Below are 72089 nucleotides of genomic sequence, written 5' to 3'. Positions count from 1 at the left end.
TAAAAGTTGTTGAGAACCAAGCCAAGATTATTAGGATGATATAGAATGGGTAGAGATAAAGGAGAAGAGCAGACATGTTTAATAATATCCTCTGTTCTAAAAATCAACTGTTATTAGTTATGCATTAATATGTAAAGAAGTATAAGGTGTGCATACTACTACACAATTTGGACCTCGGAATTTCAAATAAATGATCATGTACCTGAGGTGAAGCAGGGAAGATATGATGCAAGAAGGAGAGATATTTTACTAGTGGGCAGGCAAGGACATGGGCATATTTAAATTTGGTAAGCAGAAAGAAATCTTTATTAGCGCTTATACAGTTAGAACTAGGTATGTCCAAGTACACATGCACACATGTTTACATATATATTCAAACACATTTTTGTCTGATCTAGTTTATTACCTGTTTGTTTTGTTTTGTTTTGTTTTTAATGTTATTTCTTTTGAGAGAGGAGAGAAGAGTAGAGAGAGAGAGAGAGAGAGAGAGAGAGAGAATCCCAACCATGCTTCACACTCAGCATGGAGCCTGACATGGGCTTGATCCCATGAAGCCATGAAATCATGACCTGAGCCAAAATCAAGAATCAGACACTTAATCACCTGAGTCACCCAGGCTCTCTGTTTATTATGCCCTAAAGATGCACTCAACAAGCCCAGACATATTTGTCTTTCTAAGAACAGTAGTATAGTTATGGTATTAACATAATCTATTCCCCTAAATTACACATAGAGAGTGATTCCAGAACCCAAATGTGGGTCATTCATGTTTAACTTGGAAAAACTTTATGTCATACTCAAATAGCATATAAGATGCTATTAGGTCATGTTCGCATTAATAAATTATTATTTTCTATCTCTATGTTAAACACATAGAGAAAGATAATTAAAGGAAGGAGCCTAGATTTTAAGAAATAAAATTATTTAGGGTTTCCCCAAAGCTTTGTAGCCTATGTAGAATCATGACAATATAATTTGACATTGGTCCTAGCTATGATGGTATGACCAGTACTAGCCTAGCTCTTCAAAAATAAAACAGAAAGTTTAATGAGGCAATTGTTTGCCAAAAGTGGACAAAAGGGACAAAAGATTGCAGGTTTTGAGAGTCTGGGAATACATGGAGTAAGACCCACAACATCCATGGCTTAGTGTGTACAGGCACTTTCTAGAACACAGGAAAGCCAGGGACAAACAGAGCACGATAGTCTTTCTAAACTGAGGAAATACAGACTGGCGATATAAATCATTAAACTGACTGGAGGTTGTGGATTAGGATAGAAAACAAAAGGGAGCTGAATAGAAGACAACTCCCAGAATCTACATGGAGTTCCTCTTACTTTGCTGGTCAAATACTATGCTGTGTGTATTGTGAGTGAGACTCTGGAAGGTCTGGAAGAGAACAGATGCTAGCCATAAGCTAGCTGGACATTGTAGCACCTGTGCTGTCTAGAAGACACAGAGGTCCAGCAAGAACGGAAAGTCTCTGCTGAACACTTGGTACTTTGCCTGACTCCCAGGAAGTCACTTACTGATCCTAGAATAATAGGTAATACAGACTCACTCTAACAAAGCTTTTTATAAGCATGGTTACCAGTAAGGGGAGGCTTGCAAGAATGAAACTAAGCACTTCCCAGAGAAAGGCAACAGAAACTGACCACAAGAAAGCCTAGATGTTGGAATCGGTAGATGAGGTGCGTATGTATTTACATATGTCCAGAGACTTAAATGAATGTGTGTTCATAATAAATAAACAGATGAACCTGAAAAGTAAAATATTTGAATTTTTTTAATGTTTATTTATTTTTGAGAGAGAGAGAGACAGACAGAGTGTGAACAGGGGAGGGGCAGAGAGAGGGAGACACAGAATTGGAAGCAGGCTCCAGGCTCTGAGCTGTCAGCACAGAGCCCGACACGGGGCTCGAATTCATGGACCGTGAGATATGACCTGAACCGAAGTCAGATGCTTAACCAACTGAGCCACCCAGGCACCCTGAAAAGTAAAATATTTTAAAAGCAAAAGGGGGTGAGTGAATGGGTTAACAACAGCTTGGAAACAACAGAAGAAAAAGAAAAAAATAGAGACTCAAAGATGCATGAGTCAAAATTAAGTGGTAAAACATAAACATAAATGGTCAAATAGAAATATAAGTATAAAACATTAAATATATATATATATGTATATATATATATATACATATATATATATAAATGGTCCCAGATAGAAGGACAAGGGAAAAGAAAAAATGCTTGAAGAAATGAGGGCTCAAACTCACCATAATTTGGTAAAAAAATAAATAAATAAATACCAAGATCCAGGAAGGCCAGCAAATCTCAGAAAGAATGTATAGAAATAAAACACATTTGGATACGTTACCTTCTAACAGCTGAAAATGATAAATCAAGGTAAAATCTTGAGAGCAGCAAGAAAAACAACACATGCGAGAGCAATGAAACAAATGACAATTGACTTTTTTTAATGTTTACTTATTTATTTTTGAGAGGAACAGAGAGAGAGAAAAGAGAGGAGGGGCAGAGGGAGAGGGAGAGGGAGAGAGAAAATCCAAAGCAGTCTCTGCACCCTCAGCACAGAGCCCAATTTGGGACTCGAACTCACGAACCATGAGACAAAATCAAGAGTCAGATGCTTAACCAACTGAGCCAACCAGGTGCCCCCAAGTGATGACTGATTTCTAATCAGGCAGTGCAGACCAAAAAGAACATAATCTTAATAGTTAAAAAAAAAAAACTTGTCAACTCAGAAATTTATATCAAGTGAAAATATGCCTCAAATATGAATGTGATAAGAAAAAAATTTTTAGATAAAAAAAATTACATGAAGCAAATTCATGTTATTCAAACTGAAGGAAAGTGACCAATATGGCAACTTCAATATACAGGAAGAGACAAAGAACAACAGAGATATAAATATCTGGGAGTGCCTGGGTGGCTCAGTGGATTAAGCGTCACACTCTTAACTATTCTTACATGACAGTCCAGATGGCAGCATTTCCAAACCTTAAGCTGTTAACATCCTTCTACTCTCTGAACCTTGATATGGTGACATCTGTCTCAGGGCTTCCCATCCTTATGCATCATAATAATCAACTCCCCTTTATGCAGCATTCTCCTTCTCAAGGAAGAAAATACAGTCCCAAAGTTCCCAGCCCAAGCGTGACTACATCTCTTTGGCCAAAACGTTGCTACACACCCACCCTAGACTGAACGTTGGCAAAGGAGAACAGGCCACCGATATTAGACCTGACCTGTCATGATTTAGACATTGGGCATTTTACTGTTGCTCAACCACGGGTCTATTAGTTAAAAAAAAAACAAAAAACAAAAAACAGGGGATGGGGAGTGCTGGCTATTGAATAGACAACCAGTAGAATGTACCACATTTGGTAAGACAAAATTAATCTGGAATTAGTGTACAGAATGGATGAGGGAGGGAGTTATAAAGGGAGGTATTAAATAAAGGGAGCGATGGACAGAGCATATGGAGGCAGATCATTAACCAGAGCACTGCCAGTAAGAGACTGCCTCAACAGTGCATGAGTATAACCTTGGAAGACATAAACTACCATCTAATGTGAAGTTATAAAAAAGAGAACGCGAGAGATCCTATTTGGTTTGTACTCTGTGTTACCAGATTGTTTAATTGCTTTAATTTCTTCATATCCCCAGGAGACCACTTAGAATTGTCTCATGTGTCTCCCAATTTAATTTCTATCGAATACTTTTAAACCTCCTTCCTATACTCTTCACCTACCCTCTGGCTTTTCTGGCAAAGGAGTACTGGCAGTCTTGCTGCTATCTTTTACTTATTAAAATGTCTTCGTTTGCACCAGCCTAATGCAGCATTCAGCACTTGGCATGCTGCCATGTTGGTTATTCCTTTTAGCTTGGGTTTTCAATTCCTGTTTTAAAAGAACATAACACCCAGTGGGCAATATGGAGATTAGAAGCAGCAAATGACATGACAAGGGCAAAAAACATATGTTATAAACATTATACATTTCCCTACAAGGGTGGGTATGAGTGGTAGCAAAGTAAACACAGACAATAAACACTCTGCTTCATTATGCTTTCTTTGTCGCATACATTTTATTTATTTATTTATTTATTTATTTATTTATTTATTTATTTAAATTCAACTTAGTTAACATTCCATGTAGTATTGGTTTCAGGAGTAGATTCATCACTTACCCAAAACACCCAATGTTCATCCCAACAAGTGCCTTCCTTAATGCCCATCACCCACCTAGCTCATACATTTTTTTTTTAATTTTTAATTAGGCTCCATGTCCAGCCCAGAGCCCAACATGGGGTTTAAACTCACAACCCTGACAACAAGAACTGAGCTGAGATCAAGAGTCAGATGCTTCATCAACGGAGCCAAGTAGTCAACTCCATACATTTTTTTTTTAATCCATAATCATGGCTTGTGCCTAGGTCCTTCCTGTCTATTGTCAACCCACAGAGCTATAATACAGAGAACAATACTCAAACAGGACACCTGAAGTTTTCTAATCAAATGGGAATAATACTTCTGGAACCAGTGCTTACCAATTTATCCAGAAATCTCACTATGTCTACACTGCAGCAGAATCAGTCCATTTATTTTGCACACAGTGCTACATGTGGTCAAGTACAGCTTCCTAAAACAAAAGCCATCTCTGAACAAAACTTGATTCATAGGAGTAATCAGATTTCACCATTAAATTTATTGGGCATGTAATTTATAGGCACAAACCACAGCCAATATTGTAGGTATGGCAAATAATTTTTAAAAATCAAAAATTAACGACCAGAGATTAAAACATACAATGGTAGCAGACACATTCTGATAAATCATAACATACATTTCTCAGTTGATATTAAGTGCTCACTTATACTTTAAAGCAATACCTGCTCTGCTTTTTTTCTTTTTTTTTTTAACTGAAAAGTTTCTTCTTAACTTCATGACAAGGGAGACCTACCAAAGCCTTCCTATCTACTCTGGAACGTTAACTTCAAAGAAAGGGAACAAATTCTAGGTCGGTAATGATCAGCTCTTCAATGTCCTTATGCTTAAAAAAATACAGTAATGCTTAAAAAAATAAATAAATAAAAATAAAAACAAAAACAAAAAATAACTTAGGTTCATTGTTGAAGTATCTTCCAATTGTATTAAGAAATAGGTATCTGGGGCGCCTGGGTGGCTCAGTTGGATGAGCCTCCGACTTCGGCTCAGGTCATGATCCCTCATCCCGTGAGTTCGAGCCCCATGTCAGGCTCTGTGCTAACAGCTCAGAGCCTGAAGCCTGCTTCAGATTCTGTGTCTCCCTCTCTCTTCCCCTTCCCCGCTCATGCTCTGTCTCTCTCTGTCTCTCAAAGATGAATAAACGTTAAAAAAAATTTTTTTAAAGAAATAGGTATCTCATTTATTTTCCTCAGACCATAGTAATGAGCTCTGAAAAAATTTATAACAAATATTAACTTAAAATATAAATTCTTGCATAAAGATAGACTAACATACTTAATATAATCATTTTCTTTGCTACATGACTTTATATATATTCAATCTACATTTTATATGATTTTAACGTATTTTTTAATGTTTTACTTCTAGAAATTGGAAGATACTATGTCCCAAGTTGCCGTACTGATTAATTTTTCTTCCAACAAATGGAAAACAGAAGATGGAGAGTAAAATATGTCTTACAGCCATGTAGCCACTTTAGCCATATTCTAGGTGAAATAATGTGCCTTTTTAAAAGCAGTACTAATGATCAATATGGGGGTTTTGTACATTATCAATAGGGTGGTAACCCAAAGCTTTCATCAATTTACCTTTTCCTGATTCCAATTACAATACAAAAATATACATAATGTACTAATTCAAAAGCTCTCCATGCCAACAAAAAATATCGATGTCTAAATACACAGCACCAAGACTAAATATCTAACACCGACTAAAGGTTAAAGAGGTATCTTTTGTTTTTCCCCTGTTGACAAAAGACCCCATCTGCTGGTTTCTATCATCAAAACAGCTTCCAGACAATTCATTAGGAAAACTAAATACTTACCAACCCATACTACTTTTGTACACAGATATATTGACTCCTCCTCCAGCACCGTGTCCCTGGACACCTAAACATTATTGAAGTCCTTTATATTACGCATGTTTAAACAAAGGTATGTACGAGTCTAAGAATTTCCCAAAAGAATTCACAAACCATTTCAGTGCAGCAATTAAAGTAAAATGGAAGAGCAATAAAAAGATTTTAGCCATGTGATCTTGTGAGCCTCACAGGAAAGGAGGAAGTTTCAACAGGAAGTGACTTAGACACTGCGAGTTTATTCTTCCTCCCTATGTACCATGTTTCATATTCTGGAAAAGAAGCATCAACTTCAAATATAAATACTATATATATATATATATATATATATATATATATATATGTATATATAGATATATATATATATATACACACACTATATATATATACATATATATAACTTCAAATATAAATATTATATATACATATATATGTATGTACTATAAGTACTAAAATAAATTTCATGTTAAATAAAAATGTTAGATCACTTCAAAACAACTCAGAACTCAGGGGAGATGATGCACAAAAGAGCATACTTCTACTCACATTGTTTATTCCTTTAAGACATATTTATTGTGCCACAAACACTGAAAACTCTAGAGGCCTAGGGAGAATATACGACGAAGAGGCATGATAATTGCTCTCCAAGGACTCTTCACTTTGCCTTCAATTTTATACAGACCTCTTTCACACATTCTTAAGGTTTGCAACTTGAAGTTCTTGAAGCACTAGCCAAAATGTTGTCTTTATTAGCAGAAAAATATTATTGTAGCCAAAAAGTTAAAATTATGATTTTTTTTAAATTATCTATTTCCCCTTCTTGAGTGACCAGAGAATAAGGAATCAATTTGTCACTTCCTTTTGCAGTTTCCAGAAGCCCCCCAAATTATCTTCTCAATTCTAATTCTACTTTTGTGATGGTTCTTTTTAAACTCCTACTTCAGCTTCACTACACCAAACACACTCCTCCAGTGTTGCTGTCTCACGGCTCAAGACGGATTTTCTACACTTTTCCTTTGAACAAGTTCCGGAAATTCAGAGGGCTCATGATCTTAAATTAAGTAACTATCCCCATGGCTGTGGTGTTGGAAAGCAAGACAATCACTTTCTAGAAACTTGCTTTTTGTCACTTTCACAATTACCTAGTCTTTGTTTATCTGAAGAAAGTTGAGGGGCTCCTGGGTGGTGCAGTCGGTTGAGCTTCTGACCCTTGCTAACGGTTCAGGTCGTGATCTCACAGTCATGAGATTAAGCCCCGTGTCAGGCTCTGCAATGAACATGCAGCCTGCTTGGGATTCTCTCTCTCTCTCCCCCCTCCTCTGCTCATGCTCTCTTTCTCAAAATAAATAAACACTTAAAAAATAAAATAAATTAGTAAGTTGTGTAAGAGACTTCAGATGCCTAAATGTCAGACGTGGTCCTTTTTTACAGAGAAAATAAAGAGTATTTCAGTAGAATGATAATCCACTTTATGCAGAAACTAAGCAAACACATGAAGTTCTTGTAAGCAAGTGAGGGAGTGAGGTTTCACTGGTAAATAAAATTATTTCAAATTGCTCAGATTTATTTTAAGTCGGCTTTGGAATCATTTAAAAATCATAACATATGCAAGTCCTGCGCTAGTCCAGCTGCTTAATTTTCCAGGATTATTTATAAATCACTTTTGTTCAATAAGTACAATTACCTTCCCTGCTAAATTTGAATTACCAGACACTTCCAAAATATTTCTCAAACCAGCAACTGTTTTCTCATTCGCTACTTGGCATGTCTTCAACAACTTATTTAACACTTGTAGCAGTGTCTCAAAGATCTGATCCATCGTGTTGGAGTGATTTGTTTTCCCACTGCAGCATCATTTGATTTCCAACAGACAGTATTTCTGCAAATAAGCTTCAGAAGTGTGAAGCGCCTCCATCACAGTCATGCACAAATGTGCCCAAACCTAACAGGCATGAAATAGTTAAATGGCAAAGCCCTAAGCAGCTGCAGCCAACAGCGACACATGATACGGTCCAAGAAATAACCTGAGAGACACTCCTTTGATTAATGCACTGAAAGATACTGAAATAGTTGTTCTCTTTCTGCCAAAAGCCAGAATGGTTTAAGACTGTTGGTCAAACTGAAATGATCATAAGAATCACCTAGGCAGCATTTTAAATCTAGAGATTCTTGGGTTCCATGCCCGGCAATTTTGTTCAGTAGCATTGGGGGCAGGGGGAAATCACTATTTTTTTTTTAAGTGCCCCAGTTAGGAAACTTTCTCCAGTCCTCTGCTCAGGCAGGATTAGAATAAATGATAGAACCATACATCAATACCAAGTGTTCTATATAAATACCAATTGTATTTTGGTATATTTACTTTCAGAAATCATTCATGTATATACATACATTCAGTTTAGTGATCTTGGCTACAGTTCATTTAATTATGTGTCTAGAAATATTTTTTTTAATTGGACACTTTTAGATATTCTTGCACAGAAATTTCTGAACTCAGTGGACCCAAATGATCAATATTCTCACGCATGAGTAAGTAGATCCTGTAATCAGCAACCCTTACAGAAAAAGACAGAAACAAAGTCTATTTGGATTTTAATTTCCTTCATGTGAAATGTGATGAAAGAACCATCTGAGCTGTGACCATATGGAAACCACTGATCTACACCTCTCCTTCCTCCTGCCCCTCACCATCCCTTCTAAGGAGAGGAACAGCATTCCCAGGAAACTGTACTAGGCCATTTTGCAAAGAGGAAAGTGCTATCACTCCCCTACCTTCTAAATTCATATGGATAAATGCCATAGCATCTAGGAGCAGGAAGAGCCCAAGTTGTATATATGTGGGAGGCAAATCTACATTCTCTAGAGGCTATGTAAGGGTGGTTAGAGCCTACTCTATCTAGACCTGTGTCCAATCCTCATGATGACACTTATACACTTTCTACTTTGTCTATGTATTTAACCTCTCTTTGCTTTACTCTCCTGATCTGGAAAAATGGGGTACACTTTAATATTTACCCCGTTATCACCATATCTGTGATTGCTACCTTAGTATTCAGAGGGCCAACAGACCAGCAGCATAGGCCCTACCTACAGCCTGTGAGAAATGCAGGACTTGGGCCCTGTCCCAGAATATGCATTTTTAATAAAATTTTCACACGTGGCATCCGACAGTTTGAGAAGCACTGACTTAAGACATGTGAGGATCTTAGAATTTTAAGGAATTTACAAATTTGCTGTTATTATTTAGTTTAAATCTGAACATTAAACAAAGCCAAGAATTAAAAATTCTGCCAACAGGTATATAGACCTGATAGAAGCAGTGTCCAGTACGGTCTGTTGGGGACAAATCAGAACCAATAGAAACCAGTTTGGACCAGCAAAGAACGTGTACAGATGATGGCAAAACTAGAGACTGAGAAAGATGACATAGGAAGAACTGCAAGAGAAATCTATCTCTGACAAATTTCCTTCAAGATTGTCTCTCTGGGAAGGGAGATAGAAAAGTCAATAAATAACAGTGAAGGTTTAATAATGCATGCACACAGAACAGAGATAGGTTAAAAAATAGAGAGAGAGAGAGAGAGAGAGAGAGAGAGGTGCACTCTGCCTGGAGAGGTCAGAGAATGCTTTTTCAGGGGACCCACATCTGAACTGGGTTTTAAAGAAGACATGTAGACAAAGAAAAAGGCATTCTGAGCTTTGGAAATCTCAAATACACATGCTTGAGGTCTTCACTGCATGGTCGCTGAAATTCAAGGTCACTACACCTTGCATGTGGGTGGCATGGCTCTGTGTTTATGAAGGAGAAAACCAGAAAAGGGTGTTGAAATGCTGCTAGATAAATGCTAGGGCCTGTCCCTCTGCCACACAGTTCTGTTGTTCAGGATGGGCCCAGAAATCTGCATTTATAGGCTGTCCATCATTCTGCTATATTTGATAAGACATGATACTGGTGTGTGACTTAATTATGAAATGTTTTTATTTCTTTTTAATAAGCATAACTGTGTCCCGGGCCAAATGAGCTGCCAATGAAGGGTTAAACTAGTGAAGTGACCAACATTATTGTTTAAGTGGATAAGTTGGAGAAATGTGGTTATGCATTTATTTATAAATGGACAGTTAAAGGTATTGACTCTGGAGCCAACGTTCCAGATGTACTATGCAACCTTGCACAATCACTTTAATGCCCTGGGCCTCCTGACTTATCTCTGAAATGGGACACATTATGAGGCAGTTGAGGATCATGAAGCATCACTAACATTGTTTAACATACAGTAAACATATAGTAATAATAAATGCTTAATCATCACCATCATAACCATGCTACGCCAGACTTCATACGATAGAGTTTTATGAACAATGCATCTGCCCCAAGTAAAGATTACAGAAGGATATATTTAAAAATCCTGTTAACGGGGCACCTGGGTGGCTCAGTCGGTTGAGCATCTGACTTTTGGTTTCGGCTCAGGTCATGATCTCATGGTGTCATAAGTTTGCGCCCCATGTCAGGTTCTGCACTGGCAGCACAGAGCCTGCTAGGAATTCTCTCTCTCTCTCTCGTGCTCTCTCTCTCTCTCTCTCTCTGCCCCTCCTCCACTTATAGTCTCTCCTTCCTAAAATAAATAAAAAAAATTTTTTAAAAGAGTGGTTTAAAAAAATCCTCACACTCAGTGCCTTATGAATAGATAGAAGTTCATACTTATTTCAAAACTTCTCAGTACCCTTTTAAAAAGTAGAAATATTTCCTTGTACAAGTCTTCTTTTGTATTTTGAAGCATACATGGAATAGTGGCTCACTGATGTCAAATCTAATCAGAAAGATGAATGCTTGGCTACTATAAAGCAGCAAGACTTAAAAAGTCTCTTGAGGCCAAATGTGTTCTTTCTCAAACCAAACTCACTGAAACAATGCACAGACTCCAGACTTAAACCAAGACATGGGCAGAGAAAAGTTTGAAATACTTTAATACAGTTACCACATCGCACAGAATTCCATCTCTCTCTTCTTAAAAATAATCTAATACAAGAATAAGTTAGCCAAGCCATGGCTCATTATAACAACAGATGCATCATCTAGGAATTCACAATCTGTTTGTACATTCATTCTTTTTTGGAATCTTGCAGTTAACACAATACTGTTGAAAGATGTTGAGGCTTGGTAGATTTGAAATATTTTGGTGATAGGCATGCTCATTCCTTATTAGCAGCACTATGAATCAGTAACGACTGACATGTATTAAAAATTTCAAATAATTTCTTTTCCAGTGATTATACATTCCAAACTTAAATGCATTAAAAGATCACTATAACTTTCTCTTGATAACTCTGCTTTTCAAATGGTGTATAACAAGATACAAATACCTAAAACTATGGAAACATATGTATAAATTGAAACTAACGTGGACTTATTTAACTCAGGCCTTTTTGAGGACATAATTTATCCTGGATGTGCTGCTTTTTCTGAGTAGTAAACATAAGCTGACATATATATATATATATATATATATATATATATATATATATATATATATATTTTCTGTATAGCTGGTATTCCAGGAACTTCAAATCTTGAAATAAAGAAATATAAAATGATATCATTGGGATAAAAGACAGGTTGAAAACTCAATAGTTTCTACTTTTTCTTCAATGTTGAGGATATCCACAGAAGTTGCTGTATACTCCTCTCAAACCAGACGGTTTTAAAATGCTAAATAAATTCAATACAACCATAGCCTATTCTATCCTGCAGTCCTCCCAAGTGCCCTCCCCCAACTTGTCTTTCCACAGCTGGTATCTCTGCTTTCCTCTCCTGGCTGCAGGATGATTCCACCTTGTCCTCAGCATGCAACTTGAAGACCACTTCCACAGATGAGCCTCCCCTGACTTCCAGAACTAGGTTAAATAGTCTACTGCAGACTCACCTCACATTAAGTACTTCTCCATTCTAGCATCTGTCGATATGCCATTGTATGGTGTGTGTGTGTGTGTGTGTGTGCGTGTGTGTGTGTGTGTGTGTGTGTGTGTGTTTAATGTGTGCCTCTCCACTATCTCTGTGGAGGTAGAAACTTGACTTACTAGAGTCAGCCTCAGTGCCGATCACATAAAAGACACTTAAATACTGATTGAATGAATGAATACATTTTTTAAAATAAATATTTTATTTTTTTACTTATTTTATTTTATTTTATTTTATTTTTCAATATATGAAGTTTATTGTCAAATTGGTTTCCATACAACACCCAGTGCTCATCCCAAAAGGTGCCCTCCTCAATACCCATCACCCACCCTCCCCTCCCTCCGACCCCCCATCAACCCTCAGTTTGTTCTCAGTTTTTAAGAGTCTTTTATGCTTTGGCTCTCTTCCACTCTAACCTCTTTTTTCTTTTTCCTTCCCCTCCCCCATGGGTTTCTGTTAAGTTTCTCAGGATCCACATAAGAGTGAAACCATATGATATCTGTCTTTCTCTGTATGGCTTATTTCACTTAGCATCACACTCTCCAGTTCCATCCATGTTGCTACAAAGGGCCATATTTCATTCTTTCTCATTGCCACGTAGTACTCCATTGTGTATATAAACCACAATTTCTTTATCCACTCATCAGTTGATGGACATTTAGGCTCTTTCCATAATTTGGCTATTGTTGAAAGTGCTGCTATCAACATTGGGGTACAAGTGCCCCTATGCATCAGTACTCCTGTATCCCTTGGGTAAATTCCTAGCAGTGCTATTGCTGGGTCATAGGGTAGGTCTATTTTTAATTTTTTGAGGAACCTCCACACTGTTTTCCAGAGTGGCTGCACCAATTTGCATTCCCACCAACAGTGCAAGAGGGTTCCCGTTTCCCCACATCCTCTCCAGCATCTGTAGTCTCCTGATTTGTTCATTTTGGCCACTCTGACTGGCGTGAGGTGATATCTGAGTGTGGTTTTGATTTGTATTTCCCTGATGAGGAGCAACGTTGAGCATCTTTTCATGTGCCTGTTGGCCATCCGGATGTCTTCTTTAGAGAAGTGTCTATTCATGTTTTCTGCCCATTTCTTCACTGGGTTATTTGTTTTTCGGGTGTGGAGTTTGGTGAGCTCTTTATAGATTTTGGATACTAGCCCTTTGCCCGATATGTCATTTGCAAATATCTTTTCCCATTCCGTCGGTTGCCTTTCAGTTTTGTTGATTGTTTCCTTTGCTGTGCAGAAGCTTTTTATCTTCATGAGGTCCCAATAGTTGATTTTTGCTTTTAATTCCCTTGCCTTTGGGGATGTGTCAAGTAAGAAATTGCTGCGGCTGAGGTCAGAGAGGTTTTTTCCTGCTTCCTCCTCTAGGGTTTTGATGGTTTCCTGTCTCACATTCAGGTCCTTTATCCATGTTGAGTTTGTTTTTGTGAATGGTGTAAGAAAGGGGTCTAGTTTCATCCTTCTGCACGTTGCTGTCCAGTTCTCCCAGCACCATTTGTTAAAGAGACTGTCTTTTTTCCACTGGATATTCTTTCCTGCTTTGTCAAAGATTAGTTGGCCATACATTTTTGGGTCTAGTTCTGGGGTTTCTATTCTATTCCATTGGTCTATGTGTCTGTTTTTGTGCCAATACCATGCTGTCTTGATGATTACAGCTTTGTAGTAGAGGCTAAAGTCTGGGATTGTGATGCCTCCTGCTTTGGTCTTCTTCTTCAAAATTACTTTCGCTATTCAGGGCCTTTTGTGGTTCCATATGAATTTTAGGATTGCTTGTTCTAGTTTCGAGAAGAATGCTGGTGTGATTTTGATTGGGATTGCACTGAATGTGTACCTAGCTTTGGGTAGTATTGACATTTTTACAATATTTATAAAATAAATATTTTAAAAGAGAGAGAGAGAGCATGTGCATGCATGCAAGTAGGGGAGGAGAAGAGACAGGAAGAGAGAGAGAATCCAAAGAAGGCTCCATGCTCAGTGCAGAGCCCAGTGTGGGGCTTGATCCCATGACCATGAGATCATGAGATGAGCCAACACCAAGAGTTGGACACCCAACCGAAAGAGCCACTGAGGCACTCCTACATGTTTTTTAATTAGTAATTGTCAAGGCTCTTTTTTTTAATAGATTTTTTAACATTGTTTTTTGAGAGAGAGAGAGAGAGAGAGAGAGTGAGCAGGGGAAGAGCAGAGGGTTCTTAAATACTTCTACATGTGGTAAACCCAAGAAATAAACATACACTCTTCCCTGGACAGTTTACAGAAAGACCAAGTCTTTATATTACATGATAACAGATGGTGACTACCCTCATCATGGCGAGCACTGAGTAATGTAGAATTATCAAATCACTAAGTTGTATAACGGAAACTGATAGAACATCATATGTCAACTACATTTCAATAATAAATATGTACACACATATATACATCAAATAAAAAAGCAAACACAAAACTGTGGATCCTGCCAGATGATGGAAAATTAAGTTGTCCATTTGCATAAAATGTTTCATGGCTTATTTGAATTGAACCAAACTTTTGAGAATCAAATCAAGAACAATTTTTAGCTGTAGCTGAGAAGCTGGGAAAGAAAGAATTATTCTCTACCTAGGGTTTCCTTACTCCATTATATATGCTGATTTTTATCTTGAGGGAAAGGAAATGCCCAAGCATAGCAGGCTCGTTCCTCACCACCGTGTCAAGATTCCATTTCACTCCTTCCGCTGTCATCCCACATAAGCAGAGTTTTCCAGTCACCTGTGGGTGATGGAGTCTGCTACTGAAAAACCCAACAGAGCAGTGAGAGTTAGCAAGCACAAAATGTTTTCATGCATTGGACCTAAACACAGTTTAGGTCAGTTCAGATCGCCACCCTCAATGAAATGAACAGTCACAGGAACTTCTACAATATTTCTTCATTGCTCTTGGTATAGATACATAATTTCAGAGATAAATGGTTCCCTCTCTTCTACACCCAACCCCACTGAGTTTCACCACCACAGCTGAGACTTCAACATACTTCCAAGATTTAGTCATGCTGCTTTAGTTATGAACCTTTTATGAAAAAGTTAGCTTGTTGTGAATCAGACCTTCCCACACAAGGCCACAAAAATGTGTGAGTTCATTTCTGAACAAAATATTTAGCTGAGTTAGGGTTGGTTTGCTTGTATCTCACATAAGACATGAGAACAGAAATCTTATTTTTGCAACAAGCGATCCATGATTTTTATTTATAATATCATAATCATCTTTGCAGATGACTAGATCTAACTCACTTTTCACGCTTTTCTTCTTTATGTGTTCCTACAGGTTATCGAACGAAGTTTTAAAAAAACTTACTTGATTCTAATTTTCACATGGGAGAACAGAGCTCAGGTTGTTCTATTCTAAAAAATTATATAGGAGGATGCTGTCCTATGTCAAAGGGGCTGAAGCCCATACAAAATGTGCCATTGCCAGTGAGCCTGTAGTGGCCAGACGATTGGCTCACATTTATGAGTCAGGACTGAAATCCCTCTTTGGTGCCAGTCATGGTGCCTGGTCAGCATGGGCCTCTGCCCAGGGTCAAATGAGGTTTTACTCCCTAAGGACAATGACATGAATCTCATTCATTAAATCTGAGACGTTTCTGCCCCATAATGTGATTCACACACTCAAAAATGAATATTTTAATGCATACACACTTCAAATAGCCTTACGTCTTTAAATGGGAATTTGAATGGTTAGAACTATACACACACACACACACACACACACACACGCACACACACACACATAAACACACACACCACTTTTAGTTTCCAGGACTCAGCAGAGCAGATCAAGATCAAGATATCAAAGTCCTGATGACTATGTATTTCCAGCAGGCTGGTCTCCTACTTCCCATTTGGGAAGAAAGGCTCTAAGAAGTACAAGTCTTCAGAGACAAACAACAGTGGCCAGAACTCAGGACTCACTGAGACTATATGATCAGCTTTCCTAAGCGAGGTTGTCTTATTCAAGAAGTTTGTGAAACAAATCTAATTATTTAGAGACAAATGCTATACCCCAGGCTCCAAAGTATGGCGATTGCTTTAGAGTATTTTACATGTACTATCTCACAACAAAGCTCATTCGAGTAAACATTTGAATCACCATTTCATCCGGATGCGTACTTTAAAACTAAAATTCAACACTGGCAGCTGTTTCTCCATCTGAAATGAAAAACCTTCTCCAAGTTATCAACTAAAATCATTTCCTTCCTACACAATTTTAACCACCTCCTCAAAAAGATGTGGAAGTTAATTATACCTGATAATGACTCTCACCTCTCAGGAAGCACCAGAGAGTCTCCCAGGACACTCTAAGAAGGTATTTTCTAGTCTTGTTCAACCAGAAGCAACTAGGATGTGAAAGCAAAGTCCTCCACACATGGAGAAATCAAAGAACCAGTTCAGGGACAGAAAACTCCCCAAAAGTCCTTAGATATGAGGTACAAACAGTGTGTCTGAGATACTGAATGCCAGTAGTAAGAACCCTTGTGAATCCATTTTCAGATGTCCTACCAGTCTCATAAGTAATTTGAACTTCATTTTCCTCAGATGTAAAAGGTACAGAATAAAGCTGAGCCCACAAAGTTGTGAAAATTAAAACAAATTCCACATTTAAAAAATTTTTAAAAACATTAAATCCTCATGTTAGGGTGAGATACTGTTTATTAACTGGGGTTGGAAAAAAGAAACTTATGTGATCATGAAATTTAAGTATTCTATAACTTGTCCCAAAATAGCCAGAGATACTTTCACGAAAACGTAAATCCACCCTCTATATCAATTAAGCAAATAGTCCACAGAATATTCTCCCCCAGAGAGAAAGTAGTCAGTTTTATGATGTAGATAGATATAAATTCTATTATCAAAAGTATGAAATTCCACACAGATAATATTATGAAATACTCACAGCAATCAAAGTTAGAATCAATCTGGTTCTATCTAGACTGATTTCTTGCCTTAAGCCCTCATAGCTACTACCAGTCAAATGTTTGTTTACACATCAAAAGATCTGACGTTCACAGATCTCAGTACATTTTTATTTCTATCTTGGAACAGAAACTCAGGATTCTGTAACCTAAAAGCCATAAATATATGAACTGAAAACCCACATACAGACTGAATAATAAATAAATGTTTGATCTCCTAGGTTTTTTGCTTATCTAAATACATTAAGAATTTTTTGAACCCATCGCTCTGTTATGAACTCAAAGCAGTGTAATTTCACCCTTCAGTTAAATGGAAATAGCTTTCAGTCATCCAAGTTAAGACTCCAAAGTTAAATCCAGAAGAAAAAAAAAAAAGGAATTATTTAACTTTGAAATTGTGTCATCTGTGCAGAGTAACTTTTTAAATCACGCTGCTTATAACAAGTGTAGTTTACTGGTTTAAAAATTTGTTTGACTCTATTTTCTGTGGTCTGTGATAAGCAATACATAGTTAAAGCTCTGATATCTGTATATAAAAGGCATTATCAAGATCACCCCTCAGCCACGTGCAAATGAGTGTCACGTCATCTCCTGGCTTACTCTGCCCCATCACCCCTGCTGCAGTTCTTGCGTGATTGGCAGTGGATGGTCTTTGAGAGCAATGTTGGCAATTCCTCCGTGTGTCCTAATTAAACGATTCTGCGGGGGACAGAGCGGATCTCTTCCCTGTGCCTGCAAATGTTCCCTTGGAATCCCATGAGAGCGGGCCTTCCTGAGATATCCCAACAGTTAATGCTGGTACCTCCATCTTTTGCCTGTTTTAGAATCACTGGAAACCCAGGTAGCCTCCCTTCCTAGCACTTGCCCTGTAAGAAATGTGGGAGAGAAGGAAGACGTTGTTATGTCAGTCAGCAGTCCCCTGACATTTCTTTCTCCAGTGGCACAGGAATGGCTGTACTTCCTGTACACTTCCAAAATTACCCTGTGAATAAATATTCCAGTCTCTGCATCTTGCAGAAAGCTACAAACATGAGGTGAGAAATGGTGACATAGCGAAGAAACGTATTTTTAAGTGTTTGTCTTGTTTTGTTTTGGTTTTGTTTTTTTTTTTTTTTTATTTTGAGGGAAGGAAGGGGCAGAGAGAGAGAGAGGGAGAGGGAGAATCCCAAGCAGGCTCTGTGCTGTTGGTGCAGAGTCCGACATGGGGTTCAATTTCATGAACTGTGAGATCGCGACTTGAGCCAAAATCAAGAGTTGACTGCTCAATGGACTGAGCCACCCAGGAGACCCAAGAAATGTCTTTTAATATGTACTTTTTTTGGTAGCTTTTCTCTGTAAGATTCAATTATTTATCTCATTGCTTCTTTTTGTCCCTCTTATTGAAGGGGGAAAAAAAGCCACAAATAGGGTAGGCCACCTTCAAAACTTGATGCTGTTAGGAAGGTCTCAAACTATGAATCACACTCATTTGGATTGGACTTCTTTTCCTTCAGGAGCTATCTCTCTCTATATATATTCCCTACCAGATGTACACAAGTTACCCATACTATTCATCCCATAGAATTGTTCACGTAACAATTGAACATATGATGATAAATACTAATCTATTAGCCTACTTGATGCAAAATGATGTCAAGAGAAAAAAAAATGCCTGGAGATTCTGAGCATTGTGGCAAGTCTCATCTTGGAGAAGCAAGCCTCTACCACTCTAAAATTAGTTTTGTTCTTGAATTATTCCAATTGTTATCCGAATGACTCACTATACAGGGCTCAGATAGATGCAATCCAAGGGCCAATCTTTGAGGCTCTATTTGAGCACTGATATCCTACTTTAGTTAATCAGAAAAGGAAGTGAAAATAAAGGGGACAAAGCCTCAACTTTAGGGAGTACTACAGGTCAACCCAGAATACTGGTGAGGCCCTGAGGCAACAGGACAAGACATAAGGGTTAACATGCCTCAGCCAATTTCACACAGGCTGGCTTCCGCAAAATTCTACAGAAACCAGCCCCTGCCAAATTCCTGAGGCAATCAGTCCTAGGCATAGCTGAGAGGGCAGCTCAGCCCACAGGTTCAATGAGGCTGCAACCGCAGGTCTCAGACCCCATCCCCCTGATCATGTGAGGAGACGGACATCAATAAATGCTGAAATAGCAGAAAAGGGACAGAGGACAAGCTCTGGCAGTTCATACAGACTGCTACTGTGACACAGGGCTTGGACCCAAGGCTTCGAATGTGGCTGATTAAGGCCTGGCACTCCTTCAATTATGTTGCTTAAAAACTCCACAGCACAAAAGCCAGGATTCCTGTCTTGTTGTCTAGCCAACTGGCCTTTTGTGCTCAACACATATGCAATTTGTTCCGTGTTGGTAGAAGAAGAAATTGGTACAAACAGAACCACCTTTGTGTAAGATATTTTAGCACCGTCTAGCAGAACTTTTATATTTTGACCCAGGATTTCAACTTCTAGAAATCTGTCATAAATACATATTTGCAAAATGATGTTTGTACCAAGTATTCATAGCGGCACTGCTTTTTTTATAGCGGATTATAAAAAGTAATGTTCACCAACAAGGTGTTAGTTAAATACATAATGCTACATCCACATAATGGAATACTCTACAGCTGTTAAAAAAAAGGATTAGAAAGCTTGCTTTGCATTAATATATAAATACTCCAAAATACACTGTTCAAAGTGTAGGCAAGGTGTAAGTGTATTCATTTGTTCCCTTCCTAATATTTGAATGATAGGGACATAGTGCAAACTATTAAATGCATCAAGACTGAAGTGATGAAGGATAAATCTTCAAAAGCATAATATTTAGCAAGTAACCACAAAACAGCACTAAAATGCAGTATCACTTGTAATTCTGAGAGTTTTCAAGATGAAGTTCAACTGGTACCTCAAGCTACTTATGTAGGCAAGACTTAACTGAGCACATTTGTGGAAGTATTCAGTTTATGAAAAAAATGAGAAATGATACAAGTAAGGTCAGTCTACTGAGTGATTCACAAAGACTTTTCAGATTATATTCCAGGATTATCCATAGTCTGATTAGTTTTTAAAACTTTTCAATTCTTTATCTATAATTACAAAATTGTGGAAACTGATGCTCAGAAACATGGTCTTGTGGTATGCAGCAAAATAAACAGGCTAGAACAACATAGTACCAAGTTTAAATCAAAGCTCTGATTTTTGACCAATCATTTGGTTTCTAAGGACCTCAGTTTCCCAATAAGCCAGAAAATAAAAGCTAGGCATAATTATGACCAAGATTCCTTCCAGCTTTACTATTTTAGAATTCCATTCAATATGACTATCATATGGTACAAACTCTAAGGTTTCGAAAATACATTAAAGAATCATGATACAAATAATAGAGTGAAGTCAGCAATTAGCAAAGAAGAATATGCAGACAAAATACAGCAAATGAAGGTTACAATTGTGTCATCTTGATGACAATTTGACTATTGAGAGGTCTGGGTGATGAAGAACCTACTATAAAATGAAGCCTAGTATTTTCCCAAAGCTGCACAGTGTTTCAGAGTGAATATTAAAACCTTTGTAGAGAGAGCATGAGATGAGTATCTTAAGATCCAAAATGGTCACCATTTTGAATGAGCTTTGGAGGTACCACAGAGTTCCATCTCCCAACATGAAACATCACTCTAGAAGTTCTAGCTGCCTGGGGCACCTGGGTGGCTCAGTAGGTTAAGCACCCAACTCTCTTGATTTCGGCTCAAGTCATGATCTCCCAGTTTGTGGGTTCAAGCCCCGCACTGGGCTCTGTGCTGACAGAGTGATGCCTGCTTGGGATTCTCCCTCCTTCCCTCTCTCTGCCCCTCCCCTGCTTGTGTTCTCTCTAAAGAAATAAATAAATAAACTTTTTAAAAAACTTCAAATATCAAGCTATAATTCTCATCACTTTTTTTTTTATATATGAAGTTTATTGACAAATTGGTTTCCATACAACACCCAGTGCTCATCCCAAAAGGTGCCCTCCTCAATACCCATCACCCACCCGCCCCTCCCTCCCACCCCCCATCAACCCTCAGTTTGTTCTCAGTTTTTAACAGTCTCTTATGCTTTGGCTCTCTCCCACTCTAACCTCTTTTTTTTTTTTTCCTTCCCCTCCCCCATGGGTTCCTGTTAAGTTTCTCAGGATCCACATAAGAGTGAAACCATATGGTATCTGTCTTTCTCTGTATGGCTTATTTCACTTAGCATCACACTCTCCAGTTCCATCCACGTTGCTACAAAAGGCCATATTTCATTTTTTCTCATTGCCACGTAGTATTCCATTGTGTATATCATCACTTACAAATTCTTCTACAGACTAGGAAAATCCATCTATTAAACAAAAGCCACATGTTCCTATGGCCCAAATTTTCTCTAGTAAATATACCTAAGGGAAGAGCTGTAAGACCATGGTATATGTACATACTTGGTTGAGTGAGTTAATGCTAAATTGTTTTCCAAAATGCTTACACCTGTTTATACTCCATTTGGTGGTATGGAAGAGTCCAGGTGTGTTATCTTCTTGGCAATATCTAATATCATCAGCACTCTTAATTTTTCAATCTACTGCCTTTAAATTATTCATTCTCAACTTCCTTTCCTTTCCTTTGGTTTTTCCAAGTTTAGAGTCACATGAAAAGCTTGTGCTAATAATCCACCACCACATTCACCCCTATCAGCTCTCCTATGAGCCTTTACTCTTTCCTTCATTTCTAACAACTCGCTACCCTTCAATTTTAAGTTGTTTATTTTTCCAAATAATACATCTGAAAGTTATTACTGTCAAGACCTGGATATTCGGTGTTATTGATAACTAACATGTTTGTTGGCTGCCACATAGACCTCGTAGCTCTCCAATATCATGCACTGGAGCCAAGTATCAGAAACCATGTGATAAAGTTGGATGGTTAGTTGTGCCATATGCTTATTTCAAAAATGCAAATTTGTTCCAAACGATTGAAATATTGGAGAACTCTTTCAGCCTCACACAAATTTTGCACTTGCTTATGCACAAATTCATTCGTGACAAATATTAGGTGAAGAAAGAAAACTGTACTCAGATGTAGCAAGTCATGTAGGAATACACAAAAACCAAGCTCAATTTCAAAGCTTCAAGCCAGGATGTCCACCCTCTCTTTACACCTATATTTTCACATCAGTTAACAAGTAACTATTGTGCTCTTTTTACCAGGCACAGTGGTAGACACTAGTGATCAAGGTTCTCTGTGGTCGTCAAAGTCATAAATATGCACAAGCTCATAAAAGCTATTTTTGCCACAATAATTACCAAAGTGTATTAGTATTAAGTGCTACAAAGAATAAGTGCTACAAAGAATAAGTGCATGCTACAAAGAATAAGTGCTACAAAGAATAAGCTACAAAGAATAAGCTATTTTTGCCACAATAATTACCAAAGTGTAATAGTATTAAGTGCTACAAAGAATAAGTGCTACAAAGAATAGTATTAAGTGCTACAAAGAATAAGTGCACGAAGTTCTAACCAAACTTGGAAGCTACAATTCAAGGAGAGCAGACAAAGCTGCCTTGAGAAAGCGACCTTTCAAATCAAACAGCAAAAGTGAATTCAAGTTAGCCCGATAACAGATACGAATGAAAAGAAGGGAAGGCTACATGGGAAGGCTCTGAAGTCAAAAGAAATTTGTCCCCTGGAGCACTTGGGTGGCTCAGTCGGTTAAGCATCAGACTCTCGATCTTGCCTTAGGTCAGGATCTCACAGTTCATGAGACTGAGCCCTATGTTGGGCTTGGTGCTGACAGTGTGGAACCTACTTGGGATTCTCTCTCTCCATATCTCCCTGTCTCTTTCTCCCTCTCAAAATAAGTAAACTTTAAAAAGAAGAGAAAAAAAAGAAATTTGTCCCTGAGGAGGAATAGAGAGAAGGCCAGTTTCACAGAAGCACAGCAAATGAGAAGAATAATGATTTGGTAAGAGGATATGGTGGGTTGGGTGGCAGCCCCCCAAGAAATATGTCCACATGGAACCTGTGAATGTGATCTTGTTTGTAAAAAGGGGCTTTGCATATTTAATTTTGCAAAACATCTTCAAGATGAGATTTTCATAGATTCACTGCGTGGACCTTAAATTCAGTGACACATATCCTTATAAGGAACAAGAAAGGAGAAAACAGAGAGACACACAGAACAAAAAGTGATGTGAAAATAGACTCAGAGATGGAATGATGGATCTACAAGCCAAGAATGCCAAGGATTTCCAGAAGCCACAAGAAGCTAGGAGAGAGGCATGAAGAGATCTTCCCTCAGAGCCCACAGATGAAACCATCACTGGTGATACCACGATTCTTGACTTCTTCAGAACTCCAAGTGAATAAATTTCCATTGTTGGAAGTCATCCCAGCTTGTGACAATCCATTGTGGCAGACCCAGAAAACTGATACAGAGGCCAAATCATTCAACGGCCTTATAACTTAGGTAACTATGGCAGCCGGATTCCAAGAAGGCTCTCATTCATCTGTATCTCCAGATATTCACAACCTTGGGTCATCTGCTGCCCTTGAATGTACCTTGAGATCAGGCACATAGTTCAGGTTTTTCTGGATCCTTGTTTTATATTTTCATTTTATTATTTCCAGGGCTTAGCATTGGGCCTAGAATATAAGAAAAGCCCAATAAATATTTAAGAAATGACTACCTGACCACTTTAATTTAGATAACAAGAGAATTGGAGGATTGTGTAATTTGGGAGAGGGTCTAAAGAAAGGATATTTAAAATTACCAACGTTTAAAGGAGAGGGATTCTTTGTGAAAAGAGAGAGTACACACACACACACACAAAAAAAATAGTCACCACAGTATTGTGGCCTGCTATTGGATCAAATGATAAATTGCAATTCTACTCTTAAAGGATGGCAGGGTATTTCTTCACTTTGTTAACTGTGCTCTGTGAACTTGAACATATAACTTAACCTCTCTGTCGATTGTCTTTCTCATCTGAAAAATGGATATAATAACTGTCCAAGCCTCAGAGGGTCTAGTGAAGATTAAAAGGCAATGTAGATATAAAAGGCTTAGAACTGTACTCAAAGTATTATATAAACTCAATAAATCTGACTTTTTATTAACATTAATATACAGAACATTCCATTCAACAGCAGCAGAATGCATATTCTTCTCCAGTGCAAAAGGAACATTCTCTATGAGAACATTGCAATCACATCAGGGATCTTTTCATATCACAGTGATATGAAACTAGAAATCATAGGGGTGCCTGGGTGGCTCAGCCGGTTGAGCTTCCGACCTCGGCTCAGGTCATGATCTCACGGTCTGTGAGTTTGAGCCCCACGTCGGGCTCTGTGCTGACAGCTCAGAGCCTGGAGCCTGCTTCAGATTCTGTGTCTCCCTCTCTCTCTGACCCTCCCCCGTTTATATTCTGTCTCTTTCTGTCTCAAAAATAAATGAACATTAAAAAAAATAAATTTTAGAAACTAGAAATCATTAACAAGAGAAGTATCAGAAAATCCATGAGCATATGAAAATTAAACAACACCTTCTGGAACAACCAATGGGTCAAAGAAGGCAATCAAAAAAGGAAATTAAAAAAAAAAATCTTGAGACAAAGATGAAAGCTCAATATATCAAATGTACACAATGCAGCAAAAAGAGTTCTAAGAGGAAAGATTATAGTAATAAAAACTTACATTAAGAAAAAAGAAAGATCTCAGGCACCTGGGTGGCTCAATCAATTAAGCATCTGACTTCAGCTGAGGCCATGATCTCACGGTTCATGAGTTGAAGTTCCGAGTTGAGCTCTATGCTGACAGCTCAGGGCCTGGAGCCTGCTTCAGAATCTGTGTCTCCCTCTCTCTCTCTTAGCCCCTCCCCCACTCGCACTCTTGTCTCTCTATATCTCTCTCTCTCTCTCTTTCTCTCTCTCTTTCTCAAAAATAAACATTACAAACAAAATTTTAAAAAAAAAGAAAAAAGAAAGATCTCAAATAAATAACCTAAGTTTATAATTCAAGGAAGTAGAGAAAACAATAAATGAGGCAGAAAGTTAGCAGAGGTAAAGAAATAGTATTAGAGCAGAAATAAATGGCATAGACAATAGAAAGAGAAATAGATAAGTTGAACAAAACTAAGCCCTGGTTTTTTTGAAACGCTAAACAAGGTTTACAGACCTTCATCCAGATGAACTATGAAAGAAAGAGAGAAGACTCAAATAAGTAAAATTACAGATGAAAGAGGACACATTACCACTGAACTACAAAGGATCATAAGAAATTGCTATCAACAATCATGTGCTGACAAATTGGGTAATCTGGAAGAAATGGATAAATTCCTGGAAACATACAACATATCAAGAAGGAAACATGAAGACATAGACAATTCTGACATAAATAACAAGTAAGGAGTTTTTTTAAGAAGAAAAAAAATTAAGATTGAATCAGTAATCAAAAATCTCCCCTACCACTCCCCCCACTCCCCCTCCCACACACAGGACCAGATGGTTCCAATGGTGAGTTCTACCAAATACTTAAAAAGTAATTAATCCAATTTTTCGCAAGTGCTTCCAAGAAATTGAAGAGGAAGGACCACCTAAAAACTCATTCTATGAGGCCATTTTATTATTTTATGAGGCCATTATTATCATTTTAGTACCCTGATAACAAAGCCAGATATGGACACTACAAGAAAATAAAATTATAGGTGAATAATCCTAATGAATATATATACAAAGTATATATGCAAAAGCTCTTAACAAAATGGTAGTAAATAGAATTCACACACTGTAAAGGATGATACACCATTACCAAATGAGATCAAGTCATAGGATGCAAGAATGGTTCAACATATATCAATCTATAAATATAATATGCCATATTAACCAGAATGAGGGATAAAAATCTCATGATCATCTCAATAGATGCAGGAAAATTCATCTGACAATATTTAACATGCTTACATGTTAGAAACTCTCAACAAATTGAATACAAAAGGAATTTAGGTCAATATGTTCAAAGTCCAGTTATGACAAATCTAACACTCTACTCCATGGTAAAAAGCTGAAGGCTTCTCTTCAAAGATTAAGAACAACATGGGGCGCCTGGGTGGCTCAGTCGGTTAAGCGTCCGACTTCAGCTCAGGTCACGATCTCGCGGTCTGCGAGTTCGAGCCCCGCGTCGGGCTCTGGGCTGATGGCTCAGAGCCTGGAGCCTGCTTCCGATTCTGTGCCTCCCTCTCTCTCTGCCCCTCCCCCGTTCATGCTCTGTCTCTTTCTGTCTCAAAAATAAATAAACGTTAAAAAAAGATTTAAAAAAAAAAAGATTAAGAACAACACAAGAGCACTTACTCTCACCACTCCTATTCAACATATTACTTGAAGTTCTACCTAGAGATAAAAGGCATCCAAATCAGAAAAGAAGAATTAAAATTGTCCCTGTTTGCAGGTAACGAGTAACATGACATCATATATAGAAAGCCATTTTAAATACACACACACACACTTGCATACACAAATATAGTAGATTCTTATTCAACTATAAATAAGAAGGAAATCCTGCCATTATAACAGATAAACCTGGAGGGCATCTTGAAATAACCTAGACAGGGACAAATACTCTCTGGTAGTACTTATATGTGGAATCTAAAAAAGTTGAATTCATAGCAACAGACAGGCTGGCAGTGGCCAGGGGCTGAGAGGTGGGGGAAATGGGGAGGTAAGATACCTAAGTTCTGGGGATCTAATGGACAGCATAGCAATGATGATTAATAATACTTTACTGGGGGCGCCTGGGTGGCGCAGTCGGTTGAGCGTCCGACTTCAGCCAGGTCACGATCTCGCGGTCCGTGAGTTCGAGCCCCGCGTCGGGCTCTGGGCTGATGGCTCAGAGCCTGGAGCCTGTTTCCGATTCTGTGTCTCCCTCTCTCTCTGCCCCTCCCCCGTTCATGCTCTGTCTCTCTCTGTCCCAAAAATAAATAAACGTTGAAAAAAAATTTAAAAAAAAAATAATAATACTTTACTGTATACTTAAAATGAGCTAGGAAGTAGATCTTTAGTGTTCTCACCACCAAAAAAAAAGGGGGGGACATAACTGTGAGGTGATAGATGTCTTAATTAACTTGATTGCAGTAATCATTTCACAATGTAAACATATATCCAATCATCATGTTGCACATCTTAAATATTGTACAATTTTGTTTCTCAACTATACCTCAAAAAAGCTTGGGGGGGGGGGAGAGAAGTAGTAATTTTTTGTGAAATGATGCTTGTGAAAACATTTAGTGAAAAGTAAAGTGCAACACAGGGTGCCCAGATGGCTTAGTCGGTTAACCTTCCAACTCTTGATTTCAGCTCAGGTCATGATCTCACAGTTCATTGAGATCAAGCCCCAAGTCCGGCTCTGCACTGAGAGCTCGGAGCCTGCTTGGGGTGCTGTCTATCCCTCTTTCTCTACTGCTGCCTCTCTCTCTCTCTTTCTCTCTCTCCTCTCTCTCACTTTCTCTATCAAAATAAATAAGCATCAAAAAAAAGAAAATAAAAAATGAAATGCAATACACATAACAGAAATTATTATTATAAAAGTTCACTAACCTGATGATTGCAATTTCTTGAGTTCCAAATAATCCCAGCTTTTATTAGCTGGTCTTCCATCTTACACAATGTCCTGACACCTCTCACCTCACCTCTTTTGCTTCCTCAACCTCAGATTCTTAGCATGTGACCTGTCCTCCACTTCAGAAAGAAAATTAAAGTTCTTATATGCAATTACCTAAAAGGCCACCATATCCATAACTTCCTCCATTTCTCTTTTCTTCGCCATAGTGCTCAGTTTTTCCATAAATGTTCTACTAAAGTTTCTGCCTTGTCAGAAAACACATGCTAGTGATTAGTCCATGTCTTGTGCACTTTGAAACTTTATTTTCGGGTTTAGTCACTTTGACCAGCATGTTAAAATATTCTGGCTCCTTGTCATAAATACATCCAGAACCAGAACAATAATTTCAGATCACGGTGAAAACCTCCCTCCCTAGTTACCTCTACTCCACACTGTCAAACTTCTCCAAAGAATTGTGTATGTTCACTGTTTGCAATGTCTTTATTCTCTTTCAGTCTGGCTTATAACCCTACCCCTGGACTAGCCACTGTCCTCTCTGTTACAAAGGTCACCAATGGCCACCAGGCTGCCATCAATAATTAAACTTGTTATCAACAATCATCTTCATTTTTACCCAGTTCTCATCTCACTAGACTTCTAAAAAGTCTGAGACACACTATTCTTGCCTTCTTTTCTTCACTTTTAGGGAGGAGGAAGAAGTGGATGCCTACTTTTCTCTATCAAAACACAAAACAATAAAACTGTACTTTGCCATGTAAAACTACCATAGACAAAAACAGAACAGACCTGTTTTACTCCTGTTTTTACACATAAGTCAACTGAGGCTTAGACAGTTTAAAGTCACTTTCCCAAGATTACACAATGTGTGAATAGCTCACATTCAAAGCTTTTTGAAATTTAAGTGTAACTCAGCTAAGGTTTATAAACATCTAACATGGTTTTTGATTTACCAAAACTTTAGTAGACTTCTACTCAGCAATCCACAGAATCTCATTTCCTCCTAACCTAATCACCGTATATTGACTAAAAGTGTGACTACTGATCTGTACACATCAATAACGAACAAATCAAACTTGCAAAATCTATTTTCAGAGTTAACTATAACATTAACCATAATGCCAGCTAAAGGCGGTGGTTAATTAAGCACTCATAGATGTCCAGATACTATGCATTTTTATAAATGTACCTTGTTGCTAAGCACCAACCAGCCATAAAAAAGAAAGCGAATTATTGCATAGTATTAAGCCACTTTACAAAATGGCACAGTAAGATTCCAAAAGGAATCATGTGTGGAAAATGTAATCTCAGTAGTTAAAGCTGGACATTTTTCACAAATTGATAATGCCAGGGTCCTGGATTAGATAGAGTCTGTATACCCAGCTATTAGACAGGCTTTTAAAAACTCTCTAACAACATTCCTAGGGACCACAACATGTGTCACAGCATCACTAGATACAGGAAGCAGAACATGGCACACAAAAGCACCGCACAAGCCAGCTACATGAAGAACATGAAAATGCAGTCTGATAAATTAATGTGCAAAAGAAAAGTAGACACAGCCAGTGATACATGCCAGGCAGACCTCCAGGGTGAGGTCTGTGTGTGCAGCTCGGTGAACTTAACAGAGCCAGGATCAATGGCTAGGGGCTTCCACATGAACCATTTTGTCCAACTTTACCTTTCTTTCATCTTGTTGCTTTAGTTGGAGATATTTCCCTTGAAACAGTTATTAAAGTTAACTGCATCCTTTTCAAGAGTGAAAGAATAAGCATTTACAGAACTGAGCCAATTCTAAACCAATTCAGAATCAGTAGAGAAAGGTATATAATAGAGGTTAAAATATCAGATTTGCTGCTGTTAAAGACCAGGTTGGAGAAAATGAGTTAGGTGAGCAGTAAAAAAGGTTTTCTGAGGCTGAACTGAAATTTCATTGGTTAAACCCTGAAAAGAAGAAAGCCACATTCAAAATGCAATTTTCTGATTATGCATCATAAACCGAGTAGTCGCTTGCAAATATAGTCAGATCTCTGCTTTTTCACGGAAACATTTCATGAAGGAAGAAAAAGCTTACAGAGTGACCAAGAAGCTCACAAGGAACCAAGACAGAAGCAGTGCCTTTTTGGCTTAGTGCCACAATCTGAGGGCAGCCTTTGCAAGGTGTTGATTGACACCAGTTTCAATCAGTACCAACGTGTGTTCAATTTCAGACACAAAGTGCATGGGATTCACAGCATTCCCCTCGGTGCTGCTTAGAACTGAGGATTCTTGCTCCAAAAAGATAGAGGCAGGTATATACTCCTCTAAAGACAGATAGATGCCTATCTCTCGTTGATGTCATTCAGCTCTTCATGCAATTTGACATAGTTTAATAAGGCACAGAATCCTACTTTTTGAAAAAAAAGAAGAGTTATCTTAAAGTAGCATGACTCTGAGTGCTGTTAAGTCAGAGAGAACCGACTGGCCTCCCTCTCAATGCCAGGTGGCCCAGGAGATCAGAGACCAACTGGAAGTAAGTTTCCTAGTAAGTTTTCTGAATTCCATAATCATTGCAGGATTTTTTAATTAAAAAAGAACACATTATACTCAAATCTATCTCATCTCACTTTTTCATCATTTTTATGAATGTTGGGGAGGACTTCATCCCTGTCATGTGCTACTTCTCAAATTCTGGCTCCAGACATCTGTAAATAACAAAGGCCATAGATATGCAGCCAGTGACTCGCTGTAAGAAAGCACAGTGTCTGATGCCAGAGGCCTCGGCTCCATGTACGTACTCTCTCATCCCCGAAAACGAAGAGCTCCTGGAAGCCTTTTAAATTCCTTCTTGGGATACCTCATCAGACTCCTATACCCGTATCTTTCCCTTTAAACGAATCTAAATTCTCAAAGGAACGAAACATTTTTTTTGTCCATTTTACTGGAAGACAATCCTTACGACCAAATTTTATTTATGTCTTAATTCCCAAGTGGCTTTTAGAAAATGTACCACGGAGAGCACAGCTATCAGTATAATAAAATTTTTTCAATGTAAGGACCAAGGGCAGAAAGAAAAATGAAATCACCTGAGCCAAACTCTGTATTTGTAATTGCTGTGGTAATGCTATGTGTGACTCTGTGATTCAGCCAGATGGGAGAGAAATGGAAGACTGACTGATTAGGTTTCCGTTATCAAAATGAAGGGTAGGTCCAGACTCTAGGTAGCTGCTCTACTGTGTCTAGGAATAAATTAACTTAGACAATCAGAAGTCTACCTTTGTTTTGTCTCCTGAATCACCTAAGATGTACTTTAATCGAATGCTCTTGATTTTTCTCATGGTTATTTGCAGAAGTACCCACATAAAAGGAGATCCTTTCTTTTAATACACATCATGCTCCTAAGAGTTTGTTATTCAAATATAAACGTAAGGAGTTTATTTTAGATTTTAGTATCATGAAAGTCTTTTCATATGAGAATGGTCATAATAAATCAGTATGGGTCTTTGAGTTTGGAAATGAAAGGATTGGATGTTGATGGCATTCTATTATCTATATTGTATATTCCTGTACCATTAACCACACTTCACAGCCATACTCCACTTTCACTGGATTACTGTCAAAGCTTTTAAAAGAGGTTAATAGGCTTCCATTTCCAAAGGTTAGCCAACATCGCTAAAGTTAGAGTTTCACAGGAAAACATTTAGCGTATTACAAGAAAACATTGCAGAGAGGAAGAGAAAAGACAATCCCTAAAGGAATAAGATTTTAATATGTGGTTAGTATAGAGCGATGCTATATATCTTGTAATTTCCAAACCCAGAGAATATTTTTGCTATAAGGGAATCTTAAAACATGCACACCATCTCCTCAATTTACAGAAGAGAAAAAAACATTGAGGCACAGAGAAGTTAAGTACCTTGCCCAAAGTTCCGTAAATGACCAGAAGGAAAGTTCAGACTAGACCCCAACTCCCTCTATTGAAGATCAACATGTTTCCCACTGAAAAACTGCCCTAAAACACTTGCAGGACAAAAATTCTGTCCTAACGTAATGATCCCATGCAGCTCAAATCTAAGTACAAAGGACCCCTCAGCTAATGTGACTTTTTTTTTTTCTTCACATTTTAAAGTGGGGCTGCTTACTAACAATGCTATCTCTTTTGAAAACCTTGGAGATTCAGTTTTGGAGGCTCTTAGATTTTTAGATTTAATAGGGTTAAAAATTAACATGCTATATTCTTTTGTCATAGACTCTGGGTCTGGAGTTCTCTCTTGTCCAACAAGACAGCAGATGCAGGATTTAAATGCGAGAGAGGCTAATGTCCAGGAGAAGATAAGAGCCCCAAGTAAGGGTCCTTGCTTCTTTTTTATTAGGATCTGAAGGCTTACAAGCATGATGGACATGCACAGAGAGACAATGAAACCATGAACATTAACTCATGGGTGTGGGGGAAAAGGGGTTTTGAAGATATGTTGTATATTAGGGGTTTGGGTCAATACAAAACAAAATCCTGGCGCCTGGCAGATAGTTGATTACAGCAGGCATGAGGTGCCACCTCTGTTTACCTGACTGGGTCTAGGGGACAAGAAAGACAGAGCAGGCTAACCTCAGAGTCAAAAAGGCACCTTTCTTTTGCTAATTAGCTCCACTCTGGGCAACTTCTCCCTGCTGCAGTCTAAAGTCCTGTTTGCCTGTTTTTGGCCTTCCTTCCTGTGAAAGCAGCTTTCTGCTATTGTACAAAGTTAGGCGACCTTTCCACCCTGAATACCTAATCTTATTTACCTAATCTTGGATGTTTTCGTCCTGAGATTTTCTATTCTCATACCTTTGTCCTATACTGGGGGCCTTTGCCCTATTTACCTAATCTTGTTTACCCAAACTTGGGTGTGTTCATCCTGTGGCTTTCTAATTCTTTATGCCTTGTTAACCCATCCATGCAGGCTCAGGGAATTCCTAAGCTTATTCCCCACATTCTTTGTAGTTGGACAAGATCAATACGTTCTCTCTAATGAATCAGAGAAGACCCAGAGACTACAGCGGTAACTTGTTCAGTGATTTTTATCAAATTAACTTAAGTAATCAGATGGTTCAGTCAATGTGACTGATCAATTTCACTCATCATGGAAGGGAGTAAAATGGATTCGTCACAACATGTATGTCACCCTTTTGTCTCTTTCACGAGGCTGTTCCTTGGTACTGTGTCCATGCACCTACTATTGTACCTACCACACTGGTTTATAAAGGTTTATCATTCTACTAAAAATAAAATAATATTTATACAATATCATGTCATATTTTTCAGTCTGATCATGCTCAAAATACTTAAAGAGTGCCTACCTCATTTCGGGTACCATGTTAGCTTCTGGGTTTACGAGGTTTATAAGGAGACATACATGACATTTTAGTTTACAATATTGCTGTCTCAGAGAAATGCACAGGAAGTGCTGAGAAAGACCTTGTAGGGTTTGGGGGTCAGTCATAATTACAGAAGTAATTATATCGGAGCTGAATAGAAGCAAGCAGAACTAGGTAGCTAGTAAATAAAGGTAGGGAAAGTGCATGAGAATGCTCCAGGAAAAGAAAACACACACACAGAACAAAAAGGAATGAAGCCTGAAAAGTCATTTTACAGTGCGAGATGGGGCAGCTTCTTTAGAAAGGCAAGAAGCTATCATTAGCATGAGAACAAAAATTCTCAGTCTTTGATATAACAGAATCTGTTGGAGAACTAAAAAAGCATGTGAAAGACCAAGGCTGTCAACGTAAAAGAGGCATTTTATTAAGTCCTCAGGTGATAGTAACACATACCAAAGTTCAAGAACTACTGTATTGGAGCCTCAAGTGCTAGACGAGAAAGATGCGTGAAAGGACAAGGTGGAAAAATCAGGGTAGAGAGAGAGAGATCAAGACTATATTCAAGGTTACCCTAAGTCACAGGTCAAACCCCATGTTAAGAAGAAGTCTACCTACAGCATGGGCAACAGGGAGTGCCACAAAGATGCCTGCATTTTAAAATAATTACTGTCCAGAGCGGCTGCACCAATTTGCATTCCCACCAACAGTGCAAGAGGGTTCCCGTTTCTCCACATCCTCTCCAGCATCTATAGTCTCCTGATTTGTTCATTTTGGCCACTCTGACTGGCGTGAGGTGATACCTGAGTGTGGTTTTGATTTGTATTTTCCTGATAAGGAGCGACGCTGAACATCTTTTCATGTGCCTGTTGGCCATCTGGATGTCTTCTTTAGAGAAGTGTCTATTCATGTTTTCTGCCCATTTCTTCACTGGGTTATTTGTTTTTTGGGTGTGGAGTTTGGTGAGCTCTTTATAGATTTTAGATACTAGCCCTTTGTCCGATATGTCATTTGCAAATATCTTTTCCCATTCCGTTGGTTGCCTTTTAGTTTTGTTGGTTGTTTCCTTTGCTGTGCAGAAGCTTTTTATCTTCATAAGGGAGGGAGGGGCGGGTGGGTGATGGGTATTGAGGAGGGCACCTTTTGGGATGAGCACTGGGTGTTGTATGGAAACCAATTTGTCAATAAACTTCATATATAAAAAAAAATAAAATAAAATAAAATAAAATAAAATAAAATAAAATAAAATAAAATAATTACTGTCAGTGCACCTGGGTGGCTCAGTCAGTTAAACGTCTGACTTTGGATCAGTTCGTGATCTCAAGGTTCGAGAGTTCCAGCCTCGCATCAGGCTCCCTGCTGTCGGCGCAAAGTTCACTTCGGATCCACTCTCCCCCTCTTATCTGCCTCTTCCCCATTTGCATGCATGCACACACTCTTTCTCAAAAATAAACAGTTAAAAAATAAATAATTACTGTCAACAATAAATAAAATACATACAAGATGGAAAGAAAAATAAGAGAATGGAGCAATTAATATTCCTTTTCAACAGCACAGGTGAAAGAGGCTAAGGGCCTATGCTAGAATTCAGGTTGTAGGGATGACAAAGTGGGAAAACATTACAGCAATATCCAGTCATCAACTTGTATTTAGTAAACATTCAAGAGAGGTTCATGTAATACAGGTCATGAGTGGGCGTCAGTAAATTAGGAAGAAGAAGTCCTCAGTTTCCCTGACCGTACAGAACTGACACTAAAAATGTACCAACAGAACAGATGTTTAGGAAAAACTCTTGAGTCCGTTACAATCAGCCTGTAAGAGCCACTGGAATACACTACAACATGATGGAGTGGAAACTGTTTTTGAAGTTGATTTTATTAAACATTTAATGCATACAAACAATAGGTCTTCAACGTATAAAGAACAATAAAATGAAGATGTGCACAAATCCACAAGTCTACTTAATAGATTCCCAATATACGTGAAGATGATGTTTCTCCCCAACCATGTGCTTTCACTTTCCCACCACCCCTGCGGTCCTCATTCTTCTAAACCTTGTGCTTACCACTTTCTTTTCTTCATGGTCTAAGTACAGTGGATGTAGCCTACATAATGTTGTTTCGTTTTATGTATTGTTTTACAAAATTACTGCCTTAATGTCTTCTACAGCTTGCTCTTTTCTTTTTTCTCAACATGTGTTTGAGATGACTAATTCTGATGTGCAATACTTCAGTTCATTTTCTTTTTTTTTTTAAGTTTATTTATTTATTTTGAGAGAAAGACAGAGAGCATGAGCTGGGGAGGGTCAGAGAGAGAGGAAGAGAGAGAGAGAATTCCAAGCTGGCTCAAGGCTGTCAGTGCAGAGCCCAATGCAGGGCTCAAACTCATGAACCACCATGAAACCATGATCTGAGCTGAAACGGACTCCCACACTTAACCAAATGAGCCACTCAGTCACCCTCTCAGTTCATTTTCTTTCTGTTGAGTGGTCTACTGCATCAAGAGACCACTACTTAATCATTTGCCTGCCGGGAGGCATTTGAGATGTTTCCACTTTTCTTCATCAGAAACAATACTTTTTGAAATATTTCTGCACATGCGTCTTAGGGAACAATGAAAAATTTCCTCTAGGATGGTGGCTTTTATTTTTAAATGGAGACCCACTGTATGGCAGCCCAGTACACATATATGTTCACACAGACACATGTATGTGTGCACATATATAACACAAGCATTTCTCGAAACAATATTTACCCTATTTCTACATGACAATATCCTTTAATTTATTGCATTGTACTGTATCAGACACTATCATATTTCATTTTAACATGTTTATATTTGGTTGCTGAATTAACTTTAAAATCCCCTACAAAGTGGCAGTGACCTAGGCTTTAAAAATCACTGCTCAGAGTGTAAACCTAGAAAAAGAATTCGGGGAGGTAAATATGTGTCCATCCCTGGATTCCTAAGATAATACCAAACTGTTTTCCACAAGGCTTCTAGCAATCCACTCTCCCATCACTGATACATGTTATTGTTCCAAACATACACTACAACTTATTTTATCCAGTCTGTTTAGAGTAAAATATTATCAATTTGTAGTTAAGGTAGAGGTTGATTGTGTTTTCCTACTTGCCTTGGCAATTTTTGTTTCTTCTTTTTTTAAATGCCAAACCCATTTTGTGTTGAGCTGCTCATTTATCTCTTGTTGTTCTACAGAAACGTGTTTAAAATACATACTCTTAAGGTTTATTTTATTTAATTAATTAATTTATTTATGTATTTACTTACTTATTTAATCACTATCCTTACAAGTAGGGGAGGGGCAGATAGAGAACAGGACAGAGGATCTGAACCAGCCACCATGGGGAAAGCAGAGACCCAATGCGGGGCACAAACCATGAGATGATGACCTAAGCAAAAAGGCAGACTCTTAACCGACTGAGCCATCCAGGCTCCCCTCAATACACACTCTTGATACAAATCTTTTGTTGCCTATCTTCACCTATATGGTTTATCTTTTTTAGGGTGAGCTTAAGTGTAAGAAGTTTCCATTGTAAAGTGGTTAAATTTATGTATCTTTCATTATTATCATCTTTTCATTAATACTAATGTTATGTCTGTTTTAGAGCTATTAAAGGCAAAATCAGAGGTGTCTGGATGGCTCAGTCAGTTGAACACCCGACTCCTGATTTCTGCTCAGATCATGATCTCACATTTCAAGCCTCATTTTGGGCTCTGCACTGACAACACGAAGCCTGCTTGGGATTCTCTCCCACCAGCCTTTCTATTCCTCCCCTGCTCATGGGTACGCCCTCTCTCTCTCTCTCTCAAAATAAACTTAAAAATATATGTATTTCAGGGGCGCCTGGGTGGCGCAGTCGGTTAAGCGTCCGACTTCAGCCAGGTCACGATCTCGCGGTCCGTGAGTTCGAGCCCCGCGTCAGGCTCTGGGCTGATGGCTCAGAGCCTGGAGCCTGTTTCCGATTCTGTGTCTCCCTCTCTCTCTGCCCCTCCCCCGTTCATGCTCTGTCTCTCTCTGTCCCAAAAAAATAAATAAACGTTGAAAAAAAAATTAAAAAAAATATATATATATGTATTTCAAAAAAGGTAAAAGGGAGCATGGGTGGCTCAGTGTTTTAAGTGTCCGACTTCAGCTCAAGTCATGATCTCACAGTTCATGAGTTTGAGCACAATGTCAGGCTCTGTGCTGACAGCTCAGAGCCTGAAGCCTGTTTCAGATTCTGTGTTTCCCTCTCTCTCTGTCCCTCCCCTACTTGCACTCTCTCTCTCTCTCTCTCTCTCTCTCAAAAATAAACATTAAAAAAATTTTTTAAATAAAATTTAAAAAGGCAAAATTATTAATGATCAAAACAGGATAGACAACCTTAGCCATATACAGAAATAATTCTACCTAAGTAAGATTTGGTTACCACCAAAGAAATCTGTTAACTTAATCATTCATAAGGCTACCCATTCTTGTTCCAACATGTTTGCCTAAGAGGTCTTTGGCATGTATCTAGAAAAGTAAACTGATAGTAAGATTTTGTTTCAGCTTATTGAACTGTTAGAGAAACAGACTCTATATTCAACAGCTCTTGGTCCGTTAGTCAACAGAGGGGTGGACCTTTGTGGGCAATCTGCCCTTTTTACAATTTGCTAAATAGATTTAATGACTATCCAATTCTCTTGGGATAAATCATTGTTCACTCAAGAAATTCATGCATAATGATTTCATTTCCTCAATATCTTAATACGACAAACAGGGTATCTTGAATTACTGACACCAATTGTTTGATTAATAAATATGTACCCCCACTGGAAGGTAACAGACTATATCCTGGTTTAAGAATTATTTCTACCAAGTTCATGTTTGTCCCAAAAGCTTGATCAAGTTGGCGTTCACCAATAAAGCTGAGTAAATTTGGGAACCAAAGACTGGATTCACCTAGAACTACGACTCCCACAAAACTCTTTCTGAAGAGCTTCTAACCACTGACTCTGACATTTCTACTATTTATTGAGGTTCTCAACTAAATTGACATTTGGGACCAGCATGTGACTTACAAGTATGAGGAATTGTGTAAGATTCTAGGAAACAACAATTATTTGGAGATGCAGTTATCATCTAAATATATTCAAATTATCGAATTATTTTTTCAGCCTTCTGCTTTCCAAAGAGAAAAAAAACAATCTGCAGACTAGGTTCTTGTCTCAACTCACCATTTCCCCACTTTTATTTTAAATGTAACACCAAAAAAGTAGAGAGAAGCATATATACTCTTAATCATCTATGTTTTTGCAGAATTAGGAGATATTCTATTTAAAAAAAATTTTTTTTAACGTTTATTATTGAGAGACAGAGAGACACAGAGCATGAGCAGGGGAGGGGTAGACAGAGGGGGAGGCATAGAATCCGAAGCAGGCTCCAGGCTCTGAGCTGTCAGCACACAGCCTGATGCGGGGCTCAAGCTCACAAACTGTGAGATCATGACCTGAGCCAAAGTTGGTCGCTTAACCAATTGAGCTACCCAGGCGCCCCAGGAGACATTCTATTTTTAATGATAAACCTAATTTTTGTTTCCATTTTCAAAAATATGGTTAGCAAAGCTCCTAAATTTTTTATGTCTGTAAGCTGGAAAATTTTTCAGTATATATGTTTTGTTGCATTTTGCATTTTAAGCACTTTGATTTTTTTTTTTTTTTAAGTTACAGGTTGTATAGATTTTGTAGTGAATTTCTGGATTTTACAAAATTGCACATCTCAGAATGCTGAAAGTCAATCCCTTATAATCACTTACAACACTCTGGGAGAAAAGAGGATTTATGTATAAATATATATCTGGTATTCTGTACCATATAAAATTATTGCAGTAATTTTATAGACTATATCTCTAACACACATGTGTTTAACTGAATAAAACTACAAATGTCAGTCATAGCATTTGATGATGATTCTTTTTGTTTGGTTTGGCTGACAATTATATACCATGCTACCTGCATGTTTAACTTTCCAGAGTTTGCTAGGAAATACATACTTCTTACTTGTAAATACAATTTTGTCTTCCTCTCTGTCTTACTCTGTGTACGTACAAGCGTGTGTGTATGTGTGTGTGTGTGTGTGTGTGTGTATGTGTGTTTTCAAATCAGCATCTTTTGAATAAGGTAGAAATAAAAAATCTACATGGTAGTATTTAATTGTTTTAATATCCTCATAAATAAAAATTTAAAACTCTCCTTTCTCAGTAGCTTTCTGCTCCCCCCCCCCATTTTTCTCTTCTTTCCGTAATGGAGTCTTATGCCTCCACATCAACATTCTGGCACATCTCTAATTATAAGGAAGACTACTGTTCTTTCTTTGCTTCATATTTAGAAACTATTTTTAGATGCTGGCTTTCACATGCATGTCTCTCTTTTTCTAAGTAATTCTTTCATCTAAAATCAGAGATAAAATTTCAAGCTAATGTTGCCTAACTAAAAATACAGGGGAGTGCAGTATTTTATATTTACATCATATGAAGTAACAGAAAACATTTCACTGGATGGAAAGTGACCAGGAACCAAGTTAGAAAATTGGGAGAGAAAACGTTTCAGATTTTGTAAAACTATACTGTGTTCACACATACTAACCCTTTTTCTTTTGGGAATGCAGGTTGGTAAATTCCAAATCAAAATAGCTGAGTGAAATTTCAAAGTTAAAATTCTGTCTTAACAGAGAACAGTTTCACATTTCTAGATTCAGAAATTTATTTCTGGATTTTGGATATTGACTGCTTTTCTCATTTCCAAAAATACTGTGTTTTTGTGGAAGGTTCAAACTGCTTCCTAACAGGACTAAGGAGCGCTCCTGAGGTTATGGCAGGCTCAGGAATCAATCAAAACTAAGACTCTGTACATGTGGATTAGAACAAAGCAAAGAGGAGAATTATCTGCTTGCATCTAAGAATACCTTTAATCTAACTAAATTCCCCTGTAGTGCAAAAGTTGGATTTGCTTTCTGGTTTACACCAGTATTCTAAGCCATTGCCTTTTATCTTTTAGTTCATTGTACAGTTTCAATCAACTTTATACTTGCCTCTTCAATGGCGATACCCTGCTGGGCAGCCTTTGAAGACCCTTGTCAGGACAGAATGAGGTCAGAAAAACATGCTAGAAAGACACAGGGCAGTGATCAATAGTTTAAACGAAGAAATGAAACTGGGACAAGGGGAAAAAATGATCTAAATTTAATCAGTTCAGTTTAATTTATTAAATGAAATTTCCAATAGCAATTGAGTTAAATTCCATCACTATCAACGAACCTTAAAAAAGTTCTCCAGGTTCAATATGCAATCTAAGCTTCAAACCAGAACATAAATTAAATTAATGGTATTCTTTTCTCATTGCATTAGTTTGATTTAAGTAGGATTTGAAGTATTTCTTACAGCAGATGATTCCAGTTCATCTTCTCAATGTGCAAACAAAACTGAGTTCTTTTGTCAACCTACACCCAGTGACACATTTATGGTCATCATACATTATTCAACTCGTGTTTCTTTGTTCAAATATTAGATCATCCCCCATTACCTAACATAAAATAGATGTCAGCTTTATTTTGACTGTGGGGTAGCAAATTAGTATAAAAGCAAGTTATCAATTCTCCTGACAGGTGTCTCACTTCCAAAGGAAAGCAGAATCCTTTTCAAAACACATTTTATCAGTTTCTAAAAGTGCCATCTCCTTAATTTAAGGCTATTATTTCAGTGACCATTAATCAGCTCTCCACCTCCTGTACAAAGTCTGGTGACACTTGGTAGGCCCGATCACATCTCTGTATCCTTTTGGCATGTTTCTCTGACCCCATTCTGTTCTGTCAAGGGTCTTTAATGGCTGTCCATCAAGGTACAGCCATTGAAGACCCAAGTGTGAAGTTGACTGAAACATTAATGTGTTCTAAGGAAACCAAATTATAGAAGTATTCCACTAAAAACAAAACAAAACAAAAAAATCCTATCATTATCTCCCACTTACATTAGGCTTAAGTTGATGAGGAAGAAAGGTGTGTAACTACCACCTAATTAATGGTATTACTTAACATTAAAATAAAAAGGTTTAAAGCGTCCTCTTTCCTGTAATACAAAAGAAAATCACGAACAACCTGGAAGTCTAAATGGCAAAATACAGCAAAGACATTTACTAAAACCAGGCTACCTGGCATTCAAGACATTCTTTAGTTTAAGAATCCTATAGGAGCTCCTCAGGTGAAAACAACAACAAAACACGTCTTTAGTAACAGTCCTTAAAGGTATCACTTTTATTCATCATGGAAAAATAGGTTATCACGACTGATTCTCTTCAGTTGTTAACTCTTGCAACATTCCGCATAATTCTGTAAATGCAAAGTGTGTATTTTTTTAAGTAATTTTTCCTATTGTATAGAAATTTTCATGACTCAAGTAGAGAGAAAACAAGACCTCTTCTTGCCCAAGACCAACATATAAACCCTAAAATCAAAACTGCTACAGTATGTCCAGAACTAAGCTAGTTAGAATTTTTATGGTCAATATTGTCTTGCATATTGTTGATTAAGAAAGCTCATTAGGATTTTCATATTAAATATTATCCTGTTACACACCCATCATTTCCTACTAACAAGCCCAAAATACAGATTCAGGGAGCCATTTATGTTGGGACAGTCTCCTCTTTTCTCTGCACTTTACCACATGACCTCAGAACCATCTACTCCCGACCTAGTCCTCCCTCACCAGAGCATAGCCTAACCCTCAGGAGCCCTTTCTCATTCCACTAAACTCAACATTGAGATACTTTGTCTACTTGACTTGATTTGTACTGTCTTCCTTTTAGCCAGGGTTAAGATTCTTCTCTATGACCTCTGTTTTCTTCCTTCTGTTAAGCCCCAAGAATACCCCTACCCAACCTCAGAAAAGCCGCACTCAACTCTACTCAACACCAGCCTGACAGATGTCCATAGCATCTTATCTCTCTGAAGCACTTCTGAGGACAAAGCCTAGGAAAAACGGGGTCCCTATCTTATATAACAGGGTCTAGGGTTCATGGAGTGCCAGAGACTTGACCCATTGCCTACATAATAAGATTTGAGAATATACTCCAAGATTTTCCCTAGCCAAGAATATTCCCATCTGATCCAAGAGGCCAGCTGATCAGTTCCTCTTGAGCAAGAGAAAACTTTGTGTCACAGAGAATGCCTGACATTGAAGTTAGTTCTGGTTGTGTTTGAGTCCCAGCTGCTTTGCTTCCTAGATGCACAGCTTCAGACAAGTTATTCAACTTTTGAGCGCAGATCTGTTTTCCAAAAACTGGAGATTATAATCCCCAACTTGCAAATTGGGTGCAAATGTAGGCAGTAAGTTTAACTACAAGGTATATGCAGTCCTCAGTAAACTGAAGCTCTTATATTATTACTTGTATTGTATACTAACACCTTAATAAAAAGGACTTTATAGGATTCCTTTTCATGCATCCATAACGGATTTGAAGCAATAGAAGATCCCTTGGCAAATGGCAGTAGGAGCAAAGTATTTAACAGTGAGGAAAAGGGAAATAAAACAGCTCAGAAAGTTACCAAAGACTACAACATCTCCCATATCAGTCTTACAATAGAAATAAAAACAGAATAAAAACAACATTTGCAAGTTCCTAATAGAAGCCAATAATGTTCCTAGGGATTTTTCTTGTATTTCTGAATTTTACAAATAAAAGTATCTTCAATCTCAGAGAATTTATTTAACTTTATGAGTTCACGCAGCTGCTCAAAGTCCAGGTCTTTCTAACTCTGACACTCGCTACCTTTCTGCTTGGTCATGCTGCCTTCCAGCTTGGAATTAAATGTTGGCTCTGTTTGAATTTCTGTAAAGTATTTATGATGGTGTTTGCTTCATTTGTAAAATATCTAGAATACCTGCCTATTGGGATTATTTAAGAATAAACTTATTTATACTACATGAAAGACAAAGCTACGACTGTACAAAATATTAATACCATTAACATAGAAACTTCAGTTGCCAGATTCACCAAATCCCAAAGTCCCCTGATCTTCTGTTTTATGTTGTGATCCCTTCCCTCACATACCATTTTAATCCTGCTATGGTGACCTGTTCATTTAGCAAATATAGTCTGACCACCTAGTATATACTAGGGAATTGCCTCAAGACTACCTATCTACCTTCAGGGAGTTCGAATCCATGAATGAGAGCAAATACAGAATTAGAAATTACAGCTCAAAATGTTAAGAGATATAAAGAGGAATGAACTACACTTTGTGAAAACACAGTACTCTCTGCCTGAGGAAAGGACGGAAGTCTCTCAGAGAGGGAGACACATGTCAGATGAAGGAAGATTAAGTATTTGCCACTTAGATAAGAAAAGGACATTTTTGAGTTAAAACTAGGAAATCTCTTTTCAAGAGCAATTTTGCCCCTGGCAAGAAATTCTGTGATACTTTCCCTGGTGATTGGCTGGGAAAGGTGATTACTTTTGAAACACTCTGAAAACTAAAATCCAAGTATTTTGAGGGGATAATTAATACTTAATACTAGTAAAAGTGATTGTTTCCTCCTTTATTGGGAGGGATAAGTGACCAGGGTACATATTCTATCCCAAGTGATAATCAGCAAGGATCATAACATATCCATAAGAGTAGCCAGTAGGGTCTGTCTTCTTCCAGCCAAATGGATGTGATTTAGAGTCTGGGAACCCAAGACTCTCTGGTCTAATGTCATCTGCTCTTTGCCACTTCCTGTACCAAAAATGCAAAGTTAAAAGTCTGTTGTGGGTGGAGACTTTTAGTTTCAGTGTATGTAATTCAGTATGTTTTCCCATGGAAATCATCAAGTTACAATGTCTTGGAAAATAGGAACTCAAACACAAGTTTCAAAAGACCTGTGACTTGTGTCCAGATTCTCCTTTTGATGAAGCCTAAGACAAAAAAAGAAAATTTCAGGTAAAGGAAACAAAATAAGCAAAGCATGAAAATGATCAAAAAAGTATACTCTTCATGAAATTTTAAAGAAATTGGAATGGATAGGCAGCTGGGTGGCTCAGTTGGTTACATGTCCAACTCTTGATTTTGCTTCAGGTCACGATCTCAAGGTCGAGTGATGGAGGCGTGCACTGGCCTCCGCACTGAGCATGGAGACTGTTTGGGATTTTCTCTCTCCCTCTGCCCCTCCCCCACTTGCAGACTCATGCACTAGCTCTCCATCTCTCAAAAACAGAAAGAAAGAAAGAAAGAAAGAAAGAAAGAAAGAAAGAAAGAGGAAATTGGAATAGAATGTGGATAAGAAGATAAAGAATGAGGTCGACGGGTGGCCAGGGGAACAGATCATGCGGGTCTTGAAAAGCAATGGGAGTCATAGCATCCGATTTTCTTCAAATACAACATTCTGGCCATAGTATGTATATTTATTTATTTATTTATTTATTTATTTATTTATTTATTTATTTGTTTAATGAAGAGGGACAAGAATGGAATGAAGATAAGTAAGAGTCTATCACAGCCATCCAGACGAAAGGTAATGTTGACTTGACCTAGAAATGTTTGAAATGGTCAGAAGTGGTCTCATTCAAGATGTATTTTGAAGGTGGATCTAAAACTACTTGCTCCTAATCAGTTCTTCCCTTCTTTCTTGCCCAGCATCCTTGTGGAGGGTATACTGCAAGGGAAATAGACTGGAGAGTAGGGCACTAGCCTCAGGACACCATTGATAATTTCTGGGCATGGGACAATGAGAGCTAGCACTAACAAGATTTAATTTCATTCTTTCAAGCCACCCTACATCCTGCCTTACTTTTTCAAAGTAAAGAGCTAACAGGTGGTGTTACCTGCCTTCCTTCTCTGAGTCACATAATGAAGACTTGCCCGTACTCTCCATTGGCAATTTGTTTTTCAGTGACAACGTGACAGTTTGGGCTCATTTAAAAATAACCAATTTCCAACTACTGAAAAACCATCTGGTAATGTTGTTCTCCTGAGATAAGATTATTTTCTAATTGGTCTGTTTGATAGAAAATGTTTTCCTTCATTGTATACAACACTCACACTCATGTCTCTCCTGTGGCCACAGGGATTCTACAGGTTGACCTCCAAGATACTCACTTTGGATGCCTCTGCAACCTGATGAAAGGCTACTGTCAGGCATTCCAAATGGCTCCTGAATTCATTGTTTTTAACATCCTCAACGGGAAACGCTCAAACACACATAAAAGCAACTGTGCAAAACACAGCTTTGAGGAATAAAGCCTTAAAGTCATGAAGCACTATTCTTCATGTTGACTCTTAGATTTGATAATTAAAAATCATTTCATGTCTATTTTAAGCACAGTATTTACATTTCAGTCTCACATGGAAATGTTTTTATCATTTCGATGTATTAAGACATTGATAGCAATTCATGTCTAGTCATTAAAAAGTGTGTTGCCTTCTTCCTGTATTGTTATTTATCTGTTCACATGTTCAATTAAAAGTACCAAACACACACCATCTGTCCTGAAATCAGTCAGCAGAATGAAATGAACACGAAAATAACGACCCCAGTCTAATATAGATTATAGTCTACTAAATTTGATTCAACAATGATGCAAAAGAGCACTGTATTTGGAATCGAAAGATATGCCTTATGTTAACATCACTGCTCTTCCATTTTAGGTCCTAGCATTTGTAGACCTTCCTGACCCCACATTGGAAGGAGAAACGTAAGTCAGAGAGCTGGGACTAGAAATCACAGCTATGAACACTGTTGGCTTCACAGCTTTGACTCAGGCCCATTAGAGCTCACGTAAAGGGAAGAGTGTGGCAGCTCCCCTTAGAAATTTGCATGAGGCCTTGCTTGCCTTGATTGGTCAGATTCTCCTTCACCTGTGGGGTTAATCATGGTTCCTAACTGACTTCAAATCTAGTAGCCCATATAGCATTACAGGCAAACAGAAACCCCATTCTCAATCTCTCTCCCCTCCTCCAATACCCCTCCCCACCTCCAAATACACACAGCCTTCTCTGGAACCACTGGCCATGAAGTTCCATTACTGGGACACACAGCCTTAAGTATAGATCTTCTAGGTGGAATATCATATTCACATTCTTTCTGATCGTATATGCCTTCTAACAACCCAAACTGATTTTAAATGATGCAGGGAGCTTACAAATCATTCTTCAAATACTGCTCAAATACCCCACATAGGGCAAGGGAATACATGCATACACACACACAAACACACACACACACACACACACACACACACACACACACACGCAAATGGGCCCTATATTCGCAATCTGAGCCTTAATAATCTGCCTATAGACAAAGTCGAATAAAAGTTTAGTTGTGGCATATTAAGCATCAAACATCTGTAGACTGTCAAAATTGATTTAAAAAAAACCTTTCACTTTAAGATCACACACTTGCTTAAGCTTCATTAAGAAATTGTGTAAATATTCTACTTTCCAATTTCTCGTGCAACAGAAAGATCTTTACAAGATTATTTAACTAAAGAATTTAAAAACAGATATAAAAAATGAAAACTTAATGTAATTTAAAACATAAAACTGAATATAAAACTGTTTTTTTCACTTACTTGGCTTTAAAAATATTTACTGTGTATAACAGTAACATCTGTTTTTGCACAATTATAAGGTATCACAACATACAATACTGTACCATGTTCTGGTAAGCATTATGTCTCTTAAATGCACTGAATGACTCTAATTTTAGTGGAATTAATTTTAATTAATTTCAGTGAAACATCTTTGACTTTATTAACAAATATATTATCAGCAGGCTCCTGACCTAATTCCGCACTGTTTGCAAATGTATATGCAAAGGTATAAGTATATGTATACATTATATATATGAACTTAGAGATCCTTAGAAAAATCAAATCTAATGTTCCAACTTTCCAAGTGAGAAATGAAAGCCCATGTAATGCAAAGTAATTACTTGCCTAAACCACAAAATTGGTTAAGCGATAGAGTACAGATCTCCCACCCACCCTCTCTCTACTTTACTAGAAGAAAACTAACTATAGTGGTTATCCACAAGAGCACTAAGGAATAATTGCATCTAATTAATGCAAATAAATATTGTATTTATTGAAAGAAAAAGATTTGAATTAAAATAGGCAAAGTGGGGTGGGGATAGGCAGAAGAGACAACCTCATAAACTATTGATAGATGTGTCATTGATAAGTATCTCTATAGGGGGCAATAATTCTAAAATTTCAAAATGGCCCATACTCTTTCAACTGGCAGTTTTACTTCTAAGAATTTATCTTAGGGACATACACAGGTGACCAAATTCAAGACCAAGAAGGTTCTCTGCAGCAGTGTTTGAAACAGAAAAATGCTGGAAAACACTTACATGTCCACCAACAGGGATCAGGTCATATAAATTATGGAAGAGCCATAAAATGAAATAATCTATAACTATTTTGAGGTTAAATGTCACTACACCAGCTCCCTAGTTACTAGTAAGCTAATCACCAAAGCAGTTTCCTCTTCATATTGTTAACAGAATTAGACTCTATATCCAAACTGCTCTGACAGACAAGTGAGGTTATATACAAGAGGTTAGTGAACTGTGAACAGAATGAGTATGCGTCCTCAGGTCCTAGCCCTCACAAACCTCCCACTATACCTCTATGCTCTGTTTCATACAGAGGGATCCAGGTAGCTTGGAAGTCATGTGTTCAAGGCTGCTACAAGAAGGGCCATGGAGGAAAGCTTATTCCTCATCAGGTGAGCAAGAGGTAAGCTTTTAATGAGCTAAGCCACTGAAACTTCTCTGTCACAAAAGCTAACATTGCAGTAACTAAAGTAGCATACTCATTTAAAAGGCAAAATCAGGGTGCCTGGGTGGCTCAGTTGGTTAAGCATGTGCCTTCAGCTCAGGTCATGATCTCACAGTTCGTGAGTTTGAGCCACACATGCTTGAGATTCTCTGTGTCCCTCTCTCCCTGCCCTTGACCCACTCACACACACACACACACACACACACACACACACACACACACACTCTGTCTCTCTCTCTCTCTCTGTCTCTGTCTCTCTCTCTCTCTCCTAAAAACAAATAAACTTAAAAAAAAAAGAGATAGGAAGAATATATTAGAGGGGAAGTACAAGGCATGACAAGCACTATTTCACAATTGTGCTTAGTATATATACATAGATAAATTTTCCATGTGGCTTTCCAAATGGCTTGTTAAGAGTTTAACATTGTGGGGGTGGCTGGGTGGCTCAGTCAGTTAAGCCTCCAACTCTTGATCTAGGCTCAGGTCATGATCTCATGGTTCTTCAGTTCCAGCCCCACGAGTTGGGCTGGCTCCTCACTACTGTGCAGAGCCTGCTTGGGATTCTCTCTTTGAGTCTCTCTCCCTCTCTCTCCATATATACATATGTTATATATATATATATATATATATATATATATATATATATATATATATACTAAGTCCATTCTATAGTCCAAACCACATCTAAGGATACCGTTCTTCCCTATCCCCCACCTGAAGTGTGTGTTGTGTCTTGAAGCCACACAATCAGGATGGATGCTGACTCTCCTCTTCCACTCCCTCTTGATAGTTTATCACACCCTCCTCCTCCTACACCCTCCTCTACTTTGGTGCTTCTGGGCATCCCTCACTATCAGAGGTGAGGTTCAAAGAACAGAAGCTAAAGTCTCTTATAGGACTGATGACATAAGCTCTCAGTATAGCAAGACAGCCAAGTGCTGAATGTAATGTTGGCTGGACAATGGCTCTCTGAAGAAAACCTTCATGCTGCACAATCCCTGATGTGCACCTTGCTTTCTCCAGTTGATGTCTTGTTAGACTCGCTCATTTGCTACCCCTACTACTCTACCCAAAAGCCTCCTCTTACTAGAGTCCTTTCATTACTATCCCCAAGCAATTTTTGGGAAAAGTTCATAAAGACGCTTCCAGCCAAGTGTCCTCCTTTGTCTATTTGGCTTGTGATAAACTCACACATCTTCCCAACACCAATTGGTAGTAATTAAGGTCTGTTCTACAGAAACTTCCTCTCCTTTTTCTGCCTTGAGGAAGGTCCAGGCAAGAGACAGGCTTCTCTGTCTGTGTTTATGAGCTCCCCATCTCCAAGCGATTCATGGAAATTTGCTCCATGAACATTCTCTCCCAATAAACATAGGTGCATCCTGTCTAGGAAACACTGAGCTGAGGACTGAGGTAATGACCTCCTCTTTGTGAAGACTCCTCCTAAAACTGAGAGAGATCTTCTAGAAATATACACGGCTTGGCCTGAGGATAAAAGGGTCCCTCGTACCATCCTTCAAGGAAGAGAACAGAGAAAAGACAACATTCTACACAAGACCCAAATGTCTTGACTCTCTATCATGCAGACTATCTGCTATCAAAGTTTCATCTCCTTTGAGAGACTGTGAAGGGGGAGGTGGGTGGACTTAAGGTTGTTAGACTAGCTCTTCTCTATTTTAGAAATCTAACATAAGAATTACAGGCCTATCTCTTCAGAAACTAAAAACTTACACTTATTTTCAGTTTGGAGGCTATATTAAAAATTCAAACGTTCAAAATCCAAGTTGAGTGTGTGTGTGTGTGTGTGTGTGTGTGTGTGTGTGTGTGTGTGAAATGTCAGCATCTAGGGTGGGAAAGACAAGCATTTTTCATCATAAATTCTTTTACCCTGTGTAATGATATGCTAGTTTTTTAAATTTAAAATTCCAGGGATTTTTTTTTTTAGATAAAGGAAATTAGGATTTCACTGGAACTCCTACTTACTGAGTTACAAGAAATATCCTTAGCCATTTTACCCAAAAAAAATAAGCACTGAGGAAATCATCACTGTATCCAAGTCTTTATTTAATGGCAGGTTTTTGTTTTGTTTTGTTTTTTTCTCCCACAATGAAGTTTGACACTGTGGTGGTGACTGGAAAGTACCAGAACTGTCCCATAAAATCATGGAAAACATCTGAAGAGGCTCTTGAGAGTCTGTCCTCCAGACAATCTGACAATTGCAATCTTCGCTACTGCCAAAGCAGGGCACACAGTGTATGAAGGTAACTGTTTTATTCCCTTCCACCAAGGGTGCCAGGCCACAGAACGGCAGAGCAAGTGGCACTAACAATTTCCTTATCTGGTGCCATCAAAGAAGACCTCACACTCTCAGCTGTCATTGATTTGGAACAACACATCTGACTGACTTTTTTCAGCTAAAAATACCTTGCACTCTACTCTGAAATTTGAAACCTAATAAAATTTTTGTGATGAAGTATGATTTTGCCATCAACTCTACTTGAAAGTTCAATTCTTTCTTAGTTTCTTTTGTACTACTGTGTTATTGTGAATTGGCCTAAAATTCATGCAGAAATTTACACACACACACACACACACACACACACACACTCGTATAATATAATTTAATCTGTAATCGATAATAGCTAAAGAGCTCAGTGGTAGGACTTTCACTTCCCAGTAGAATGTAATTAATAACGAGTACGGAGGAGGCAGCTTCAAAAATTATTACAAAGATTTAAAAGAAAGGCTTTAAAATAACATCCAATCCTCAATCTGAAAATGAATCCATTGATCTAATTTGAGTGACCTATAAAGCTAACAAGTAGGAAACAAAATGTAGAATGCACATACTTCAGAGAGGAAACATTTTTTTTTTAACGAATTCTTCATACCTGGTAATTCCCAGCAAACAAGGAGGCAGGAAGGTGGGCCCAAGTTGCTGATCAGTGACCACTGTACCTTAGGATAGAGAGTTCACATTACGCAAGAGCTGGGGATGAAACAGAGAGAAGACCCTCAATCCTGGATCAGGCTTGTGGTTGTAATTGTTGAGCTATTTCAAAGGGTACATACTGTTAGCCAGCACGCCAGATGTGTTTTGTTTGGCTCACATAGTACGTGTGTTTGTTGTTTAACTGCTTTAACTGACATTTACACATCTGAAGTTCCCCCCCCCAAAAAAAAAAGAAAAGAAAAAAAAAACTGGCTTCACCATAAAACAAGACAACTCCGATGAAAATCTCATGGTTTGAAGCGGGACTTTATAAAACCGCACATTGATGTTATGATTAGAAACTTATTTGGGGGATTCATAATGATAAAAAGGAAAAATGGTACATACAGTTCCCTACCTTTTTTTTTTTTTTTTTGGCCAAAATAATACATAGAAAATGGTAAAGTAACAAGCTAAAATCATTGCTTTTTCAATCTCTCTTGTTACATGTAAAGACATTGCCAATGATGTAATAGTATCAGTATTCAAACAAGCAGTATGCTATGGAGAGACTTATTATGCAGCTGGATGAAAATACTGTCATTTCTAACACCTCAGCTTCTAATATTTACCAGTTTCTGTGTCCACTATACTTGCAGAACTTCGTAAGAACATACAGCAGAAGACATATGCTCAACAACAAAAACAAAAACAAATATTTTTTTTAAGAATAAACAATGTTTGGGGCGCCTGGGTGGCGCAGTCGGTTAAGCGTCCGACTTCAGCCAGGTCACGATCTCGCGGTCCGTGAGTTCGAGCCCCGCATCGGGCGCTGGGCTGATGGCTCAGAGCCTGGAGCCTGTTTCTGATTCTGTGTCTCCCTCTCTCTCTGCCCCTCCCCTGTTCATGCTCTGTCTCTCTCTGTCCCAAAAATAAATAAACGTTGAAAAAAAAATTAAAAAAAAAAATAAACAATGTTTTATAAAAGTAACTGTAAATATAGACAGTGATGGAGTGACTACTCTGGCATACATACATTAAATAATTTAAAGAGAAGTCCAGGTTTAAATACAAGTGCTTATAGACAAAATTCATTGTTGCATCAGGCATAGTTAAGATACTAAGCCAACAATATAAAAACTATAAGTCTCCCAAGTCTTATGGGAGGACATCAACTGGTTAACTTCATACACATAAACGTTAGCAGTAAGTCTAGTTTTAGGGCTGATAAACCCAATAACTGCCCCATTCCCCTGTGTTTTTCTCTACTCTTTTTATCTATAGGGTTTGGTAACAACATGGATGCAGAAATATCGGGCCTTATACCATACAAATGATGACACTCAGACACATTAGAGATCAAATATTTCAACAGCTTTCTCTCTAAAGTGAGGAATTTAAAAAAAAATAAATAAAATTAAGTGAGGAATTTTTACTCAGAAGTGCACAGCAATTTCCTCTATGGTCCCATTTCCTAAACTAGATCATCTGTGCATTCCTGAACTGTACTTGTGGCCAGGACAATGCTGTCAGTAAGGACTTAGGCTTGAAAGCTTGAGCCAAGGAACCTAAAACTAATAGGTTTCCAAGGTTGGTTGCTCTTAACTCTGGCTGCACTTAAGACTCATCTGTGAAGTATTAAAAACACAAACAAACAAACAAACAAACTGAAACCTCTATAATCAGGTCTCATCTCTTTAAGTGGTGCTCAGGTATCTGTAATGTCAGCAAGCTCCCAGGTGATTCTAACATAAGAGCTGGAAATGAGAACTACTGGCTTGGACTCATTAAGATCCACCACTAGGGGTGGACTCAGCTCCCAAAACTGCATGGTTACTACAGCAAGGAATAAAATGATGCTTGGAAATCAACTTCTGTATCCAACAAAATACACACAAAAACAATGAAAACCTGATTACATTTCAAAAAACAAAACCATACACCAGAATTAATGTAGGATTGCCAAATTACATAAGGTTTAGGATAAACTATGTTACATTAGTGTCCCAGGTAAATATTTGTCGAAAAGAAAACAGAAAACTAATTACAAATAGACCATCGGGAAAACAATGAGTATCAAAAGAATTACCTATCAAAAGAATTTAATCTATCTGAACTTGATATTGGTGCATTATATATAAAGTTCTAAACTGATTACTTTGCCAAAAAGGTTTTCCAACATGCATCATATTTTCCAACATGATACAGCATTCAGAGAATATTCTTTCCTTTCACCCTGCCCCTTTCCAATAGAAGCTTTATAGAATCCTATGTTTTACATTTAGGACACTTACTATTTTCTTCCCAACCTGGGGTAATTCAGGTTCATCATTTATATTTTTGATAGATAATAATTTTTTATTCCCATAGTGTGCTGTAGTTATTAGATAATAATTATTGGGAAAAAGAGAGGGAAGGAAAAGAAATCCAAGGAGGAAGGGATGACTAAGAAGTCTTTTTTTTAATCTTTTTTAATGTTTTATTTATTTCTGAGAGACAGAGTATGAGTGGGGGAGGGGCAGAGAGAGAAGGAGACATAGAATCCAAAGAAGGCTTCAGGCTCTGAGCTATCATCAGACAGCCCAATGTGGGGCTCGAACTCATGAACCGTGAGAACATGACCTGAGCTGAAGTCGGATGTTTAACGAGTGAGCAACCCAGGTGCTCCAAGAAGAAATTTTAATTACAAAGTCACATGACATCTGTTCTCCATTTGATTAACACTTAAAAATCTTGCCATACTTAAACAGACTAGTTCAATTATACTTCTCAGGGCGTTTAGCCCTGAGACCTTGTGTCTTCTTTGATAATGACTGAAATTAACAAATAGAAGTCAAGAAGAAATGCAATGCAAACCTTTCCCAAACTGTTCTCTCCAACAAACTTGGTGACTGCATAAAAACAGTATGTACTATACAAGAGACATCAAAGTAAAGAAAGTTATCATGGGTAAAGAAAGGTATTACATTATGTTAAATGGGTCAGTTCTCCAAGAAGACATAACAATACTTAATGTGCATGCACCTAATAAAAGAGCCTCAAACTCCATGAGGCAAAACCAAAAGAAATACAAGGAGAAAAAAATAAATCTACTACTAGAGTTGGAGACTTCAACAACTCTCTCTCAAAAATGGACAGATCCATCAGGCAGAACATCAATAAGGATGTAGTTGAACTGAACAACATTATGAATCAATTGTATATAAGTGAAATCTATAAATTACTTCATCCAAAAAACATCAGAATACACATTTTTCACTAGCCTCCATCAAGACATTCACCAAGATAAATCACATTTGGGCCATAAAACACACAAGTAACAAATATAACAATGAACATGATTTTAAAAACAGAAATCATAAGCAGTATCTGCTGTCAGACCACAATGGAGTTAAATTAGAAATCAGTAACAGAAAGTTAACTGGATAATCCCAAAATACAGCATGATTCAAGTATACACTTTTAAGTAACACAGGAGTCAAAGAATAAACTTCAACAGAAATTTAAGAATATCTCAAAGCAAAAATGACGTCAGCATCATGGTATTATTATATATCCCTCATTCCATCCCCCACCCAACAACATTCAGCATGACTGATGGACAAAACTGCCTTCAAAGGAAATGTGAAATCCAGCACACATGCAAAGAAACCTGGAAGGAGTATCACCCGTCCATCTGCCAGGTAGCTGGCAAACAGACCTCATTCCTGGCTGTGGACCATAAATCAGGGTCAGCCCTCCTTGCTGTGCTCCCAGGAGCCCCTGGAAAACCCTGACTTAGACAATAACCCACACATGAAAGAGCCTTTGTGAAGGACCAGGTTTTCAGAGAGGCTCCCACACACCACTGGAACAACAACAAAAAAACATATGTTTGAGTTCAGACACACTGGAGGAAGCAAAAGAAAGAGTTTGACTTTACCTGCATCACCCCTTGTCCAAGATGGCACAGCTTTGAGCCAAGGGAGATCTTCCTCAGCCTGTAACTTCTCCTGTGGGGGAAAAGGAAACCATTCGAGTGAACAGCTAGCTTCTTCATTTCCCTCTTATTCCTTCCAAAGTGATTAATCATGACTAGGGAGTGGATAGAGCAACAGATAGGGCCCTTGGGAGACACTGGAGGAACAGAGATCCTACAAACTGCATGACAGACTCCATCAAGAAGCTTGCAAATGAGCCACTGGGAATACCTCAACCAAAGAATCCCCAAATTACCTATGTGCACCTTCAGTACTCTATATGCCTCACTACTCATACCATCACCCTGTGCATCCTCCCAGTGGAGGAAGTGAAAGTAGGCTTTAGCAGATGGCTACAGAGTATGCAGAAAGCCAGCTGAATCTGTGGGACAGACACAGACAACAAACTTAAGCTCTAGCACCATGTTTGAGAAAACAAAAGGGAGGCTGTCAACATTTGGCCCTGGACATTTCAGGATCCACAGAAAGCATACAAGCTTAAGAATTATCCTCAAGAGATAGAAAGAAGCATGGAGCACATGTACCCATATAAGTTCTGAGAAAGCCTCTGAACATCTATTAAGGTTAACAGAAGGTATCTCTCTCCCAAAGTCAGACAGTAAAGACTGGAGAAGGTGACTACTACTTCAAATGCAAAGACAGAAAGGGGCGCCTGGGTGGCGCAGTCGGTTAAGCGTCTGACTTCAGCCAGGTCACGATCTCGCGGTCCGGGAGTTCGAGCCCCGCGTCGGGCTCTGGGCTGATGGCTCAGAGCCTGGAGCCTGTTTCCGATTCTGTGTCTGCCTCTCTCTCTGCCCCTCCCCCGTTCATGCTCTGTCTCTCTCTGTTCCAAAAATAAATAAACGTTAAAAAAAAAAAATGCAAAGACAGAAAAACAAAACTTTAAGCAACATGAAAAATTAAGGTAACAGGACATGAATGAAGGATCGTAATATCTTGCATTAACTGAATCCAAAGACATAGAGATCTATTATTCACCAGATAAAGAATAACAACAACAAAAAAAAGTGTCTGAAGGAATGCAGTCTGCTACAAGAAGACACAGAAAGACAATTTGAAAACTCAGAAAAACAATACACTAACAAAATGTGAAGTTTAACAAAGAGAAAGAAATCATAAAAAAGAATCAAACAAAAGTCTGGAGCTGAAAAACACAAAGAATGGAATAAGCGAATCAACATCAGACTTCATCAAGAAGAAAGAATCAATGATATTGAAGACAAAAACTTCCAAACTATTCATTTAGAGGGGAACAAAGGAAAAAGAATGGAGAAAATGAATGTTAAGATGAAAACGATAACTAGAGACCGAGATGATTGCATAATGATTAAAGGGGTCAAATTATCAAAAAATATATCAAAATTATATAAGCACCCAATATCAGAGCACCTAAACATATTAATCAAATGCTAACAGATCAGAAGGGATAGACAACACAATAACACTAGGCAACCTTAATACCCCACATTCAACAATGGAAAGATCATTCAGTCATAAAATGAGCAAAGAAACATTGGACTAGAACCATACTTTAGACCAAATGGACATAACAAATATATACAGAACGTTCCATCCAACAGGAACAGAATAAACATTGTTCTCAACTGTACGTGAAATCTCCTTCATCATGGTAGGTTACAAAACAACTCCTAGCAAATTTCAGAAGACAGAAATCATACCAATTTTTTTTTCTGACCACAGTGGTATGAAACTAGAAATCAGTTAACAAATGGAATGATGAAAAATTAACAAATATGTGCAATTTAAATAACACAATCCTGTACAACTGAAGGGCCAAAGAATCACAAAGGAAACAACAACAAAAAAAGAAAACACCAAAACAAATTAAAGTGTAAACACACATACCAAAATGTAGGAGATGCTGAAAAAGCAATTCTAGGAGAGATGTTTATAGAGGTAAATACCTACATTAACAGAAATATTTCAAGTAAACAATCTAACTTTACACTTCAAAGATATAGAAAAAGAAGAACAAACCAGGTCAATATTTAGTAGGAGGAAGGAAATGACAATGATCAGAGAAGGAATAAAATAGACCAGAAAAACAATAGAAAAGATGAATGAATAAAACTAATATTTTTTTTTGAAAAGGTAGGAGACACTATGGCTGTTATAAGAGAAATACAAAGGATTATCAGAAACTACTATGAACCAATCTAAACCAACAAATTGTATTAACCTGAAGGAAATTAACAAATCCTTATTAACATACAACTTACCAAAAGGTAAGTATGAAGAAAAAGAAAATCTGATCAGACCAAACCTAAATAAGAAGTTTGAAACAGTAACCAAATGTTCCCCAGCAAAGAAAAGCCCAGGATCATATGGTTTCACTGTAAATTCTATCAAATATTTAAAGAATTAACACCAATCCTTCTCAAAGTCTTTCAAATTCTTCCAAAATATTGAAGAGGAGAGAATCCCCCATATTCATTTTATAAGACCAGCAATACCCTGATGTCAAAGCAATATAAGGACATGACAAGAAAGTAGACCTAAAGACCAATATCTCTGATAAATATAAAGGCAAACCTTCTCAACAAAATGTCAGCAAACTGAATTCAACATCACATTAAAGCCATGATACACCATGATCAAGTCATTTATCCCTGGAATACAGGCTGGTTCAATATATGCAAATCAATAAATATAATACACTGCATTAGTATAATGAAAGATTAGAAGTGGTCTGATCATCTGAATAGCTGCAGGGAAAGCACCTACAAAATGACAAATGGTAAATCCTCTCATGATTAAAAAAAACACTCACAAATTGGGAATAGAAGGAACATAGCTCAATATTATGAAGTCTACATAGAACTAACCCACAGCTACCATCATATTCAACAGCGAATAAATGAAAGCTTTTCCTCTAGGAACATGAACAAGAGAAGGGTGTCCACTTTCACCTTCCTATCCAGCACAGTACTAGAAGTTCTAGCCAGAGCAATGAGGCAAGAAAAAGAAATAAAAGAAATCCAAATCAGAAAGAAGTACAATTGTCTTTCTTTGCAAGTGCTATGACCTTATATATAGAAAACCCTAAACTGTCCACCAAAAAAAACTATTCAGTAAATTGAAGGATAGGAAATCCACATGCAGATATCAGTTACATTGAATATACTAATAATGAAATATCTGAAACAGAAATAAAGAAAATAACCCCCTTATGATACTATCAAAGAACAATAAAATAGTTATGAATAAATTAAACCAAGTAGGTTAGAGATTAGTACACTGAAAACTATAAGACTTTGATGAAAGATAATAAAGAAAACACAAATATAAAGGTATTCCCTGTTCACAGACTGGAAAAAATAATATTTTAAGAATTTCCAAACTGGCCAATGCAACCTACAGATGCAATGCAATTCCTATCAAAATTCTAATGGCATTTTCAAGGAAGGAAGGACGGGAAGAAGAAAAGTGAAAGAAAGAAACAAGAAAAGAAGAAAGAAAGCATTCCTAAAATTTGTATGAAACCACAAAAGAAACTGAATAGCCAACACATTCTTAAGAGAGAAGGGCAAGCCTGGAGGATTGACACTTCCTGATTTCATACTATGTAGCAAAGCTATAGTAATCAGAATAATATGGTACTGTCATAAAAACAAACACATAGATGAATGAAACTGAACTGAGAGCCCAGAAATAAAAACTCACGTACACAGTAAATTAATGGGTGACAAAGGAGCTCAGAATAGTCAATAAGGAAAGGAAAGCCTCTTCCACAAATAATAGAGATAGTCACATGCACAAGAATAAAACTAGACCCCTATCTTATAACACTTACAAAAATTATTCAAATAAATAAAAGACTAAAATTTAAGTCCTGAAACTGTAAAACTCCTTCACATAAACAAAAAGAAAAAGCTCTATGGCACTGGCGTTGGCAATGATCTTGTGGATACGACACCCAACACACAGGAATAAAGAAAATGTTAGAGAAACTACGTTTAAAAAAGCATCTGCACAGCAAAAGGGGGGAAAAATCAACAAAATGAAAATACAACCTACAGTATGGAAGAAAATATTTGCAAATCCTATTTGTGAAGGGATTAATATTCAAAATATATAAAGAACTCATACAACTCAATACCAAAAATACAATCTAGTTTAAAAAATTGGCAGAGGACATAACTAGATATTTTCACAAAGTAGACATGCAAATGGCTGACAGGTACATAAAAAAGGGCCCAACATTACTAATCAGCAGGGAAATGTAAATCAAAATCACAATGCAGTATTACCTCATACCTGTTAGGATGGCTATTATCGAAAAAAGTCAAGATACAAGTATTGGCAAGGATATGGAGAAAAGGGGATGACTTTGTTCACTATTGCTGGGAATGTCAATTGGTATAATCACCAAAGAAAACAGTATGGTGGTTCCTCAAAAAACTAAAAGTAGAACTACCATATGATCTAGCAATCCCACTTCTAGGTATATATCCAAAGGAAATGAAAATAGGATCTTGAAAAAGCATCTGCATGTTCACATTCATAGCAGCATTATTCACGATAGCCAAGACATGGAAATAATGTTAATTGTCCATTAACAGACAAATGAATAAAGAAGAGGTGAGATGTATAAACACACACACACATACATGCAAACATACACAATGGAGTATTATTTAGTCATGACAAAGAGCAACATCTTGCCATTTCCAACAAGACAGATGGATCTTAAGGGTACTAAGTGAAATAGACCAAACAGAGAAAGACAAGTAGTGTATGGTATCACTTACATGTGCAATCTAAAAAAGATTCTCACAGAAACAGAGAGTAGAGCGGTGTTTACCAGGGGCAAAGGGGGTGGAAAGGAATGGAGAAATGCTGGTCAAAGAGTATAAACTTCCAATTATACGACAAGTTCTGCCAATTTCAAGTACAGCATGGTGATTACTGTTAGTAATACTGTATTATAAACAAGTTGGTAAGAAAATATTCTAAATTGTTCTCACCACAAAAAAAAGGTGTTAACTATGTGATGAAAATATCAATTAACACTATGGTGGTGCTCATTTTGCAATATATAGGTGTATCAAATCAATACATTTTGTACCTTAAATTTACATGGTGTTATAAATTCTATGTCAAAGCAAGGGAAAATTCAACTATTCTTTTTTTTTAATTTTTTTAATGTTTTATTTTTGAGAAAGAGAGTTATGAGTGGAGGAGGGGCAGAGAGAGAGAGAGAGAAAGAGACAGAATCTGAAGGAGGCGCCAGGCTCTGTGCTACCAGCACAAAGCCCAATGTGGGGCTTGAAACCATGAGCCACGAGATCATGACCTGAGCTGATGTTGGATGCTTCACCGACTGAGCTACCCAGGAACCCCCCAACAATTCTTAAAAATGAAGAAGCCAAGGGGTGCCTGCAAACACTCAGTTGGCTGAGTGTCCAACTCCAGCTCAGGTTATGATGTCATGGCTCATAGGTTCAAGCCCGGCATCGGGCCCTCTGCTGTCCGTGCAAAGCCAGCTTCAGATCTTCTGCCCCTCTCTCTGTGCTCCTCCACCGGTCATGCTCTGTCTCTCTCTAGTGCATGCAAAAACAAACAAATAAACATTAAAAAAAAATTGACGAAGCCAATAACCTAATTTAAAAATGGGTAAAAGACCTTTACAGACACCTCATCAAAGAAAATATATAGATTGTAAATAGGCATATAAAAAGGTGTTCCACATCATATGTCATAAGGGAAATGCAAGTTGAAACAATGAGACATTTCTATAAACCTATCAGAATGCCCAAAATCTGGGACACCAACACTACCAAATGCTGATGAGGATGTGGAACAACAAACAGGAATTCACATCCACTGCTGGTGGGAATGTCAAGTGGTCCAGACACTTTGGATGACTATTTGGTGGTTTCTTACACAAACTATTTGGTGGTTTCTCGACACATTTACTACATGATCCTGGCATTTACCCAAGGAGCTGAAATCTTATATCTGCAGAAAAACTACACATGAATGTTTAGAACAGTTTTATTCCTAAATGCCAAAAGCTGGAAACAACCAAGGTGTCCTTCAGTATATGAATTATACATAAACTATGGTCCACCTAGACAATGGAATATTATTGAGTGGTAAAAAGAAATGAGCTGTCAGGTTCCTGGATGGCTCAGTTGGCTGAGCATCTGACTCTTGATTCCAGCTCGGGCGGATGCGAGTATCATGGGATCAAGCCTGCATCAGGCTCCACACTGAGCATGGAGCCTGTTTAAGATTTTCTCTTTCCCTCTTCCCCCTCCCCCCCTTTCACTTACACTGCTTGTGCTCATTCTCTCTCAAAAAAAAAAAAAAATAGCTGTCAAGCCATTAGTACATGGAGGATCCAAAAATGCATACTAATAAGTCAAAGAAGCCAATGCAAAAGGGTACATACCATGCAATTCCAACTGTATGACATCCTGGAAAAGGCAAAACTACAGACACAATAAAAAGATCAGTGGTTGCCAGGGAGCAGGTGGCAAAGAAACTAGTTGGCAGGGCAGAGAGGACCTGTAGGGAAGTAAAATTGCTCTATAGAATACTGTAATAATGGATATAACTCATCATACATTTGTCCCAAATCTACAGGATATACAACACCAAGAGTTAACCCTAAAGTAAACTTACAGACTTTGCATGATTATGATGTGTCATTGTATGTTCAATCTTGGTTTAAAATAAATAAATAAATAAAAGTACCATTCTAGTAGGTGTTATTGATAATGCAGGAGGCTATGCATGTGTGGGGTCAGAAGGTATACAGATGGGAAATATGTACCTTCCTCTAAACACTGTTATAAAGCTAAAATTTCTCTTTAAAAAATTAGTCTTTAAAACAGTATGTACTTACTTAATTTAGGTATGCTTCAAACTTTTTTCCCCTCTCCCATTCAACAAACTAAATTAGATTTTGTCTGATACTATTCAACTTTTATTATAATATGAACCCTTCATTTGCCAATTAACTTTCACCTTGCCTCCTTTACTTTTTGCCCAAGTACTAGTATTATTTCAGTAATTTTTGCTGCTCAAATATGCAAAGACTCTCCCCTGGTGCAAAATAAATAAAAGCAGATTTCCCCAATGTTGAATTATTTATTAAACAGAGTATTTTGTATTCAGAGTTTAACTACCTTTGCCTATCATATTCATTATAGGACAACTTCAGCCATGTCATTTAAGAAGTGTGTATTAAATACTTGAATTTATTAATGATGGAATTCTGAAAGTTGCAATAGGATTGAGGAAGTCATTAGTCACACTGGGTCTGAATTTTCTCTAAATGAGAAATCAAAGTCACTGACTAGGACAAGACAATGTCTAAGGTGGAATCCACAACTAATGTTCTCTGCTAGGAATCTAACTTTGGTGATGTTCAGTTACTGGAAATGCAATCAACCAAGATCTGACCACTGTAGTTCCCTAGCTCAGACTTTGGTCAAAAAGGCAGAATATAATTAAGATGATTTAAAATGCAGTACATATGGAAGAGACATTAGTTAGCCTGGAAGGGGCTAGGAAGGTCAAGGAGAACAAAATGTGCGGGCAACCATATTTAATAAAGATCTAACCCCACAAATGCAACAGGATAAGAGGAGACTATGAAAGGCTACAAGGCAAACCCTGAAGTTTTGTTTTTTTTTTTTTATATGAAGTTTATTGACAAATTGGTTTCCATACAACACCCAGTGCTCATCCCAAAAGGTGCCCTCCTCAATACCCATCACCCACCCGCCCCTCCCTCCCACCCCCCATCAACCCTCAGTTTGTTCTCAGTTTTTAACAGTCTCTTATGCTTTGGCTCTCTCCCACTCTAACGTCCTTTTTTTTTTTTTTTTTTTTTTCCTTCTCCTCCCCGGACGGGAACCCTGAAGTTTTAAAGTAACCTGATCATCCTTTTTTATTCTGAGAATTAGTAAAAGATAAATACTTTTAAATTCTTGATGGTTTCAAGTTAGAAATACATTTAGATATGTAATTTCTCTAAACGAGCCCTGAAAATTTAGCACTCCTACCTGCATATGGTCAACTCCTGAATGCTTGCTTTATCATAACAGATTTGTGCATCTTCTCTAAAAATTACAAGAGCAAATTTTTAGACCTTTCTCATAAGTCTGTATCATCCATGAAACTGCACAGCAAGTGGGGAATATTTTGAAAATCTTAAGGATGGTGTGACTATGACTTTTTCTAGGTGGTTCCAGTGTTTTACAAGCATACCTCTTCTCTCATTCCGGAAAATTTGTTCAGGATCCGATTCCCTGCCTACTTTACTCTATCAAATGGAATATTGTCATTTCTTCAATTTCTTACACCTCTATCATTTTCAGGAATTCAAAAATCAAATAGCACAGATTTCTGTATTACCCTCTTGGATTCTTAAAGTACTTTATTCTTTTCTTTCTTTCTTTCTTTCTTCCTTTGTTTCCATCTTTTTCTTTTTTTTCATCTCTTCCTTCCTTTCTCTCTCTCTTTCTTTCTTTCTTTGTCTCTTTCCTTATTTCTTTCTTCCTTTCTTTTTTTCTTCTTTCTTTCTTTCTTTTCTTAAAGCAAGGTACCAGCCTGACTGAGTGGCCAAAAACCCACAAAACAGGAAACTGTATCACCTGATTTGGGCAATTAATCTGGATAAAGTCATATTTCTGCTGTCCTGGTGATGAAATATTAATTAACTTATCACTGCAATTCTTTTTTTATAATTTTTTAATGTTTATTTATTTTTGAGAGAGAGAGAGAGAGAGAGAGAGAGAGAGAGAGAGAGAGCAAGCATGAGCAGGGGAGGGGCTGAGAGAGATAGAGACTTAGAATCCGAAGCAGGACCCAGGCTCTGAGCTGTCAGCACAGAGCCCAACGCGGGGCTTGAACTCACAGACTATGAAATCATGACCTGACTTGAAGTCAGACACTTAACCAACTGAGCCACCCAGGCACCCCAACACTGTAATTCTTTACAAAAGTTTTAGTTTAATGTGTTTGAGGGCGCTCATAGACCTTTTCAAATTTTATGCAAAATTGGGTTGGTACAGGGATTCCTTAACTGTCACTAGATTCTCAGTCATCACTCAATCCCACAAAAAAATCAAGAACCACAATGAAGAAAATATACACCATTAATTTTTAAAATTTTTCAAGTTTCTACTAAACTATCTGAGCTAACACAACCAAAACAATTAAACATACAAATATTATTCTAGCATTCATCAGGAAGATGAATGCTTACACATTAACTCCAATGAGATAATAATCAACCATAGTAATTTCTGATACATTAATTTCTCAGCTTTGATTCGGTTGTTTGTGGAAAGTACATACTAGTTTCAAAGGAAAAAGTAGATGAGAAGTGATAAAGCACAAGAGAAAGCATGAGGTTGGTGTTCCAAAATTTATTTGGGTTAAAACTATCTTCCTAGTTCTTAAATAAAGGACCAGCTTCACCATTTGTGAGTAACTTAAATAAACTGCTCCACCTAATTGTCATGACATTCCTGCAGCAGGTCCTTACTCTCACCTCACAGATGAGTAAAGTCAGTGATGCTAAGTTTCTTGCCCAAGATCACACATATCCCTGTCCTGCAAATAACCAATGACATTCCCCAGAGTAGTAAGAACTCCCAGTGTCCACATTTGTACTGTCGTTTGACACAGGGCTATTCAGCTGATCACTAGGATATGTGTTACCACAAGCTGCCATGTTTACTTCACTGGCATACAAGCTATAGGGCGGATACCCTTCTGCTTTCTTGTAGACCTTCACAGGTATGTGTATAGTAGGGGGCACAATTAGAGCTGCTTCACGGGCCTGTGACCTGTACAGTCTCACAAAACCCTGTAGAGATGGTCCCTGTGCGTCATTTAACGCTCTGCTACAGCCATCATGAAATGCTTAATAATTTTTCAACTACTTACTCTTCATTTTCATTTTGCATTGGCCCTGCTAATTATGTAGCTAGGCCTGAGCACAATATAAGTATTGGCATGTATATAATTGTATTGGTATGCATAAAGATACTGATAAAAATTGACGATTTCAATTATTATCCACATGAGCTAATATGGCAGGGAGACCTAATACACCATTAACAGGTATCCTTAAAAAATCATGGAAGATAATATTCTCCTCTCCCTTAAAAATGGTTTAGGTTTTCCAATGACAAGAGAAGTGTATTAATCTGTAAAGAGATTCCTTCTCCAGTTTAAGATAAAGTTTATGTTCTAGTTTATCATAGTGAATATGCATGTAGTTGCATCACATAATAGTGGGTGTTTTTTTTAGGTTTATTTATTTTGAGAGAGAGAGAGAGAGAGCATGCAAGTGGGAAATGGGCAGAGAGAGAGAGAGAAAGGATCCCAACCAGGTTCTGCACTGTCAGTGTAGAGCCCGATACATGTCCCGAACTCACGAACCGTGAGATCATGATCTGAGCCGAAGTCGGACGCTTAACCCACTGAGCCACCCAAGTGCCCCTATCACATAATAGTTTTTTTTATCTCATGTGATAAACTTTACAGGTTTGTGGGGAAATTAAATATTTTCATCTTTTAACAAAATATTCCCGGTTCAAATTAGTTCCGTGAATAAAATTACCTTCATCACCAACACTGGCCTCAGACATTTCACGTCATCTTGTGAAATTCATAAATGAAGTATGACAGGCCAAAAGTAGTGTCACGACTTTAAAAACTTAAGAAAATGAACATCCAGACTATTTTACACAGCAGCTTCCAGCCGTGTCTATGGTACTACTATTTTGGACTGTGTGACGATACAAGTGGAGGAAACGGTGGTAAGAAAATTTTCTGGTAAGGTTTTGTGTCTTCTAACCAGACTATCCTAATTATAGTAAGATTTAATGCAATAATTCTGAAGTTTAGATTAAGGCGATAAAAGGCTTTGGAAGCTTGGGGAAAGTATCGCTGTCTGGGGCCTACTCATCAAATTCTGACTTAAGGGGTCAATAACGCAGGCTGAGAATCAGATCAGGGTATTTTAAAACCTCTAAGTATGGCTAAGACACTGCTTTCAGTGCTATGATGAATAAAAGAAAAGGAGATGCTGTTCTAGTTTACATAAAAATCCAGCTCACGCTGTAACTGCTAAAACTAGAGCTACCTCCTTATAGATGTGTCTGAAATGAACAAATGCTCAACACCAGTCACACCCATTTCTGGCATATACCCAAATACACATCAAGTTAGTAATCTGCCCTGAAATGCACTCTAATACCTCTAAGACATAATTCACCATTGACTTTAGTATTGGGGGAAGTTTCGTAAGTTCTTTTAACTTGATTCCCCAAGGATCAGTGGTCCCTAAGAACGTAAACCAACATTACTGGAATATTATTTCTAAGCAGACAAAGGAATCTTGGAAAAATAAAAACTAGTGTTGTTATTCTTCACTAAAAGGTTGTTTGGATCAATCTTAAGCCAAGACGAGAGAAACTGGTTATTGCCGTATTCAGTCTAATGCTTTTGACAAAACCCAGGAACAGAAGCTCACATTCCATTTGTTCCAAAGGGCCTTCTGGGTTGCTTAAAATACCTTTATTATTCTTGGGCCTGATATAAGACATGTTCATTTCTCACATATTACTGTGAGGTTAATTTTTGCAATACAAAAACCCACTCATTGAAATCTACAAATAAAATAGCACTAATAGGTAGTGTACAATAGTCTTAATTTGAATAATATTGCTTCAAAATAACTTAAAGATCTAATTCAGATGTATAGAATGTGAAATTTCAGCAGATCTCACTTTTTTTCAAACATACTGTGTCTGACCACTTTCAAAAAATTTTCGTTTATATAACTTACTGTTTTTCCTAATTTTGAATGTTCTTAGCGAACTGAACATTCTCATATTTTTGTGCTTCTCTCTTGATAAAATTTGCTCAGGGAAGTTTCCACTGCATTGAACATGCAAATCCGCATTTCCCCTTTGAAAACTTCAGGCATATTTATAGTCTTCTTTAGTGGAAAGAGGTGCCATGACAATACTTGCTGGTCGAGAGAAAAGAAGGAAGGGAGGAAGGCGAGGAAAAGAATATCAATAACAACATAAGTGAGTTCCCTCAAGGCAACTAGAAGGTATATCAATGGGTGACAAGGGTCTCAATGGACTGGCAGATGGGTGAACATCCACAGAACGCGGCAAACAGAAGGCGGGCCCATAGCATATACAGTTTAACACTGAGTACCCCGTAATCTTAAATTGGCTTCATACCCCATAACTTTGGAGACCAAAACAGTGTGTCTGAATCCGACGCTGTGCACTCACACAGCAAACCCATTGAGAACTGTATTCCCACGTCTTGTGGGGAAACCATGCTTCTCTATAACTGTAAGGTTATCATGTTCTGTGATATGTTAATAAAGACATACTTACTAAGAAGGGCACAAAAAAGGAACAAGGTAGCCTTTTTATTTTCTGTAAGTAACCCAATATTCCTCCTGAGAAACGTAAGCAGAATTCAAGTTGGCTTAATAATTTCAGCTCTTTCCAGTTAAAACCTTTTCTGCCAGGCTTTTATGGATAAAGCCTTCACAGGTTACTATCTTTTCCTCCCCTTATTCTCCCTAAAAGAAGGCTAAGAGGAGCTCAGATAACCTCAGGGTGGTGGAAAAGGGAGCCTCATCTTCTGTTCTGACCAGTTTTTCTAATAAGGATTATAAATTATACATGATTTCAAATTTAAAACATTTTCTTATGGTAGAGGAGTAGAAAATATTCATTACTGGTTAAAGGGATTATAACTCCTATTTCTATTAATTTCCATGTAAAAAGACTTAAAAATGTCATCTGTGCTCTATAAAAAGGCGCCACAGTGGTTGAGTGACATTGACCTCATTGCAAACTTCCCTTTATTAGACTACAAATTTAGTGGAAGCAGCAGCAACAATGATCTCCCTGAAAGTGTTTTTCTTTCTGTTATGTGTACTTGGGGTAAATCTTACAATCTCAGAGCTGTCATTATGAAAAATAAGGTACAGTTACTCAGAATTGACCCTTTCAAGCTCATGAAAAAGTTCCCGTTCCTATATCCAGTCACGTGGGTATCCACAATAGACGTGAAATGCTGATTCTGAAAAAGCATCAAGTTCTAACAGCAAGAAAAAGCTTTATGTCAAATGGATTCAAAAGCATATGACACAGAAGAGATAGAAAGTTCTGACAAACTGACCAATTGAGTGCTAGACAATTTCTTTTTTTTTTTTTTTTTTTTTTTTTTAATTTTTTTTTTCCAACGTTTATTTATTTCTGGGACAGAGAGAGACAGAGCATGAACGGGGGAGGGGCAGAGAGAGAGGGAGACACAGAATCGGAAACAGGCTCCAGGCTCCGAGCCATCAGCCCAGAGCCCGACGCGGGGCTCGAACTCACGGACCGCGAGATCGTGACCTGGCTGAAGTCGGACGCTTAACCGACTGCGCCACCCAGGCGCCCCGACAATTTCTAAATCCTACCACAGCAAAATGACAATTTCTCATTGGAAGTTTCTACCTAAAGAGAGAATTCAGCAAGAACGAATTGGCACAAAGAACAGAAATAGCACACACTAGGCTATGTCAACACATCCTTTGGGTCAGATTAAAATGTAAGGCTACAAATAAATAATGTTTTTAAAATGTGTTCTACTAACAGATTTATTGCCTTGAGGGATTGTCCTAAGAAAGAAGGACTAATGATATACTTTTATTGGAGATCATGAACATCTTCATCAATTATTTAAAAACAACAACTATTGTTAGTTCAAGCTCTCCCAATGAGGAAACCAAGATTTTTACATGACAACCTCTGAAGAAAACTGAATGTGTTCTATTAATATTGTTGCACAAATTTCGACTATGAGTCTGAAATCAGAAAATTCGACAGTGCATTGTAATTAAAAGTACCAGGTATATAAAAGCCGCTTTTAATATTTAACTTTGCATTGTAATCTAACATGAAATTAAAATACCAACAATCCATTCTCAGTTTCTGCACTCACTGAAGTAATAGTAGCTGTATTACTGCAGCAGCTACAATGAACAACAAAAATCTGTTCTCCTTTCCCAGGGAAGAATAGCAGCATTATGTCCGCGGTGTCTCTGTGGCTTTTACTGAATAAAGGCGATAAATTTAGCTTTTCATTGGGTCAGTTTACTGCACCCTGCACACTGTTTAGGAAAAGGATTTGTGTTACAACTCTATTTCTCTCACAATATTTTTTTTCTCTGTGTACTTTATGTATTTGTGTTTTGGTCTTTTCCATCTCTGCTTAGATCTTTTTTTTTTTTTTTTCCAGTGGAGACGGATATGTGTGTATTTACTCAGGCGCGTACACAGACACACACACACACACACACACACACACACACACACACACAGTTCTGATTCCTGAAACACAAACCATGGTCAATCTAAGGACATCACAGATCACAGACAGAATTTGAAATAAAGATCACACCTCACTTTCTCTATCTGAGCTCTATCTACAGCCATGGAAGTCTTCAGAAAACTACAACTTCCGTCCTATCCAGCAATTTCTCTTAACTATTTCTGGGGAACTATGGGGAAATCTTTCCAACTATAAATCAACAAATTGTTTATGTCAATAGAGAGATGTGCAATGGCTTTTTCATTTTAGACAATGTTCTCTTTCCTTCCTAATTATTTTAGTGTATAGAGTGACCTCACCATTGTATTCTATTTAAAAAGGCAACATTCTTTACTAACCAAGTTCCCTATCCAGATGAAAGCCCAACTATTGGCATACTGTTTGTATAACACTCATTTTAATGGCTTTATCCAACTACTTCTATACTTGTAGGAATACACAGTATTATTTTTCTATTTCTAAAATATATTTATAGGATTTACATATTATTTTTCATATTGGTTTTTCCACTCAATTTGTTCTTGAAGATTATTCCATGTTCATGCAAACAGACCTACCTCATCTTTTAACCTCATTTGCTCTCTTCCAGAATACAGAGGAACTATATTTTAACCATTCTATTATGATGAATATCTCTATAGCTTTCAAGTTACTGTTATTTTCATGAGTACAACAAGAAACATTCATGTTTTGTGTACTTACACAAATGTTTTATTCTAATGGAACAGTGGAATTACTGGATTCTAATTTGTGAAAATTTTTATCAATTCTAATACAGGATGACAAATCACTCTCCATGTTGGCTGTAATGTTCACTTCCACTGACAGCAAAGACTTGGTGTTTCTCAACTACAAAGATAGCAGCTCAATGTCTAAATACCTTCTACATTATTCACTTTAACCCACATGGATTTTTTTTAATTAGAATTCCTGTTGGCTGGATATGCTTAATTTTTCCACAACAACCAATTCTCCCTATTGTCTTATACCTTCCTGTTATGTGTAGGCATTTGAGGATGTTATCTATACCCAGAATGATGCCCTAACTTATCATCCAAAACAGGCCATATTTGAGAGAAAATCCAAATAGGGGGGCAGGGGTGGACTCTAGAACAATAGACACAAATCTGGATCGCCCTAAGCAAATTGGAAAATATGGTCACCCGACATATCTTAAATAGCGATCTTATTTTTAATCCCACCTCCCCCAGCACTAGAGGTGTTCAGTGTCTCCACATACATTTGCCATTTGTATTTCCTGTCCTATAAATCGCTTATAATGTGCGCCCAACTTTCTATTAGTTCATGTTTTTTCCTTAAATTTTAGGGATTCTTTTTATATCATGTCTCATTTTATTGATTTAATAGGTTGTTCATTTTCTTTCTTTCTCTGGTGCTTGCCTTTCTCTTTCTCTCTAGCTTTATGATGGCTTATGTCAAATTAAAATTTTAAAATCTAATGTTACATTATTTATGTATTTTTCACACACATACATACACACATATACACATACATATATATTTTTACATTATATATTCTCTATTTTATATATATATTTCACATCTGGAAGGACGTATACCAAAGTATCAATGGTAGCTATTTTTAGCTAGTGATTTTTATCTTATATAATATCATTTTTCAAGTTTCATGAAATAAACACATTCTATTAAAAAATTAACGAATCAAGGGGCGCCTGGGTGGCGCAGTCGGTTAAGCGTCCGACTTCAGCCAGGTCACGATCTCGCGGTCCGTGAGTTCGAGCCCCGCGTCAGGCTCTGGGCTGATGGCTCAGAGCCTGGAGCCTGTTTCTGATTCTGTGTCTCCCTCTCTCTCTGCCCCTCCCCCGTTCATGCTCTGTCTCTCTCTGTCCCAAAAATAAATAAACGTTGAAAAAAATTAAAAAAAAAATTAACGAATCTGCAGGTAGGTCCCATTGTGTAATACTATGTCTCCTCACACAATGATGATACCCTTACCACCCGAAGATTTCCACCTGAAATCATCTTTGTCCAATTCACTCCCAATAATTCACTCCCACTAAGATTAACCACCTGAGGAAACTGAAGTCAACACTTGCTTTACATATGATGTCATCAAAGCCTTCTGAGCCATCCTCCCCTCACCTTTCTTTCTAGTTGATGCTACTTGCTCTTAGGCTGATCCTATGTAATTTAGCTCTCACAGCTCAGGATTTCACAGGGGTTTTTTCCCCATCAAATCAGTCTTTCTCTAACCTCCTTTTCCTCCAATATAATTAACGCATTAGTTGGATCTAGTTTTATTTGTCTTTAATTGTTTTTCCTCAGATAAATTACTCTGAAGAGACAAGCGTTTCTACACCACCCCCCATACACAAACAATTGGATGGTTCATTCTGTCTTCATACAGTGTCAGTAATCTAAGATTAGGGAATCCTGTAACCCTAGATCTCAAATGGTAACAGCTGTATCCATTTTATTTAAAGGCATTCACTACAACATTTTATAGCTAAACTGTAAGCCGTCAGACTGGGAAGCAAATACAAATACTCTTAATCTTTACCAGCCTTGCCTGTTTTTTGGTTTTTGTTGTTGTTGTTGTTGTTGTTGTGGTGGTGGTGGTGGTGGTGGTGGTGGTTTTCATTTGGGTAGGAAAGCCAAATTGGTTAAAAATGAATGCTCCCATTTTCAGGGCTTGTGTTCCATTTTAAATATAGCTATGTGGCCACATAACTGGGTAAGTTCAAGATTGGCCTAGCTACTGTTGTTCTGGTATTCACTGAAGGATATATCTGGGAGTACCATGGAAACAAATGATATATTTAATACTATATCCTGATCAAACCAATCTTCAGTCACCTAATGTATATATACCACCTGTTATATTGGCAAATTTCCCTGAGATGTATGAAACTAATGTAATAGATTTTAAAATACCTTTTGCCCCCATCAATCCATCAGTCATTTTTGAGAGAAGGAAACAGCAAAATTAGTAAACATTCTTTGGCATCATTTATATAGACTCTGATTTGGAAAAACTACTCCTGCCTCATTCAT

Source organism: Lynx rufus, unplaced genomic scaffold (assembly GCF_022079265.1).
Source record: "Lynx rufus isolate CCGP_SWC_20201006 ecotype Redwood Valley unplaced genomic scaffold, mLynRuf1.p SCAF_1, whole genome shotgun sequence".
Taxonomy (NCBI): Eukaryota; Metazoa; Chordata; class Mammalia; order Carnivora; family Felidae; genus Lynx; species Lynx rufus.
The sequence above is the reverse complement of the archived record's forward strand: the minus strand, read 5'-3'. Positions refer to the sequence as shown.